Below are 71,277 nucleotides of genomic sequence, written 5' to 3' on the forward strand. Positions count from 1 at the left end.
TGGGCTTACAGTTTCAGAGCGTGGTAGGGAACACGGGAACAGCAGACAGGCAAGCATGGTGATAGAGCAGTAGCTAGGAACTCACAGCTATAGCTAACTGGGAATGACACCCACTCCCAGTGACACACCACCTACAAGGCCACACCTCCCAATCCTTCCCAAACAGTTTCACCAACCAGGTGGCCAGCTTTTAAACACATGGTGCCCATCTCATTCAAACCGCCCCAGCACCACGTTAGACTGGGGTGGGGGGATACAATGGATTGGCATACACAAAGTGCTCAAAGGAAAAACTGGAACACAGAATTGTTATTTCTCTTAAGATGAATTTTATTAAAGCAGATAAATAGTGTACCAGTTTGGAGTTTAGTCTGGTCAGCTCTGGTATCCAGACACTCCCACTGAAGCTGCACACAGCACTCAAGGTAGAGAATGTTTCCACCTTCCCCAAGCTCCCTCAGCCACTTCCGGTCCTCCCCGCTTCCCCCAGCTCCTGACAGGGGAGCTGCACAGGTCCTTGGTTCTAGCACTTTACATAAAAAGGAAACATGTCTGAATGCTGGCTCCTTTGGACCAACATCCTTTTATAATGATTCCCTCTCTCAGTAGTTTACACCTTTAAAAAATTGCTCAAAGTCAGATTACAGCCAGTTATTTTCTCAACCTGAGTTTCTTTATTTGTAAAATGAGGTTAATGCCTTCTTCTACCCTCTTGAAGATGGTAAGGTCACTAAGATTTACACTCCTCACTAAGAACATGCTGTCTCCCATACTTGCCCTGCTTTTCTGAAGGAAGTGCCTACATGATAGGAAACTTGAAGCCCAAAGGGTCAAAGGCACTCTGGAATTGAGTAGGGAGAGAGCTTCAGAGTAGATCCACAGCTGCAAAAGAATGGCTTTGTTTATCAAGCAGACTGTTAGTTTTTAATTTTTTTTTTTTTTTTTTTTTTTTTGGTCTGGGTATCCTTTCTACCACCTCCCTTTTCTAACCATAATTAAAATGCAAGCTGGCACTCCCCAGGAGGAGATAGCTGAACATTTAATTGCCCTGAGCAAATATTGCTAGCAAAAGGTCATGCTACAATGGTAACCTAGACTCCTTTGCATTTCTCACACAGCATCAGTGATAATGCATTAGTTTGCATGCATGTGGGACCCAATCTCGAGACAGCATCAGTCAGGCTACAGGGTTACCATTAAATGCTCATCCAGCCTCATTGTGAAGAATGTTTTTGTGGCTTGGATTTATGTCGTTGACTGTGACCCCAGCTGACCCTGCCTGAGTGGGCAGTCAGGGTCAGAAGGCCTAGGCCAGTGGGGACAACTCCTTTTACCGCAGTGTCTTAGCTTATTGTCCTTGAAGTGGGGCCTGGGAGACACATTTGCTGAGTGGCAGACAGTTGAACTCCCAGAGTTAGGTCGTTACCAGCTGGGGCTGCACAGTCTTAGGATGGCGAAGAGTTCTTGTGCTCCTGTTTCCTTTTGTTTTTATTTCAACATATTTAAGAAGGGGGGGGAAGTAAGATAAATATAAACAAAAGCCTGTTCTTAAATTGATGGCATCCTGTGGGCTCTGCAAAATCACGTGTGGAACAACATTACAAGTCCCTGTTGAAAGCCAAGGAAAACTGGGTGAGGCTTATTTCTCGTTTTGCTTTTTGACAGGGTGGGGTGGCGTCAAATCACTACATCAGTGAGGATGACTGGAACTTCTGACCTTGCTGCCTACACCTTCCCTTGGGCCACTGCACCTCATCGAAGTTCTGGGACTGAAGCTCAGGGCTTTGTGCATTCAAGGCAAGCGCTCTACTAGCAGAGCTTCATCTAGAGCCTGTGAAGTTTACTTACTAAGCAAAACTTAGATAACAGGAACTAAGGATAGACGCTAATCTCAGGATTGACTTCGGTAGTCACCGATACTGACAAAGACAAGGGTTTTCCATGTTTCTGCCTCATTCTTTCTAGAAAGATGATTTCCAGCCTCATCTCATGCTGATACTGTGAACACTAAGTCCCTCTTCCCCCTTCCCCAAGCTGTGGTAGCCACTGTTCTATTTTCTGTCTACACATTTGAATATTCTCAATATCTCATTCAAGGGAATCAAATAATACTTTTGTGTCTGACTTTTTACACTTAGTTTGTCTTCAAGTTTCATTTTTGTTATAACATGTGCCAGTTCATATTCTTCCTATCTGAATAGACTTTTCTCAAAAGAAGACATGTAGAAGGCTAACACGTCTATAAAAATGTTCAAAATCACCAGCCATCAGACAATTGCATATTAAAACAATAAGGTGTCACTTCCTACCTGTCAGGGTGGCTACTATCAAAACAGCAGAGTGTGGGGACAAAAGATGACCTTTGAACACTGTTGTTGGAAATGTGAAGTGCCTGTGAAAGCAGTATGGGCTTTCCTCAAAACATGAAAAGCAAGGCTGGGGAGGCTGCACTTGTCTAGCACACACAAGGCACTGGGTTTGGACCTTGGTGCCATTAAAATAACAAACAGAACCATCATCTGTTTCAGCAAACCCACTACTAGATATATAGCCAAAAGGAGAGGAAATCTACATTTAAGAGGGGCTGCATTACCCATGACAGCTAAGATACATCCTTAAGTATTCATTAAACAGTATGCTTAATAAAACCTTTAAAGGTCCCACTTTAAAAATAAGAAAGGAATGCGGTCATACAGGAATCAACAGGGATGACCGAGGAGGAAGGACATCATGTTAAGTGAAATAAACCAGACACAGAACTCTGAAAAGGCCAAACTCACGGAAGTGGAGAGTAGAACAGTGGTTACCAAGGGTGGGTTGAGGAACTTGGGGAGAAGTTGGCCAAGAGAGTTTTAGTAACTCAAGCTGGATAAATTCTAGAGATCTGTTTATAGTGTGGTGTCTATACATAACAATATAAAGTATTCTTGACAATTGCTTAGGGGATAGATTTTTAAGAGTTCTTGCCACTAAAAAACGATGAGTAAAAGACCCACTAATTAGTTTGATTTAGTCATTCCAAGATCTATGCATTTCGGGGGCTGGAGAGATGCCTCAGTGGTTAAGAGACTGACTGCTCTTCCAGAGGACCCGGGTTCAGTTCCCAGAACACACATGGCAACTCACAACTATCTGTAATTTCAGTTCCAAGGTACCCAACACCCATGGCTAAACACCAATGCACATAAAACAAAACAAAACAAAAAATTAAAAAAAATCTATGCATTTCAAGCATCTTGTTTATGACATACAATTTTTGTTAACTAAAATAAGCATTTTTAAAAAAAAAATCCAAAAAAAATCTTTCTTAAAGCTGAGTAACATTTAATTTGTGTATTAACTGCATTCATTTGCTGATGGACCCTCAGGTTGCTTCCACCTCTTATCTGTTGGGAATGATGCTGCCGCAAACATGGGCAGACAACTGTGCAGCCTTGCTTTCTGTCATTCCAGCTATACACACAGAATTAGAGCTGCAGGGCACAAGGAGTTCTGTAATTGTTTTTGGAAACCATGTACAGCAACTGCATCATTATATATCAGCAACGAATGAGTTGTCCAGTTTCTTTACACATTTGCCAATGCTTGTTTTTTTTTTTTATTTTAATTTACTTGATAACAATACAACAAGTATGGGATGGTATCTCATTATACTTTTTCACTTTCCCAGTTTTGTGGTTTGAGTGAAAATGGCACCATTAGGAGGTGTGGCCTTCTTGGAGAAGGTGTGGCTTTGTTGGAGGAAGTGTGTCACTGGGGGTAGGCTTTGAGATTTCAGATGCTCAAACCAGCCCCAGTGTCTCACTCTTGTGATGGAGGTCTCTGTCCCACCTGGTCAGTCACCCTTCATCTCCAAATAAACACACAGACACTATATTAATTATAAAACGGTTGACCGATGGCCGGGGCTTCTTACTGGCTAGCTCTCTCTTAATTATTAACACATTTCTATTAATCTTTCCTGCTACCATGTCTACCTGTGTGCTGTCATGCTTCCCTCCCTGGAAATAATGGACTAAACCTCTGAACAGTAAGCCCTACTTAAATGTTTCCTTATAAGAGTTGCCATGGTCCAAATGGATGGAAGTAGAACAAACCATCCTGTAAGGGGTACGGTTTTTTCGCCTGCCACCGTTGGTCTTGTCCCGCCGCCGGGCCAGCCCCAAATAATGCACAGAGACTCTGTATTTGATACAATGTTGTTGTCTCGGTTACTTGTTTCTTATCGGCTAGCTCTGCCTTAATTATTAACCCATTTCTGCTGATCTATGTATTTCTCTTACCAGGGAGCTGGCCGGCATACTGCTTTCTCCTGGCTCTCCTCCCTACTTCCTCTTTCCTCCTTGTCTCCTAGTCCCACCTATCTTGCTTTCCTATTGGCCAACAGTGCTTTATTCATTAAACCAGTATGAGAAACCTATACAGAATGACATCTCCCATCACCATCCCGAGTGAGGTAACCCAGACACAGAAAGACAAACATGGTATGTACTCAATCATAAGAGGATATTAGACATAGAGCAAAAGATTACCAGACTGCAATTCACAACCCCAGAGGAGCTGGGAAACATACATAGATATACACACACAGAGAGACACAGACACAGACACAGACACACACACACACACACACACACAAAGACACACACCAGACACACAAACATTCAGACACATACACCACACACACACACACACACACACACACACACACACACTCACAGCAATTAAGGTCAGCAATTAAGGAGAGTACTCTGGGCACTCCTCATTGCTTCACAGTAAGTCCTGACCAGACAGTGAAAGGAACATCAGCCTAAGCTTGACTGAAGAGTCTTGGTTGAGAAGTTAGGAAGTGCTCAAGACAGCCAGGTCTAGAAAGTCTTTCGCTTCTCCTACTTCACTGAATGGCTGTCCACCCCAGTTGAAAGTCAGCTTATATGGTAACTGGATAGGTTTCTGGTGTGGAGTGTCAGCAGCAGCACCTGAGCTGTCACAGCCAGAGGCATCAAAGGACTGAATGCAGGGAGCTTGGAACTGGATGCCAGCTGCAGCAGCTTCACTTGCATTGACTTTGGGACAGCCACCTGAAACATGGAGTCCCAGACAGGCTGGGTAGCCCTGCTCACCATGGTCAACAGCAACCCCTGCACATCCGGGTGGCCAGGAGCCCCGTTCTGGAAGAAGTACAGCAGAATTCTGGTCATACACAATGATGGGCAGCAGGCTGCTTGGATTTCACAGACTCCGATGGGACAAACACTTGAGCCAGAGGTGTGTTCTGTGAGGCTGGGAGGAAGGCAATGGTCCAGCCTCCCAGGACCAACCTGGACAGGACTTGTGGCACTTTTTTTTTGGGGGGGGGGACATAATTCAGCAATCCTGGAGACAGCTGTGGTGAAAGGAGACTCAGCAAGCTCCTGTCTGAAGAAAGGCTCTGAACTCCACGCCCCAGGAGTGTGATGGCAGTCAGCTGCTTCTTATCTTTATAGCAACCTAGAATCACAATCTTGTTCCTATCAGGAACGTTGCTGATCTCTAGGACTGCCAGGTCCTGATAAGCAAAATTGGAGCTTCCAGGCCAATGAAGGGACAGTTCTTCCCGTAGGCTATTTGATTTAGAAAAACTCTGAATACAGGAATGTCTCTCACTGCAACGGGTCACTGCATTGTCTCATCCCTCTACCGCCTGTTTGTACAGCAGAGCCCCCTGGGTGAGAAGGTCATTTGCTTGAAGAATCTCTGCCAGTGCATCCTCTTCAATAGCGTCACTTGCTAGCTGGAACAGGACCGACCATGGCTTCTCATATCTGTCATACACAACCTGCATGCAGGGCCTCCTGGTCAGACAGGCCAAGCCTGGCATGTGGTCCATGCTCAGCATCTCCCACAGCACCTTCACATGGCTCCCTACTCCCTCCACTGAACAGACTCTCCTGGAAACCTTGTCGGACTTTCTTGTTCCTCCTTGAACTAATTCTTGGTCAGCCAGTTGCTCTTGAGAAGTCTTGTCAGAGGCTTTGACATTTCCTCATCAGCATCAAAGATGGAGCTCTTTGGCCAGGGAGAAGGTGGGGGTAAGATTGTATCCATTGTCAGTTGAGGATCTTGCTTTGCTAGTCCTTGCTTCTTCAGCATCCGATAGGCATCTTGGATCCTTATGTCTTTTGGAAACCAGACCATCTGGCTAAAGAGGAATTCAGTAACTTCCTTTAACCTTCTCCAGTGCCCAGGCCACTAGGTACTTTGGAGATAATAGTTTGATCAGTTTGTTCAGGAAGTGGAACTTGGCCACCTCACTGTGGATCTTTCCCATTGGGGTTCATGCATATCTCCAGCAGGGTCTGGGTATAATGGGTTTCCTTCTCTTGTGGCCAGGGAGCTTGTGTCTGGCCATTGGGGGTCACATAAATTCTGGAGAGTCCACCAATCCTGCTCCATCATGCTAGGCTCTGTGGCTTTGTTGAGCCCCAGTGATGGGAGATGTCATTCTGTATATATGTTTCTCATATAAAGCACTGTTGGCCAATAGGAAAGCAAGATAGGCGGGACTAGGAGACAAGGAGGAAAGAGGAAGTAGTAAGGAGGAGTCAACATGGAGAGTCTACAGAAAGCAGAACCGCCAGCCACCTCTCGCTGGTAAGACCACGTGGAAATACATAGAAATGGGTTAATAATTAAGACAGAGCTAGCCGATAAGAAACTAATAACTGGCCAACAGAATTATATCATATACAGAGTCTCTGTGTGTTAATTGGGGCTGGCGTGGTGGTGGGACAAGACCAGCGGCAGGCAGGGAAACCTTACTCCTAACACCCCAGCCCCAGCACTGTGGTGAGGTGAGGGCACCCTCAGCCAAATTGGTCCCCTCCAGGGCTTTGGTGCCTGCTGCCACTGCTGTCTCTGCCAGTGCTGAGGCCACAGTCACCCCTGTCTGAAAGCTGCAGCCACTGCTGCTGCCTAGACCTCTCTCCAGCTGCGGACATGGCAGCAAAATTTTTTATTAAGGCTTTTCCTTTTCCTTTTGAGATTTTAACAAAATTATACCATTTCTATTTTCCCTTTCTTCCCTCTAAACCCTCTCCCAAATCCCTCCCCATTCTCCTTCAAAATCATGGCCTTTTTTCCCCATTAATTGTTGCTATGCGCATATTTGTGTATATATACACAGATACACTCCTTAATACAATCCATGGCGTCTGTGTAATGTTACTTGCATGCATGTTTTCAGGGCTGACCATCTCCTGAGGAAGACTATTCCTTCTACTCTCAGTGTTCCTTAGTTGCCTGTAGTTCTTCGTGTAGGGCTAAGGCCTCATGGCTTCCCTCATCCACTTGGGCAGGTCTATCGGTGTCATCTTTGTTCAGCTCATGTTTAGGCAATCACATGGGTGAGACTTTATGGGTGTAACTTCTGACATTACTAGGAGACACAACCTCACAGCAAACTCACTGATCCTCCTGCTCTTACCATCTTTCTGCCTCTTCTTCTATAATGTTCCCTGAGCCTTAGACATGGATGTTTTGTCAATGTATCCATTGGGTCTGGGTTCCACAATGTCACATTATGAATGGTTGTGGATTTCTGTAGTATTCTCCATCTGTTGCAAAGACAAGTTTCCTTGAAGAGAGCTGAGGACTATACTTAAATATGGATTATGCTGGTTTAGAAAAGTAGGTTCTCCTCCAAGACCCATGACTTTTTATTAACCCTAAGTAGTTGGCTAGGTTTCCAGTACCATGAGTGTGTTCTCTCTTACTGAGTACATCTTAAATCCACTGAGAGAATTCTTGGTTACCACCAAGTATTTATGCCACTATTGCACCTCTAGGGTTATTCTGCTATGCTGGTCATTGTGGTTCATGGCCATTATAGCCGGGTGGTGCTGTGATTGCTTCCCTTTTTTGGAAGTTTGCATGGTATCTTCTTGTACCATGAAAACCAGTCTTAAGGGAGGAAGTACTCAGGTCAGTTCCTGCTCAAGGGCCTCCAAACCCTGCGTCTGAAGTGCATGGAGGGCAACCAAGGGCAACAGCAATAGGCTGCATGTTTTGGGGGTCCTTTGGAAAGCCAGATAAGGGTTTTTCATGTCTGCTACTGACGAGTAACTTAGAAGAAGCCTTTGTTTCTTGGAAGTCGTGTTGACTGGTCAGATGAGAAAAGTTTATTTGAATTATATGTTTATATTCACACACAGAATTACACATATTACAGTGTCTTGTTTAGATGAGTCATTAATAATATGATTTCTTATGATCTTTTCAGACACCCCCATTGTTATTTTACCCTCTGCCCTCATTGAAGAGCCCACCCTTCCCCCACCTCCACTATCAGACCACTGTATCTTGCTGTTCCTCTTTATCCTCCTCCTGCTTTCTGCTGTATTTACCTCCTTCCCTCTCACTTAAGAGCCTCCTTTCCCCATCAACCTGAGAAGATCCCTTATACCTCTACATTGCTTCCCAACTCCCCTACTCCTGGAATGGCCCCCTTTTACTACAGGAGTGACCCCCTTTTACTTCCCTGCTTTCTGTAGTTACCCTGAGATATGTATCTGAGGATTTGGAGCTAGGAGCCTCCCATGAGAGAGAGCATGTGATGTTTGTCTGTCTGGATCTGGGTTACCTACCCAATATGACCTTTTCTAGTTCCATTTATTTCCTGCCAAGTTCATGGCTTTAGTTTTCTTTACAGCTGAATAGTATTCTATAGTATTCATGTACCATATTTCAACATCAATTCATAGGTTGGTAGGGCATTGCATTTGTTTCCATTTCTTAGTGTGAATAGAGCAACAACGGCCATAGCTGAACCACCATATGGCAGATGAAAGGTGGGGTCAGATTTTTCACTCAGGCCCTTGTCAACAGGGTCAGCTCCATTGTGCTGCCCAGATGAGGCACGAGGCCTGCTTCCCAGAGTATTGCATCTGGAAAGATCACCACCATCATCACCATCATCATCATTGTAATTATTTGAGACAGGGTTTATTTGTGTAACCTGGCTGTCTTGGAACTTGCTCTGTAGACCACACTGGCCTCAAACTCAGATTCACTTGCTTCTGCCTCCTGAGTGCTGGGATTAAAGAAGTGTGTCACCACCACCCAGCTCTGCTTCATTCTTTCTACTTGTGCAGCTTTCCTTTGAGTTTTCCAATTCAATCATTGGATTTTGAACTTCACCTTCATTTCAGCTCAAGTTCTTTTTAATGTTACCATCAAATCCTTACTTGTCATTATTATTTCCATCTGCCTCATGCTTGTGGGTTTTTAATTTTTTCCCATCACTAAGGTATTTATTTATATTCATTACATTCTTCCTCCTTCTTTTTTTACTCATTGAAAACTTTCTTTTTCATATAATATATTCTAATCATGGTTTTCCTCTCTTCCAGATCAATGCTAGCATAATTGTGGCATGAATATTGTGGGGGTAACCAACCACCATCTGATTGGATTTAAGTCCTACTCCATGAGATGAAACCTGAGACTGATACTGACTGTTTGGGTGCCCAAGAACTTGAGACAGGATAGACTGCAGGCCTACAGGAAAACCAAATATTGGTATGATGCTACAACCTAGCAATAAAATTACTCCTAAGGTTATTCTGCCATAGCCATAGATCAGTACCTTTTTCAGCCATTGTCAGAGAAGCTTCCTCTTGCAGTAGATGAGAACTAACACAGAGACCTACAACTGGCCAATCTTCAGAATGAAAGATGTTGGCACATTCATTTTTTTCTCTGAATTTCATTGGGCTGGTTTTTGTTAGGTTGGTTTGTTGGTTGGTGTGTGTAGTGTTTGTGGTGTGTGTGTGTGTGTGTGTGTGTGTGTTTAAACTCCTTAAATTCTTTATGAAATTTATGACCATTCTTTTAAATTCCATGTCCTGGTTCATCTAGAAAATTCTGATGGGGGATGTCCTTCTGTATATATGTTTCTCTTATTGGTTGATGAATAAAACACTGTTTGGCCAATAGCCAATAGAGGTAGGAAAAGAGGTGGGACTAGGAGACGAGGAGAATTCTGGGAAAGGTAGGCAGAGAGGAGCTCAGGAAGAGATGACATATAGCTGCCATAGGAGTAACAGGCCCAGGCATTCTCTGGTAAGCCAAGACCACTTGGAAATTCATAGTTTATAGAAACAGGTTAATGATTGAGACAGAGCTAGCCAATAAGAAGCACTAGCCATCAGCCAATAGTTTCTAATTAATATGTCTCTGTGCACTTATTTGGGGCTGAGACAGGAGGTGGGAGAAGACAGGAAGGAAACTGCCAGCAACAATTCTCATTGGCAGATGTTTCTACAGCAAGAGTAGGTTTTGAAGAAAAGATATTGGCTTGTTCTTTTTTATTATTGGCATTTTGTGGTAAGATATGGGCATGTGGACTTTTCCCCCTTAGTTCTTAGTCTGATATGTACAGAACAGGTTGGGGATGAAGAGAGTGTGTTGAGTTGTTAGGCCTAGAAGTTGGAAATGGCTTGGGTGGAATGAAGTAATGCACATGGAGGGGACTGGGCAGTATGCACTTCCTGATCTAAGCCTAGACTTTGGTGGTAGATTTGGCTGGGTGGAAGGTTGGATATTGCATGGAAGGGTCCTGAGTTGGGGAATAGGTAGGGTAGGTCTTATCCAAAGAGATCATTTGTAGTGCAGGCAGGGGTGGGAGTAGTTTTAGTAAAGGTATGAATGGGGGGCCAAGAAGACTCACATGGCTAGACCCTGGAGAAGGAAGTGGGATGTCTGCTTTGGTGTAATGGTTGTAAGAATTAGAGATATGTGGAGCGTTACAGGTAGGGAGTGTCCTGGTGGAAGCCTAGGTTGGCTGTAATGCAGGCAGGCATGGTTAGACTAGGTTGAGCATTAAATGAGAGGCCCAGACTAGATGTAGCAGATTTGGGAGAAGACTGGATAGGGAACTAAGTGAGTTTTCTTGGACTAGATCAGAGAAGTAGATGTTGAAAGTTTTATTGAGGTGTTCTTTATATATTCTATATATTAATTTCTTAGCAGATACATGACTTATAGTTGTTTTCTTGTACTGAATGGGTTGACTTTTTATTCTGGTAATAGTGCCCTTTGAAGAACAGAAGTGTTAAAGGTTTTTGTTTTGTTTTGTTTTTGACATGGGATCTTCCTGTTTAGTCCTGGATGTCCTGTGACTCACTATGTAGACCACAATGACCTCAAACGCAGAGATCTGCTTGCTTCTGCTTCCCAATGTTGGTATTACAGGCTTGTGTCATGATGCCTAGCAAGTTATTAATTTTGATGAAGTACAACTTGTTGGGTTTTTGTTGTTGTTGTTGTCTGGATGTTTGGTATTATATCCAAAAATGTCACTGTTCTACCCAGAGTCATTAAGCCTCATCCTATGTTTTCTTAGATGAGCTTTATAGTGTTACCTCTTACATCTAAGTTTTATCCATTTGGATTTTTGTATATGGTGTTAGCAAAGTGAAAAATCTTACATTAATAATTAATTTCTCTAAAATATATTATTTATTTATTTTATGCATATGAATATTTTGTTTGTGAGTATGTGTACCACATTCATGCTTAGTGCCCATGGAGGTCAGAGCAGGGCATGAAATCCCCTGGAACTAGAGCTACTGATGGCTGGGGATTAAACCTGGGTCCATTGCAAGAACAAGTGCCCTAAATTGTTAGGCTGTCTTTCAGCCTCAACAATATGTCTTTTATTTAGTATCATGTTTAAAATAGCAATTCAAATATTTATCTTTTATGCCCTTTAAAATGTTTCCTGCGTTTATTTGAATATGGTTGTATTCTTTCATCCTGTTTTCTATGTATAGCCCCAGCTTCCCAAGAAGAGGTACCAAGGGCTTAAACAAGTGTCACTGGCTCCTTGCCAGTTGGAAAAATGTACCCAGGACCATAACAAATGACAGAGAAGCTCAGTGGGAAAAGTTCGGGGACTAGGGCTTGAATCTAATTCTTAAGGAGGTCTTAGTGTTCCTAAGATGCCAAGTAGGCGTCCAACTATGTCCTTTCTCTTCCCTCTTTCTTTCTTTCCTCTCTTCCTGTCTGTCCATCCATCTATCCACCCACTTACCCATCCATCCTTTCATCTAGCAATCCATCTACTCACCCTCCACCCTCCCACCTTTTTATCCATTCTCTCACCCTTCAAACAATTATTTGTTGGATGCTATCTAGGGGCTGGTCATGGGAATTATGTGAAGGAACGTAGTCCAATACCCTATTTACAATCAGACCGCTCCCAGGGTACCATAGGAGAGGCATGCTAGTCAACCAAAACAAGATCCATGTGTGATTACAAATTGTGATATGGGTTCCAAAGAATTGCTAGACAGTTATGACATGTCTAACAAATGAATAATACCCACTATTCCGATTGGAGGGCAAGTAGAAAGGGCGTGTTCTGGGCAGAGCAACCATGTACAAAGACCTTGTGGCCATTTTCCAAGCTGTCAAGAGGCTGATTGCCTGTGCAGGGGTGACAGAGAGAGTACCATGAAGGGGGCGTGCAGCTCTGGTGGGGGCCAGTACTGTCAGGGAAGGCAGGGCTCTGCCTGTACAACATGACTCATTTAGATCTCAGCTTGGGGATTCCTTCTCTGGAAAGCTGTTTTGTCTCATGCAGGCTTAGGAAACCCATGCGTTTTCATCTAATAAGAAAAAGTACCCCAAACTTAGAAGTAAGCAAAAGGAGGGGATGTTTTTCCTCCTCACCAGAATAGAGCAGTCTTTAAACGCACTACTGAAGGATTAATTAGTCCTGACAAGGAAGACAGCTGAGCTTGTTTTCTGTCATTTGATTAGGGCCCAGATTATATAAAGTTATGACATCCCATTTGTAGATTTTGTCTGGGTGAGGGACAACTAGCATGTTTAGCAAGAAAGATAACTCTTGAAATCTGGTTTATCGGGTAAACAAATTGTATCTAACGACTTTTTTTTTTTTTCCTTCCCTCACATCCCCTTCATCCCTTCCCTTTAGGCAGCAGGGCTGCCCTCCTGCAGGGGGACCCTTGCTCCCTGGCTGATGATCTCACTCTGTATTGGGGCCATGGGCAGTCACAGCAGTGCTATTAGGATTGCTAGCAGCTCTCACTTCCTCCTGCCCCATGAGCTCATATGGGTGTGGCAACACTGCATTCTCAGAATTTTGTGAAAGGCCTGGCTCCCAGCAGGATCTTGAGAAACAGTTATTAACTCAATGAGTGATCTGGAATGTGTCACTTTACCTCTCTGAGCTACATTTTCCTTCCTGTGAAATGGACATCACAGCACCCATCTGCCAAGTCTCCATGAATTGAAGAATACAAGAGACCACAAGACTCTCAGGCACCCTGTGTTGCTTAGAGAGGAGAGAGCTCTCTCCAAAGGCTTATGTGGTGAAGGCTTCATCTGTCACTGGTGGATGGAATCAACGGGAGGGGATGGACCATAGGACTATGTCTGAACTAATAGGCTATTGCTGGAAGATGGGGCAGGGTGGAGGAAGCATTCCCTGGAGGCATGTCTTTGAAGGGTCTGTCTTGTCCTTGGACCCTTCTTCCTAGCTGCCCATGAGGTAAGGGACCTCTGCTGACATGTTTCTCTTCCATTGCCATTATGCTCTGTCTTACTACAGGCCCATAGCAATGGGGCCAGCTAACCACAGATAGAAATCTCTGAAACCTTAGAGCATTACCTTATTTTTCCAGGTGTTTTGTCACAGTGACAAAAAGTTGGCTAACACACAAGGTAGACCAATGCCTCCCTTATTCTAGGGTCTGGGCACTAAAGATGGAGTATGAATTTCTGGGGCGGGAAGTTCATGGTCTGGCTGAAAGGACACCAAGGCACAGGGGGAACACATCTATGACCTCACAATAGTTCCTGCCCTGACTTCCTTCGATGGTAGACTCTGATGTGTAAGTGTAAGCCAAACAAACCCAAGTCACTTTTGGTCATAGCGAGTTATCATAGAAATATAAAGCCTAAGGCAGGGGTCATCAACACCATTGGGCAGGCAGAGAGGGCCAGCCTAACATCCAGTATGGACCTGCCCTGTAGCACAGGGTGTTCCTTTAATCCCCAAGGAACCCTGGGAGGGGAAACAATTAAACCCCAATGTGCAGCCAAGGTCCCTGAGGTAGCAGGTGGGTGGGTGAAGTGTCCAAATCCCCACAAGACTGAAGTACTAGAGAGAGGGTAAAATCTGCGTGTGGGTTTTCAGCACAGCCAACACTGCTGTGCCTCTCTCTGAGCCCAGGGACAGACCTTTACAACTGTAAGGCCTGGAAGGGACCAAGTTACACAGAATGGTTTGAAGCCTTGGCACAGTCCATCCTCATCCTCAGATCCAGGGGACAGACACCCGGCAGACTCTGAGGACAGAGCCCCAAAGACAAGGATTTCAACACCCAAAGGCATCATTGTTACCCAGAAATCTTTATTACAAAAATATTTTGCAAGCCAAAAATTTTAAGTTGCAACTATGTACAAAATGGGGCCTGTTTCCTTCTCATCTGGTCTACAGATAAACTGGAGTCCCACTCTCTCACAGGGCGCTTTTCGCCTCTTCCTTCTACCAGGGTTCCGTACATACATTTGGGGGCCCTCTAGGCTCCCCAGCTAAAGCTATAGCTATACACCTTCCCTGCCTCCCTCCAAAAAAACTCAAGACGAAATTAGGATGTCAGTGAGAGGCCATCCTTTGAACCGGTCTATTCACCTGTGTGTATACTCGTGTGCTGTCTCTAGGCAGAGGAGACGGGGATGGAGGTTTACAAACCAATCCTTTGGAATTAGAAGACAGCCCAAGAAGATGGCAGGGCCACCATGGGTCCCAGATGTCAAAGACAAGTTCTGGTTTGCTGGTCCAGTGCTGCCAACACAGTCTATTGGCTCGGCTAACTCCTGGATGCCATCACGAGAAGTATCAGGTCACCAGCCCTAGAGAGCTGGGTCCTTGCTGTGTTCCCCACATCCCCCTGTCACACTTACAGAAACAGGCAGGTTGGCTCAGCTTTTCACTTGAATAACTAACTGAACCAGGGGTCCCCAGGGATCAGGGACATTAGGGCCTCAACTTACTGAGCTACATCTAAGACCAGACAGCCAGGGTTGTAACATCTGCCTGCTGCTGGCCCACTCAGGCCCCGACATCCAGTTTAAAGGGTGTGGGTCAGAGCTTCTGCCCAGACTCGCCAGTCAGTGACAGAGGGGTTCTGCCCTAGCTCACAGCTGTGTGGTCACAGTTATGACCAGGTTCTGTCCCAGTGCAACCCTGCTGAGGTTTGCCGGCAATAATGGACTCCTGCATTGATCACCTCAGTGTACTGAACGCCGGCTGTTGGCCGAGCGGTCCTTCTCTCTGCATGCCTCTGAGGTGCTTGTGAGGGAAGGAGGTTGTCACTGACCTCCGGCCAACATTAGGTCAGCATTGGGTCAGACAAGGCTGCACTTACCACAGCAGCCATGGAGGCAAAGAAAGGGCCAGCCAGCCACGTGGCTGTGTAAGAACAGGGCCCGGTTCATCCCAGTGAGGCTGAGTGCCTGAAAGTAGCAGCTGAGGGATCCCTTTTGGTCCTCAGAGTTCTGGGAATTGGAAAAATCGGTTTCTGCTGCAAGAAAATCCTTCCAGGACAAGAAACTGTTAGACCTCAGACTTCACAAGACCCAACCATTCAACACATGACAAAGAGCCAGGATGCTGCTGCTGTTGTCTTAAGAAAAAAAATAAAATAAAATAAAATAAAGAGAGAAAAAATAAACCAACAACAACGAAACAGCACAAATCAAATTTTCTAACACCTTAGCTTCAAGACTGCACAGTTCACATTTCTCAATAATTTACAGGTGTCCACAGAGCGATGCTGCTGAGTTAGTGCTAGCTGGAGGAAGCAAGCTGGGACTGGAAAGGAGGTGGGGCCACATTGAGCATGCCCAGGGAGTCTGCTGGTCTAGGAGAGAGGGTTCCATCTCCCCCAGGGCTAGTGGGCCTGGCAGGTGGGAAGCCAGCACTGTTGGCTGAGAACTTGCTGTCTCCTGATGTAGTTCTTCCATGGACAGGACAGTCTGATCTAAAGGGATTCTTGCCCCAAAGCCCAAGTTGGGTGGAGGTGGGGGCTCCTCTCCACATAGAGAACCAGCATCAAGGAAGCAACCTGGAGCTGCCAAGACCAGGATCCAGACCCACGTGTGATGGGCCGAGGCACACTTCTTGGATTCCAGGAAGCTTCCTCCAGTTCCCCCTCTGGTTCTGCAACACCAGCTTCCAGAAGAAGGGGACATGGCTGTCCTAGAAATACTGGAGAGCCAAGCAGGGAAGACAAAGGCCACCCTTACTCGTGGCCCTAGGACCTGTGCCATCTGGCCTTCTGGGGGTGTCCTCAACATGGCCACTCCATGAGAGACAAGAAAACTTGTGGATATGGGCCCTAGAGCCGACCACAGTCCCATTCACTTCCTCTGGACCTGGACACTGGCATACTCTGAGAAGGATGGCTCAGGCTTGGGGCCTGGCTGTGCCCGGCTAAGGTGGACCATGTCCAGGTCGGCATAGGTGAGGGTATCCTCTGGTCTAGGCAGTTTGCCTGCCTCAATGCTCGCATATTCTGTGTGGTTGTTGGTCTCGGGGACCCGGGGGGCAGGTTTCTTCTCTTTGGGCAGATTCAGGTCTGCATATGTGATGTCATTGATGTCATTTGTGTCCTGGATCTAAAAGACACAGAGAGAAAGTCATTCTGGAGCTCTAGCCTGCTCACCCATCAATTGACTACAAAGTCTGCCTGCTACTTTGCCCCTGCCGATGTGGTTTTATTTCCCGCCTTTCTCCCTTCAACTCGCCTTCCCCCACACGGAGCCCGGAGGGCCTTAGAAACACTAAGGTGGTTATCTCGCCACCGCAGCTCTCTTAGCCCCCTTGCCATGCCTCTTCCTTGGCCCGGAGTACCCACCCCCACTTCTCGTAAGAGACCCAGGGTACCACCTACAGCTCTGCTCTAGCCTGCTGCAGCCTAAGGTACTTACTTCTTGGCCCTCGAAGCCTCTGACCGGGCCCAGAGCCCCTCTGAGCTCTTCAGTTCTCATCTCCCAACTGTGGCGTCTACCACCGAAGACTGTGTCTGTTTTGTAACCTTAGTAAATACGATTTCCCAGGAGATAGGGAATACTTCATTTTCATGTTTATTCCACAACTTTTTCTTTTTCTTTTCTTTCTTTTTTTTTTTTGGTGGTGGTGGGGGGGTCAGAGACAGGGTTTCTCTGTGTAGCTCTGGCTGTCCTGGAACTCACTCTGTAGACCAGGCTGGCCTCAAATGCACAAAGATCCGCCTGCCTCTATCTCCCGAGTGCTGGGATTAAAGGTGTACACTACCACTGCCTGGCATATTCCACAGCTTTTTACTGGGCATTTGTTAAGCCGTAGACAACGAGGCTAGCACAGAGGCCTACCTAACCCATGGTGACAGGATGGATGGAGAGACGAACAGACAGAAGGAAGGATGGCTGGCTGGCTATATGGAATCACACAGTCACTTAGGCTTGCCTTCAACTCTGCTCAGGAAGAATTACTGACCCTATTTTACAGGGGGGTGGGGGGAAATTGACCTAGGGAGTAGATGAAAATTCAATAATTTGGGCTAAGTCACTCAGCTGAAAAAAAGAGATAAAGCCTGTTGGACCCTAAAGTGGTGGACTTCCCATACCGTGGCACCTCTATCCTGAGCCCTGCAGTTACTACTCAGTGCTGCCCAGGAAATCATGTGGACTGAACTGGTATCTCTCCCTGAGGGTAAGGAACAACACCTGGCACTGGGAACCTAAAGCAAAAGTGGCCACCTTGCTCCAGGACCGGGCACTTAGTTGTATACTCAGTCAGTAAGTCTTGGGCTGTGTACTTTTACAGGCTTCAGTAACCAATTCTCACCATCATCTCTTACCTAGAAGATTCCAGAAGAAGTTCGGAAACAAAATAGGGGGAAAGGATTCTGGCTGCCATGATTAGAAACCGCTTTATATTTGCCGGATTACCACTCAGCATATGCCCAGGGCAGGTAGGGGCGGCAAAACAAGGTGTCCGGCCTCCAAACCCTGCATCTTTCCCAGCCTGGCTATGTGTTAGCAGCCTTGGGAGTGGCAGGAAAGCTGGTGCTTCCATTCCAGGTCCAGGGCAGGACTTGTCTTGTTACCAGGCTTGGAGGGACCCTGTGTGCCCAGAACTGACATATGGGACAGAGACAGTGGGGCTCTGGGGTCTGTGATATACACCAACAAGGCTGCCTATAAAATCTCCTTATCAATGCAGGGAGAATCTACCAGGTCAGGGAAGGTACCCTTTTAACCCAGGTAATTAGTGACCCGGGGCCTTTCCTCCTCCACAAAGGCAGGAGTGGCGGTAGCTGGCAGGGAAGAGCCAGGCTCCGAGTGGGTGGGGGTGAGCAGCTGATGGTGAAACAGGGATGTGCAACACAAAGGAGGCACCCTTCGCTTGGGACACTTTGCTCTTGGTATCCCCCCTGGAGTTGTGCAATGGCTGCGGGCTGGGGCACAGAGGAGGGTGCAGAGGACTCATGGGTGATTCAGTAATGCACAGATCCTCCCTACCCCCCCCCCCCAGTCTTAATTTAGAACTAGATCTGCAACTCCGGCTGGAGCAAGGAAATCACACCCCAAGTTTCCCAGGAAGGGCAGCTCATCAAAGACTGTACCTGGGTTATTTCCCTGGTATTCTTCTCGGGCTCGTGCAACCTAAAACGGAAAGAGACACAGATAAAAATACCATCACAAGAGCTTATGCAAATCAATCAGAATAACATTCAGGCCCTACTTCCTACATGAGTGGGGGAGGGACCATAATTGCTTATCAAATGTCTGGACACAGGAGCCAGTGTCACTGAGGGAATTCTAAACAACGCACACTCACTTTTGTAAAAGCCTCTGTTGGAAGGATCTTTAAAAACAACGAGGGAGGTGGGATGAAGAGGTACCCCCTCCACCGCAATGCAATGCTGAGGGGGAGGCAAGCCAGGGCTAGCCTTTGGGAAGTGGGGGACAAATCCCGAGCAGAGATAATGTCCCATCTTTTGGCTCACGACTGTACCTTCCTGGGGGACTCAATATACAAAGGCATGTGCCCTGGACAAGATGTGGAAGTAAATTCACATCCTAGTACTTTGCCAATGGGCAGTGGGTTGGGGGAAATCAGCATAAACCAAACCATTTTGTATTCAAAGAGCAGATGAGAAGTTTCCATTTTATTTTTGGGGTGCTGGGGAGACATCCCACTGCCTTGTCCATGCTAACAGAGTGGAGTATTTCAGTCACATCTCCAGTCCTAGGAGGTGCTTTGTTGTTGTTGTTACAAATGCATTCATTAAGTGAAAAAAAAAAAAAAAATCGAATCTCCATGAAGTACCCTCACTGAAAATACATGGAAAACTGGAAAGAAAATGCTAATAGCAGTGGTCTTCTGAGCATCCTTCTTTGTTTTAGTTTCCCATACCTCCCAAAATGTTCTATATTATAAATATATCTATGCAGTGCTGTTAAAAGAAAAGGAAGAAGAAAGATCAAAATGCCTTGCTGAATAAACAACAACAATAACTGTTCATGCCCCCGATTCTGCAGTCAGAGCCCAGGCGTGCGTGGCTCACTGGAGGGTCATGGTGAAGGTGATGAGCAAGCTGAAGCCACTGGGTTACATAAATGTTCAAGGCAGAGACTTGGTGCACAAGAGCATGAATGATATCGGAACAAGCAATGGGGCTTGGCAGCAGGGTTTCTGATAAAGCTGTCACGAGTGCTTGGATCATAAAGTGTCCCAGGTGGCCAAATGGTCCTCTAGGATCCAGGACATGGCTGATGGAGGTCACACCACTCTCCCCAGTCACCAGCTCCCATCTTCTGCAGTCTCCTTTGCTTGTTTGGTCCATAACTGATCACCACGGTGTTCACAACCCCCTCCCCAGCCCCCCACCATGGTCTGCTGCGTCTGTTCACTTCACTACCCTTACTCAGGCCCATGTCTACACACTGGCTATGCATGAGGGCTACTGCTGCTTTTGCATTTTCTGCTTTAGCAATAGCTTTGAGCGACTCAGTTCTATCGCTGTGGTGAAACACCAAAGCAACCTGGAGAGGAAATGGTCTGTTAGGTGTATGCTTCCTTATCACTGTTATCATTGAAAGAGCAGGGCAGGAGACAGGAGCTGATGAAGTCACAGAGGGGAGTGCTTACTGGCTTGCTTCTCATGGCTGGCTGGACCTGCTTTCTCATAGAACCCAGGACCGCCAGGGATGGCACCACCTGCAATGGGCTGGGCCCTCTTCCATCTATCACTAATTAAAGAAATGCCTTACAGGCTTTCCTACACCTCAGTCTCAAGGAAACACTTTCTTGATTGTGTTTCCCTCCTCTCTGATGACTTTGTGTCAAGTTGACAAAAAACTAACTAGGAAGTCTCCTTACAACTCTGTCTTGGTTAACTTACATGGTTAACTTTAGGACTCGGCTATGTGTTTGCTCCCTAGAAGGCTTCACCGAGAGGGCTGCTGCTCTCGACAACCTCACACACCTTCATTTCTGTGTTCTGTCCCTCCTTGCCAAGCTGTCTTGCCACAGACCCACGCACCCAACCTTGAAGCAAGTGCCCGTCGAATGGCCCCCAAGGCCTTTGCACAGACAACTCTCCCTTCAGATCTTCGAAATCCTATTTTAATACTTTTCTTTGGAGACAGGGTCTCACTGTGTAGCCTGCGCTGGCCTTGAACTCATAGAGATCCACTCGCCTCTGCTTCCCGAGTGCTGGGATTAAAAGTGTGCACCACTGTGCCTGGCTTGAAATCCTATTTTAAACGGCCTTATCTGAACCTTCACAGAACTTCCGAACTCTGTTCTCAGGAGACCGTTCCTGTCTTTCAGAGCAGTGTTCAGCACTGTAAGCATTGGTCCACTCTGTTTTAAAATAAGGCACCATCATTATTCATCTTGGGCTCAGACTAAAGTGGGGCATATCCTAAAATCTTCTCTCTCTTCACAAGGCGAACTAGCCATTTCCTAAGGCAACATCAAATTCGGCTACTTGGTCATCTTGTGTTGCTGGTCCCAGGTCCCCAGGCTGTGGAATCTCCTGGTTTCCCTCCCTACATTTCATGCTTTTATAATGCGTAAGTGAAAGCCAGGCATGTTGGTTCATCTCTATAATCCCAGTATCAGGAGGCTGAGGCAGGGGTTCAAGTTCAAGGCCTGTCTGGGTTACATATTGAGACTCCCATTACAAAACAAAAACCAAAAAACAAAAACCAAAGCAGCAGCAGCAGCAGCAATCATCTTTCTGTCTAGAACCCTTACCAGTGTAGTCCACTCCACATCCTGATTGATGGGGCTGTGCATAGCCTGTTCCTGACCCGCTGTAGGCTTCCTTCCGTGCACTCTAGCTAATCTAGCCTCATCCACTCTCCTGCCTCAGGGCCTTGGCATTAGCTATCCTTGTCTGGTGCACTTCTGCCCCTGATGGCCTCCACTCGCTGTCTTCTGAATTTGCCTCCTCAGGGAAGCCTTCCCTGACCACTCTTTTGCTCTGCCTCGTTTTACCTTTCCTGGCTCTTGCTGAATATCGACCATCAAGCTTCTAGATTGCATGGTGAGCTGCCTGCCTCCCAGGGGACGATGAGACCCTAGCACCTAAGTCCTGAGGTAGCTCAGGGCTTCTACTCCCTCCACAGACACTTGCTGAATGAATGGCTGAGCATTTTCTCACTGAATTCCTCTGAGTCTGGCTCCAAGATGAGCTCAATCCGAACAAATAAATGAACAATCGGGGTAGTCCTGGTATTCTGAGAATAAATGCAGTGAATGTGTCACACTTAAACAATGGCCGTCCAAACGAACCCCAGTGTCCAATAAAAGAGCAGACGACACTCTTGTGTGGGTGGGGATAACAGTGCTCTGCCTGTGTGTCAGAGGCTGGGCCCGTGGCCAGCCAGAAGCCTGCAGGGCCCTTTGAGTTCAAAAGCGCAGGGTCCCAGCCACCCTCTCTGAGGTGCTAGGCTGTCTCCTACACCAGCACCAGTGTCTTTCAGGAAGTATTTGATCCCATGCTGGGCCAGAGCCACTGCTGCCCAGGAAACCACCATTAAGGCTTGCTACCCACCATCACTTTGGTCTGGAGACATGAAAGAAGCTAGTCATTTAGCTCCCTGGGTAGGCTCACACTGGAATAATATGAAAGGGCTGAAAATGTCCTGCTTCTCTGGAGGAAGAAACAGATGGCGAGAGGCAGCAGAGCATCAATGGGTACATGCAGGTGTCAGTACCAGAAGCCCTGTACAGGCCTGGGGCAGTCCGGCATTACGCTGCATTCTCAGATCTTGGCTGCCTCAACCACAGAAGGCAGACTATAATAACCTCCTGAGACAGAGGCGCCCAAAGCGTGGCATGGAGTCGGAATCAGAGGCTCAGCTTTGGTTTGTATTTAACAGCCCTCGAGGCTTCAGCCACACTCAAGTCTGGGAACCACTGTCCTTCAACAAGGATAGGAATAAAAACTCATGATCACCAGTGGGATGATACGAGTAAAGGGACAGAAGGGCCTTGGGACATAGTAAGTGCTCACTAAACAGAAGCTGTGGTTGCCATTGTCAATCTCATGATGCCACTTTTTCTTCTAGAATGACACTAACAAAGTAAGACAAGTGGAAAACAACAGCAACAAACTGGACAGCGACTCCTCCACAGGGAAGGTGCTTCAGGGGCGCAGAGCTCACAGGCACTGACTGCAGTGGTGGGAGTGACAATTATTCAGTCACTCTTTCATTCAACAAGCCTTTATGAAGAACTTAATCCATCTCAGGGACGGCACCAAGTGCAGGAGCTGCTGGTGGCAGGAGGGGCACAGTCCCTTTGTTGAAGAGATATGGTCAAGAAAACGGAGACAAGCCAGAGCTACTTCATACATATCCGGATGCTCATGCAGAGGCTCACAGAAAGCCTCCTGACAGGAGGACGTACTGGTCTCATTGAAGAAGGAGGGGACCAGGTGAAAAAGACGGCGACTCTAGCTACTATGGTGCACCGCTCCAGAAGTGCTGTTTGCAGGGTTCACGGTGTCCCCATAGCCATTAGAACCCCTGGAGGGTACATGTGTGGAAGGGGCCAGTGTGAACAGGCTGGGAGGAAAACTAGGGCCCCCTATGTATCAGGAGTGAAAAGAGACCCAGTCCAGTGTGAAGCCTCAGGGTTGGACAGAACTGGCAGGGGCCGGGCCTTAAGGCCTTTGGACTTAGGCTTGAAGGCCCATAGAGAGCGAGTGACGGACTCTGAGCAGAGGAAAGAGACAAGCCTTGTCCTTGAAGACTGTAGCGGGTGAAGGAATGTGACAAGCAGAGTGAGGGTGGGGGGCAGGGTTCCTGAGGGTGGTGGTGGGGTACAGTGATGAGCATGTTCAAGGGCGGAGGCTGGGAGGCTGGACAGGGAGACCAAAACAGGAGGCAAGGCTCGTCCCAAGGGCATTGCACACACTCTCCGTGGGCAGACAGAAGCAGACTGAGGCTCCAAAGAGGCCCTGGGGGTAGGTGAGGTGTCGCTACTACGTGCATCCACAACTCCCATTACTGATGGTCCTCTAGCCAGGACAGATGCCTTACTGTCCCCAAATATGAGTTGTCTTTGACTCTATGATCCGTTTACCAGCAAGTCCTCTTGGCTCTGTCTGTAGAACACAACCAGAATCTGACCACATCTCAGCCCACACTCCACCTGGCCCAAGCCTTCACCATCTGCTTAGAGCACTGCAGTCATTTCCTCGTTAGCCTTTTTGCTTCCACCCCACCGGCCACCTAGCGTCTACACACAGAGAAGGCGAGATTTGGAAAACAAAAGCTAGATCACATCTCTTCATGGAACCACCCAAGTCCCCACTGTCACAAGCTCTATAGTACTGGCTTCCACTCCAGACACTGAACTCCAGAAGGAAGGGAAGGAGAGAGAGAGAGAGAGAGAGAGAGAGAGAGAGAGAGAGAGAGAGAGAGAGAGAGAGAGAGAGAGATGGAGGAAGGAAGGAAGGAAAGATCTGCACAGCTCACTTCACCCGAACCAACATGAAGCCATTTACGATTTTGTATCACACACTGGCACATTCACACAACAGACTATGGGATGCTGTCCTACTCTGCTGGGGAGCACCAGGGCCCATCTATGAGCCAAAAAGCCTTTCTCCAAGAGGGGCAACCCTCGCTTGGCTACATGGATGTCCTTATCTCTTGCCTTCCTGTGCCCCAGTCAGTTGGGTCTCCCCATTCCAGGTTCAGCTCTACCTGTTTTCTTGTCCAAGCGTACTCAGCCTGACCTGGAGCCCCTGGCTTTAGCTCCCTCCTCACGTGTCTCTTCAGAGGCTGTGGCTTCCTTTGCCTGAGCCATACATGGCCACTCATCCCTGCTGTGTTGGAGCCACCATACTCTGGATGGCTGTTTCCACATTCACTTCCTCACCAAGTCTGAGCCTGGGTTTTACCCCAGCTCCTCGAACAGAGCTCTGCAATAAGTAAGTCCCCTTGAACATAAAAACAAAAACCAAAACCAAAAAGCAAAACAGCACTAAGGTGTCCTGCGATGTCACCACCTGAGCTCCTGAGCAGGCTGTCACCTCAGAAGAACTTCCCCTCCCACTACAGCTGGTCCTCAGGCTACATTCTAGTGAGGTACTTGGCAGAAGGAAGGAGAGATGAGTCCAAGCCTTAGTGGAGTGTACAGGATTTCGTGAACACAGGGGATGTAAGGAAGGAGGCTACCCCCATCACTGTCACTGGGGACTGGGCAAAGGACCTGAGCTACCAATGCCAATGTGCCCTGAAACCTACTCCTTTCAGGCAATAATTAAAAATAGTCCTGACAAGCAGGGAACAAGAGAGGAAGGAATGTGGACAGGTATGAGTGAGGGTCAGTGATTTATATTATTTTAGGATCTGTCAGGTAACTAAAAAGGGGAGTAGTGGTCTGAGTAGCTGGCAATGCTGTGTTCTCCAGAACCCACAGAAGCCAGAGGAGGCAGCTTAAGTCTCTCTGTAATCCCAGCCATCCTAAGGGGAGATGGGTGATGAGGAAGGAGAGTCCCAGTTCATCGGCCAGCTAACCTGGCCTGCATAGCGGAACCAGAAGGTTGATCTCACACACAGTGAAGGCAAGGACCACGGTATTCACTGACCGTCAAATGCATGCTGCCGCACACACATGTGTACACACACACATACACACACACACACACACTTAAAAATAAAATGTGACTACAATAGCGTCCTGGTCCACAGATGCGCTTACCTTGTGGAAGAAGTTGATCCCTTAGCTGAAAGAGAAAAAGAAAAGAAAAAGTGGTTGGTTATTTAACCAGAAACAATTCAATGTGTAACTTTCCTTAAGCCAAGATTTGCTTTAGGGACATGGGGAGATTAGCTTAGGGAAGGCCTAATGTCCAGCCAGGAGATGGTATCTACAGCAGTTTGAATCCCATTTTGTTATAAAATTATAACTAAGAAACAACATATGCACTGAGATAGGCTCAGCACTGCACTTTGCACGGGCCACCCAAGGACAATGGGTTCAGGCAGCCGGGTGGGGCAGGCTGGGACTTTCCATGAACTGAATCTACAGGACAGCAGGTGTAGACGGGGCTGCAGTCAGCATGCCATATCTGAACAAGGGCCCTGGACCCAAGTATTGGGCACAGCCATTCTTTGGGAGATCAAGGACAGAGACCATCCTCATTTTAAATCAAGCAATGGTATCTTCTCAGACCCACATAGCTGGCAGGTAAAAATGGGGCCCTTCACCCTGAATGCAGCCAGGATAGGGGAGAAGGGTGGCTCTTCAGTGTAGAGGAGAAAGGGGGTGGTATGGTGTGGAGAGGAGACCCAATTGTGCTCTCTGGCTCTGAATTCTGGCCTACCAGCCATGAGGTTCTGAACAAGTTTTATAATGCTGCATGCCTCTGTCTCATCTGTAAAATGGGTCAATGAGATCCCCAAGGTCTGAGGCAAGAATTGATTGCATTATTACATGCAAAGCATTAGGGGTACTGTGGGCCTAGGCTAGCATTTTGGCTGTCCCTGTTGCTTGAGCCTGTGTTTGGGAGCTGGGCTCTGCATACACTCACCACTCAGGGGCTGGGTGGTCTCCTGTGTTCACAGCCCTTCAGGCTGCTATTCCTCCTCTGACCTCTTAGGTCTTGATGCTGAGCCACACACAATGAGCTCCCATGGGGAGCTTGCCTGCACCCAGTGCTAGGCCTCTGACAGGACAGCTAGGATTCACCAAGGTCTACCTCGACTGGGGTTTTCAACAGTGTCTACTTCAACTAGGATTTTACCAATGTCTACCTCGAGTATGTGCCCCTCTCAAGGCATTCTGGGAACAGTCATGCAAAAATAACCGAGGTCTCAAGTCCTCAGATAGGACATGAGGCTTGGCTGCTGCCTCAGAGATGAGCCCTTCCAATTGGTCCGGATGGAACAGAACCTGTGGGACACAGATGGAGGGGTGCTGACGGGACTGGTGGGCCACACTGTCCCTCCTAAGCGGACACACAGCTACAGAATGGCAGCTCAGGATAGTGCTTGTTTTCAGGCTATAGTTTATGAGGGCCACAATGGGCATTTTTTTTTAACAGCAAAGAGAACAGAATATAAAAAAGAAAATCTCGGAGTTTCAAACTGATATAAAGGGGGGTACTGAGTTGAAATGTAAAATGTTATATCCATAAACATTATGGAAAAGCACCACAAAACATCTCCTCCAGCAGAGTGAAGAAGATCTCTACTGGTAGGTCCTGGAATGTGGCAGACCTGATATTACACAGCAGTTCACTCGGGCCTCGTAGCTACCCTCCAAATCAGTGCCCCTAATGAGTGGTGCGACCTCAAACAAGTCAGATGAACTTGCCAGTTTTCTCTGCTGTTGCTGTGGCCAAATACAACGATAAAGCAATCTCAGATAGGGGGAGGGAAGCTGGTGGAGGCTGAGATGATGAGTATGAAAAAGGGTATGGAGTCTGTTTGCTATCTTCAGGGTCTGAGGCCTGGCACAGCCATAACCACACACAATGGAAAGATGGCCTGGCCTGAAACTCGCACCTTCCCCTGTGGAATTGGAGGCCAAGAACCTTGCTGCTGGGAAGGAGCTTTCCTGCGAGAGGCTTACATATGACACTGGCTGTAGGAGCTGCCTGTATTAAGTGTTGTGTATCCAGGCACTTGCCTAATATCTTACATGGAAACTCTGCCAGCCTCCCACGTTCATTGGAGTAAATGGGAGAGCTAACTGGGGAGTCTGTTAACATGGAACCTGCACACATATAAGGGACAGCTCAGGCATTTCCTCTCTGAGGCTGGCAGGAAGAGTCCCTGAGGACCCCCTTGCCTCCCTGGCAGCTCTGTGTTTCCTGCTACCTCAGTAGCGATCCCATGAGGACATGCGACCTGGGGCAGTAAGGGAGGAAGGCTGAGGACTGATAATCTTAGAGTCCAGCATGGGGAAGCTGTTTCTGCTTAAGAAGCCAGTGGCCACCCTGTGAGAAGGACCACCCTGAGAGAAAGCAGAGATCCCACCCACCTTTCCTCTGTTTGATCCGGAGGAGGTAGAGGGCTGCCATCAGCAGGACTACTAGCAGAGCGCACACCACACCCACAGCGATGAAGATGTTGTGGCTGGAGGAGTCATTATCTGAGAACAAGGAAGAAGGACTTCCGGTATGCAACTCAGAAACAGAAAACATGAAAGCCTGCCTCTTTCTTACAGTCACCCTTAGCTCTGGGCATCTTGATGGTTCTCCTTAGTCTAGCTTGCCTACCCACCCATGCAGGTCACTCATGAGCAGGGAGTACACACACTGACAGCAGCCACAGAGAAAGCAGCTGCAGAATACCAGCAGAAACCATACTCCAATCCCAAGGAATGGAAAACCATCCCTTCTCATCTGCGCACAGGACAGATCTACTGGAAACCACCTCAGTGGGTCAGTGGCTGTCAGGTGGAGGGTCAGGGAAGACGGTGAGAGTGAAGGACATGCTGCTGGCACGGGCTCTGCAAAGCACACCGGGCTTCACAGCCTCTGGACCTAGGACTTAATACGTGCATGCATGCGTGCGTGCGTGCGTGCGTGCGTGCGTGTGTGCGTGTGTGTGTAGCTCATGGCAGGGTCCAGGCAGGTTCTAGACAGAACATAGTACTGTCAAGAGTAGGGCTCTGGACCTAATCCGTGTGTGTGTGTGTGTGTGTGTGTGTGTGTGTGTGTGTAGCTCATGGCAGGGTCCAGGCAGGTTCTAGACCATAGAACAGTACTGTCAAGAGTAGGGCTCTGTGACACAGAAATGAGAACTCAAAGAAGTGCCCCAACTAGTCCTCATCTGCATCCGTGGAACCATGTTCCCATGATGGTTTCCTCTACTGCTGAGGCTAGTACTAATCTCGACCTCACTCTATAGCATCAAGGATGACCCAACAAACCACTGCCCAACCTTTCATCCTCTCCCTACTGTTTTGTATGCTCTGACGCCACAGTGTTGGGTAAGACAGTCATGTCCCTTACCAACTGAGGAGTGACAAAATCTATCCCTTTCGACATGTCCACCACAAGCAGGGGCTCAGAGAGGGACACCGACTTGTTCAAGACCACACAGCGAGTCAGTGATAGAGCCACTGTGGACATCAACACTTCCTACCTGTAAGTCCTATGCATCCTATGAGAATCAAGCATGGGTAACAATCACAGGAACCCAACACAGGTCTGAGGGTTTCCTGGACCTTCTCTGAAGGACGAGCGAGAAGACCAGCCTCTGTTCTCTTCCCTTCAGGGCCTCGGCTACGTACAAGGCATCAGCTGTGGTGGTGGCGGACGATGGGACACAGCCACAAAGCTAATGTGTGTGGCCACTTTCAAAAGAAGAGCTCTTGACTGAAAGCACACTGGAGGGGCTGAGGTGACATTGCTGACAGGCTGTGGAGCACAGCACTGTCCTAGACACACACACACACACACACACACACACACACACACACACACACACACACTTTGTTCTAGAAACAGTCATGGGAAGACTGTCCCATGGAAATAGCTGTTTGGAGATAGTATGAGTGAGGATGCTCTTGGCTGTCCTTGAGCCAAACCCCCAGCATCTATGGGAGGTGGAGGAGGCACAAGCAGGCACTGGGCAAGGAGCAGAGGCCAAAGAGAGTGAGGGGCGGGGGGGGGGGACACGGGGACAAAGCAGTTGTTAGGTGAAGAAGACAGGAGGTAGGATGCAAGCAAAGACCGGGCCTCTTCCCCTTCCCTCTTCTTTGTGTCAAAAGACCCAACAGGACAGGAACCAAACTCTCAACAGTGCTGACTCAAGGGTATGACAGTTGGAGAAGAGGAACCCACTTTAAAACTGTGCTTAGTTTATAGACTGTTCTATAATAAGCATTATATATGACGTTAACATTAAAAAACATAGCATCAAGGTGAAGCTAAAAACAAAACAAAACAAAACAAAAGCCAGCCAATGGGAGTGCAAGCCTCACCAGGAGTGGTGTCCATGCCTGGCTCCTTCTGTTGGGGCAAGATCATCACGGTATGGTTTTTGGTTTCTGCTGGCTTCCCATCATGTTCCACCTGGCATGCGAACACCACGTTCTCTCTATAGGCAGATTTGTTCACCAGGAGCCAGCTTGTCCAGCTGTAGGTCCCATCGTTGTTCATTGTCCGGCTATAGGCCCCATCCTTGATCGCTGTCTGGCTATAGTTCTTGTTTTCTGTGAAAGCCGAGGAACTGTCTGTCCGTGATATGTTTCCATTCTCCAGCCAGGTCAGCAGGAGTTTGTTAGGGTAGAACTGCTGCACGTGGCAGGTGAGGTTCAACTGGTTCTCTGCCATTGTGGGCTGTTGGGTGACATCCAGGCTGGATAAAACTGAAATGGTACAGGCAGAAGCTCTAATCTTGGGCTGCAGAGTCCTCTCCCACCACAGCAAACACAGGACTACTAGGCATGCATCGGGGACTCAAACACTGCGGCCTGAATATGAATGAAGTCACCCAGAACACAGTGGGTACCTGGTCTGGGGTCTAGTAGCTACTGTGAGGGTGATAATGAATGGAGTCAATGCATGCAACTCTGGCACGAGCAGGAATGCAGTAACTAGAGCAAAGTAAATGGAACTACCAGGTACGGGGGTGTGCGGCTCACACTGGGTGCCCAGCAGTGGCAGTTGCTGATGAGAAAATAAATGCAACTACCAGCATAGTGCTAGTCATAGGGTGATGGCTGCTGTATGCTTGGGCTATAAGTCAAGGACATCTACCTCGGATGGTGTCAGACAAGTTTGCAGTCCCATGAAGATGGTGTTCTTTCAAGGTTTCGTGGGCTACCTCGCAGATGATCTGAGAACGAACGTCCCCAGTGTTCAGCTGCACCTGGACTGTACTGGAGATGTTGTAGGACATGCTCTCTCCCTTAGGGTCCACGGTGGTCTGGAAGCGGGAGAGTTCGTTCTTATCTTTGAACCACTTCAGGGTAATATTCCGGGGAGAGAAGCCATGAGACTTGCAGGTGAAGTTTGCTGTCTGCGGAGGTGTGACCCTGCTTTCTGGGCCGGATACCACAGGTAGAGAAGGTTTGGCTAGAGGAGCATTTATAGACAAGAGATATGATTGTAAAGGCCGGACAAAGGCAGTGACGGTGTAAGCAACCTACCTAGATATCGTCATCATTACTGGAGCACCTGGGGTTGGCCCAGGGGCTTAATGCACACTAAGTACACGTTCTAATGCTAAACTGTACCTCTAGCCTGGCGACACTATTCATTAATCTTTGTCCTGATAAAGGTGGGATGGTCATGTCCTTAGCCTTCTGTCTGAGGAGGGTGCAAAGGTTCCAGGCCTTAGGTCTAAGTCTTCTCTGCATTAAGGGTTTCCATGATCTGGGCATACACGAGATTGCTGACCTATCTCATTCTTTGCTTTAACTACTCCTAACTTCATTCTCGGAAACTCTGCCAACCCAGACAAAGTATTTGTAGAAGTAAACACAGGAAACAAATCACACTGTAGGACAGCCACGAAGGTGGAACCTGATCATTGCTTGGAGATGTGCGCACCTCCCAGAGTCACACCTGAGAAATGGGTGGTAATGTTTCTCCTTTTGGATGAAGTGAGGATTGGATGACAGACACACAGAGATGCCTCTCAAACATAAAGACACACAGATCTGTCATTGACCCAGATTTTTATTTAAAAAATTAATTTTTAAGTATGTCTATACGTGAGTGTGTTCCTTGAAGAAGCCAGAGAGGGCACTGGACCCCCTGGAGCTGGGATCAGGGGTGGTTGTGAGCCACCCAATGTGGGTACCAGGAACTAAATAGGGTCCTTGGCAAGAGCAGTACAAGCTCTTTTAACCACTATCTCTCCAGCCCTAGACTTCATTCTTAAGTCTTTCCTATAAGAACTTAGGGATTCACTGATGGCATTTCTTCTCACTTTACACATCTTAGTAGATCTCACCCATTCCAAGCTCCACATTTGAAAGAGAGAGGCTAGGGATTTTTTTTTAATCTGGAGGGCTTTTGTGTTGCGTGTTGAAAAAAGTCAAAGATGGTTCTTGATTTCTAATAAATTATTAAAGAGCCAGATAGTGACCAGACAGACAGTGAGCAGGCCCACCAAGGAAGCAGAAGCATTTCTGGTCCTGAAAGGGCACATGGATGATTAGAAGGGAGGTGGTGTCCCTTGAACATTAGTTCAAATTGCTCTTTAAGACCCAGCACCATTTCTAGACAGCAAATGCCACTTTTCCACTTGTGAACATGTAACTCCCTCCTTAATAACCTAACATGTTGAGGGCACAGAAAGGAACATGTCACTGGAAGAAGCCACATCATCAAGACACCAGCAGCTTAGGATCCTAAAGTGGGGAAGGGATGCAGAGCATCCTTCTGACCCTAGGGGCTCGCTGTGCTTAAATCTAACCAAATGCAAATGTGAGAGATCACTGAAAAAGCTGGATCTGTACTGAACAGTGACAGACTTTTTCTTGTCACCATCCCCTAAACAACACATAGAACAACTATTTACATAGCATTTGCATCATATCTGGTATTATAAGAAATCCAGATGACTTAAAATAGATGGCAGGATGTGTGTAGGTTACACGCAATTCTCCCCCATCTTGGCTGAGGGCCTTGAACATTTTTGGATATGGGTATCCCATGGGTACTGAGAAACAACTGAAGTTGCTATCTATTGAGTTCTTGGGGACCTGGCACTGGTTGATCCCTCTGAGCTCCCCAGCCCATAGAGGAATATCTAGGACAAACTCCTTTTTTCAGGAGAGTGTGACTGGCCAAAGGCACATGTAGGCAAGGCTCACCTCTTCCATTCAGATAGTTTAGTATTACAAAAGAAAATCCTCTCTGTATCTGGGTATCCTCTGCACAAAGTGGACAAAACCCTCACCCTGGGAAGATGATGTAAACAGGACTTCTGGCATACAGAAGGTACTTAATAAATAACAACTATGGCTACTCTCTTTAGCTCTGAAACTACACATTTCTTTTTTGGAAGCCAGAAGGCACCACCACGATTGTGGCCCTTTCCTCTTCTGTAGTAATCCCTCAGGACCTGAACTAGGCCAGCAGCTTCAACATCCCAGTGGGGTCATAGGTGTTTCATCCAGAGAAGCCATTGAGAAAGCTTGGAGCACTGAGAAAGACGTGGTGTCTGGGGGTCACCCAGGCAGGGAGGGTCTGTGCTGACACGATGTGTGTGAGTCAGGGGGGTCCCTCTCCTAGGGGTCTGAGTAGCTGGCAGGGCTGTGTGGGATGCATCTCCAGTCCTCTGAGGCCAGCCCCTGGACATGTTTCTGCTCATCACCAGGACCCAGAGAGCACTTCTGAGTAAAACTTCATGGGGGACCAGCTTAGCCGGGGGAAAAATAAAAGCCATAGTGTCTCTTCTGTGGTTTCAGGACATGTATCTCAGCTTGGCTGTGGTAAGGAACTTCAGATGCAAGCAGCAGAAGATTACGACACTTGCTGAGCAAGTATGAGGACTTGAGTTCAAATCCTTAGAATCCATGTTTAAAAAAGACTGAATATCTGCCTCAACATCTGGCAACTTGGTATGCCAGACTTTGTTGACTTCCCTCTGAGGAGTGGATGAGGGGAGAGGTTGGAAAGGATGTGGAGAATGGGATGGAGGGGAAACTTGGGTTGCTATGTCAAATAAAAAATACCTTTTAATTAAAAAAAAAAAAAAAAGGCTGGTATGATGGCTTATGTCTATAACCCAGTGCAGTGGGAGTGGTAAGGATACAGAAGGATCACAGGGTCTCTTGGCCTCCAACCTAGCTCCAGGATCAATGAGAGACCCTGTCCCAAGGGAGTAAGACAGGGAGTAACATAATGGACTCTAAACATTCTCCCTCAGTCCTCTGCTCATGCACAGGTGGTGTGGCAACACACATACCACACACACACACACACACACACACACACACACACACACACACACACACACACACTCTTCAGATCCATGACAAACCAATTACAGCAGAATTTCTAGGGTAGATATGAAATATGTTTTTTTTCTGTTTCTTAGATGAGTCATACAAGCAGACATATGGAAAGCCACCAACTCATCCCAACCCCACAAACACTTGAAGCCTGGGAAAGGAAAGTAGCCTACCCAAGGTCACATGGATACAGCTCAACACATTTCCCGCTGATGGGGTATTTCCTACAAGCCAGGCACTGTTCTATGTGTTTGATATGATGTCACTGATCATATCCTGATTGCATAATCTGTAAGAGTGTCATGGGCAGAAGGCCACTAAGGTGCTATGTGGTGGGGTTTGTCCAGGACACAGTCAACGGAGTGGCTTATCTGGAATATGGTTCCAGACAGTTAGACTCTGTCCCTGTCCTCCTAGTCACTGTACTTCTGATACTCAGTAATGACCCTGACACCCCATCTAGGACTATGGTAACATCTTGATGCTCATAGATCCCAGAATGGGTGTCATTACTGTTGACATTTACAGAACGGAAAACTGAGGACTTGACAGAAGCCAGGCCTTGCTCCAAACTGCAAGATCTTGGTAATTCCTCATGGCGTCCTAAGGGGCCTAATAAACGCTGGAAAGGTGGACACTCACAGCTCTGGTTTAAAGAGAAAATGCTATGAAGAAGATGTGGCGTGAGGCAGGGAGCAGGTTTTTAGTCGTAGTTGCCTAGGCAAGTGACACACTACGTGAGAACTCGGTGTCTCCGTCATACTTACAAAGTCAGGACAAGCTACCTGCCCTGCTTCTGTGCAGGGGTGGGTGGATGGCGAGAAGAGTTGGCTGCTACCTGGAGGGAAAACTGGTAACACCCACATAAATTAAAAGGAACACACTACATGATACCTCCTGCAGTGGGCATCTCTGCCCTGGACATGTGGGTTGAGCCATTCAGGACAACACTGTTTTCAAAGTCCACAGCTGGGAAGAATCGAACTGTCTACCAACAGAAGACTACAATAAGTTATGGAATTTACAGATGCTGGAGTAAAATGTGCCCTTTGTGTCCTGATACAGAGTGAGGACCTGAATGACATTTGGGAGAGGTTTTCCTGTCACTAACAGACCTCAGGTTCTAAACGAAAGAGACATCCGAATCTTTGGCAAAGTGATGCATGGAAAGGCCCACCATCTCCTCAAGGCTCAGCATTTCCTTAGCACCTCCGTGTTCTTGGCTGTGAAGATGCTGGGCAGCAAGGAGCCTAGCCAGGATCTACATTCTGGTTTACACTCTGGTACTCACGGGCAGTGTGACCTGTGTGCAAGGAAAAGACAGGGCTGTGGGGCGGTCGGATGAGGGTGCAGATGTCCTCTTACTTGCTGCCACTGCAGCCTGGGGTGAACAACTAAGTGGCTTTGGCTTCCCTGATCTGCTGATGGTTTAGGTCAGATCATGGCCAGGCTCTCCCACTGTGACTGCTATGACCCACACTCACTGGATAGGGGGTGCTATCCTCTGACCTGCTGCTACACACCAGAGGATGAAGAAGGCACAGGCTTACTCACCAAGCACATAGACCACTGTCCCCCCTCCAGATTGAAGTTCCTTCTCAGCTTCTGCTCTACTGAATTTCACACAGTAGTAGGTGCCGGCATCTCCTGGGGTGACGTTACTGATTTGGATGGTAAAATCGAAATTGTTACTCTTGGTCGTATCTGCAACATTTGTAATTCGAGGAAAGTTTTCTCCTGTGAAACTGTAGATTAGGTGTCGGTTCTGCCCTGTTCCTTTGAACCATTTAATGGGTCCTACTGGCCGCAGGGAGGTCACGGTGCAGTTCAGGATGGCCGCATCCCCAGCAGCAACAGACACTGCCTTATTAGGCTGAATCACCTTCAGTTCGTCGGTTGTGGCTCCTGGAAAGACAGGTGGCAGCTATGATTCACCTTAAGGATCCTGCAAGTCCATCAGTGATTTTTACAACCTCCATGTGGGCCTGTAACTCAAGACTGTAATAAGAAATCTAAGACACAGAGTACTATGTCACATAGCTTAGTGTAGCAGAGTGTGTAAGCCCTCCGTGGAAGTGTCATGCCTGAGATGGGCTCTGGAATTCTAAATTTTCCAGTTAGAATGGGAGCCTGGATTCCCTGCCGAGGGAACAAACTCGGCAGAGATGCAGAAGTAGGGGGCCCTGGTGTGTGTGGTGCTTTTCAGAGGGAGATTCTGTGCTTGAAGGCAAGTCCTGGCAGAGCAGTTGCTCTCGGCAGCCTGGTGGTAGGACAGCTGAGAACTCGGGCCCTAGGTGGGGCTCAGTAGCATAGGGCTGCATCACTGGGAGCCATCAGTAGCTCGGCAGGGAAGGCCTAGGTGCTCACCCACTGCCAAAAGCAGCTGCAGAGATGTGTGTGGCTTCAGCTTGGGCTTGGTCCCTAGCCTTCATTTCTTCATCTGTAAAATGTTTACCATGAGCCCATCTTGATGAACTTCTGACAGAAACAAGCTGAGGCCGGTGAGCATGTTAAAAGGCAGCATCAGTGGATAAAGCCCTTGCCATCCAAGCATAGTGGCCCAACTACCTTCCTGAGTGAAGGTTTGCTGGACGTGTGGATGTGGAGCATGAGCATTGGGACACACAGACATGAGACTCTGGTAACCCGGAGAGGAAGACAGGACGAGGACAGGAGAGGGAGGATGACAACAGCAAGAGTGGCGAGACAGGAACACTGAGTCAGGTGATCTTGGCCCCAAGTTGGACTCGACTGGCTTCTCATTGTGACCCTACCTATTAGACAGGACCACAGCAGAATGCTTGGGCAGCCCCTCTTATGCTGACCCAGTAAAAGAGACATGCGTGTTAGCCCATGGCCTGACATTGTTGCACTGGCAAGGGGAGAGAGCGAGCCCAAGGCCAGAGAACTCCAGGGATGGATTGACTCTGCTCTCACTGCAGGTACCCAGGGCCAGCATAGGCCTGCCATCAGTTGCTCACTGTCTTGCCTGGCCTCTTCCCCAGTCACAGCTCCCCTTGAGGGCCACTTTTCATGGCAGGTATGAGCAGAGTCTGCAACACCAGCCTGAGCACAGCCTGATTCTCGCACTACAGGGGAAAAACGATAGAATTCAGGGGCTCAGGCAACATCAGCCAGACTAGAAGGTAGGGTGGGTGGCCAGGCAAGCGATAGACACAAGGAGGGAACAGGCTTGAAGACACAGGAAGCCTCCCAAGGGCACCGGTGACATCACCAGTTACTGCCAATAGCAAGGAGCCATGAACGTTCTACAGTTAACCATGGGAGACCGGTTGAACTGGAACCACCACACGCATAAAGCACAGGCCTGGGCGAGAACAGACTCTCTTTGCCAGCTCAGTATTCGTAAGTGGACTCCCATTCAATCAGACATAAACAGGGAAATGGTATCTACCCTCTGCTTTGTCATGAAGATTGTTCCAGAATTATTCATAAGCTCCTGCTGTATACTTGCTGGTTAAATTCCAGTTCTAAACCCTCTTATCACATTGCTGTGTTCTTTATATATCTGATTTGCTGCGGACTGTTATTTTCCTCACCATTAGGATGGTAGATCCACTAAGAAGTACTGTCCAGCCTCCTGCCTGGTATATACTGTGTCCTCAATAGAAATAGTCGAGAGAGGCAAGTGGATCTCTGTGATTTCCAGCCCAGACAGGGAGACCTGGTCCCTAAATCACATCTATGCTGAAGGAACACAACGATGAGCGGAGAAAGTAAGGGTTTTATTTGCTCTGTGACCCTGGCAAAACCCAGAGTCTCTTCCTTCATCTGTTGAGTGGAGCTAACATGGGCGACCCGAGCTGGTGCTCTGTTACCATTATCCTTATCCTCAACAGAACACGGAGCTGTGAGTCAGCGGCTGACGAGGGAGCTATGCTCAAGAGGAACTTGGGAATTGGGCGCTGACAAGTTGGAGCAGGGCTATTCTTGTGATGCAGCCACAGGCCTGTAATCACACCCCGGGCAGGTGACAATAAAATCTGGGCTGGGGAGGGCTGGCTCCTCCCTTTAGCCCCCTCCTTTTTTAGCTCCTCTGGAGATCTCAACCAACTGCAAGCAGATTTAGGCAGCTTAATTAATTAGCTAGTGTTTCTAAAGCGTTTGAAGAATTTTAAAAGTGTGATGTAAGTGCCAAACATTATTTTAATCTCTGTGTGTATTTTCCAACAGGGTTCTCTTTTCTTTCGTTCTTTATTTTTGCTTGCTTATTTGCTTTTCTTTCGCTCTGCAGGTTCTGTTCTGGGAACTGAGCTTGTTAAAATTTTCTGTGGGCCAGGCCTAGGGTCATCATGCTGACATTGCCAATGAAACCATTTCCTGCTCTCTTTGGACTCCTAGCAAAGAGCACAACCATTCCTGGCCCTACACCTGACAATGTCCCTGTAGGTGTCACACACTGCTGGTGGTGGTGGTGGGGTGGACCAGCAACAGCATGACAACTGCTCATCAGCGATACAGTGTGTCTCCCCATAAAGACCCTGAAAATGTGGAGAAACAACCCAAAGGGCAAATGGCAGGGATGAGGAAGTAGATGACAGCTTAGCCCAAAGCAAACTGCGATAATGTAACATTTTCCATGGCACAGTTTAAAATAACATGGAGGCTTTGCAAAAACAAACAACAGCTAAAACAAACAAACAAGCAAGCAAACAAGCAAACAAACAAAAACCCAAACTTTTGGGGCTAGAGAGACTGCTCAGAGGTTGAGTAGGTACTGATCTTCCAGAGGACCTGGAATTGATTCCCAGCGCCCATACAGAGACTTACAATCACCTGTAACTCCAGGGGAATCTGATGCCTCCTTCTGGGACTTGCAGTCACATACATATACCTTCCCCTCATACACACATAGTTTAAAAGGAAATAAATCTTTTGAAAAGCCTCATATAATACTATCAAAGATCACTGCTGCCAACACTTTGATGAACTGTAGTTAAATGAATAAAAGCACCATACCACCCCACCCTCTGAAAACTAAGGGCATGTGCAAACACCCCACATTTGCTTATGCATCCTCAGAGCAATGGGCGTTTGAGGATAGCATACCCAAGGAAAGGAGATTGTTGATCCCGCTGTGGAGCCGTCTGATGGCCAAATCCACAGTCCCGAAAGGCTGCACAGAATCACAACAAATTATGCTGACCAGCAGGGCTATTGAGTGACATTTGGTTTGATCCCAAACCTTGAGTTTCAGGGGAGAAAAGGGTTATTAAAAGGCAGTGGGGGAGGCACTTTCCTATCACTTTACAGTAAGCACAACATTGAATATATTAGTCTTTCTTTTTGTAGCTCATGCTTAACACTTTGGGGAGATACAAACAATGAGAACATGAGTGTGTTTCTGGGGAGGGGTAACTACCCTGTGTGCTTGTTGCTGTGGAAGGCAGTGATGAATCACGGGATCCCCATGGACTGAGGGCTATGTGGCTGTCTCTGGCACGCAAGTTATGAGGTCAGGTTTGGAGGAAGTCATGTGACTACATTGAGAAGACCTCCAATCCCTAGGATAAACAGGTCCCAACGGCTACCCTGATTGCACCCTCTACTCCACCCCCAGAGACCACTTTTTCCTTCTGCTGGCCAAAATGTCAAATGCTTAACCAGTATGCTAAGTGCTGCCAATCTATGCAGTAAGGTAGGACTGAGAACTGACTAGCGGAGTTTAGAAATACATACTTCCCTTAAGAAAACACACACACACAGTATTATTGTATTATTCACGTGTAGCTTTGACGATGAGGAAAAACGAAAATGGTTTTTATTAAGACGTGAATAAAAGGAAACTGCGCTCTTTCTAATGAGAAAACTGAATCAACGTAGAAGTGAAGCTCCAGTGCAGGGCGGGGCCCAGTGCCCCCCAGAGCCTCACCCCTGGAAGAGTCCACAGCAACCTCAGCACGGCAGCAGGACACCCCTTCCTCGCTGTCATGTGTGGTTTCTCACTTGCACATGGGCATCTCACATTCGTCCTTCTTCACTGTTAACTCGACTAGATGTAGAATCAACTAAGAGGGCTGGAAAGCAGACTCCAGATGTGTTTGTGAGGATGTTTCCAGGCAGGATCACAGAGGAACAAGACTAACCCTGGTGTGGGTGGATTACCCCATGGGCTAGGAACTCCAAAGGAAGGAAGCAGGAGTCCAGGGGTGGGAGGTGCGGGTGGGGGTGCCCGTGGGGAGACAGAACCGGTCAGGAGCCAGCGTCCCTTTGTCTACTAATAGCAGTCCCTCAGTCATGATGTGCTGCCAAGTGCACAGGGCCAAGTGACCATGGACCTAAAATAATTCTTATTCTGCAATGCAAACTTCCCCAACATACACTTCACTGGTACTATTGACCGTATCTTCCGGCTGTGACTCGGTAGCTGGGTAGAAATCCCGTTGTGCCAGTACTGGTACATACAATGAGATGTGAATGGGCAGGGGTGGGTGGAGTGCCTCTCAGCATGCGAAGTCCTGAATTTAATGGCCAATACCACACATACACACACAGATGATATGTGAACACAAGCACGCTAAGTGTACATAAAAGAGTACATACATACTGAGCGCAGATGCACGTGTGTATGCATAAGTGTGCAAAGCACAATCATCCACACATTTACTAGGTAGAACTAGGGTAGAAACACAGCAGGGTGCCATATGCAAAAATTTGATGTATGTGTGCAGAGACAGATGGGAGTACACCACTGGAGTGTATTCAGACAGGAGTAGGTGACTAAATAGTGGTATGAGCCACGGGAAGAGACTGGGTTGTCTGTGGGGGAATGTCTAAGGGTGGATGAGTGTGTACATGGGGAAGGTAACTGCAAAAGCATGTATGTATGGCATGTACATAGAGGTGTGTGCGTGTGTGTTCATATGTGTGTGCAGGTGGGCAAGTGTGCAGGTAAGAATGCATATGTATTGTGTATGAGTGGGGAGGCACATAGAGGTCACTGTTTATGAACATGCTGCGCACCCATGTAGCCATGTTTACCAGTGTGGCCAGATGGGAACATGCCTGGCTCAGATGAAGCTGTGGAATGAGATTCTTCACAGAGTGCTGTCAGATGAGGGAGAAGCAGGATGGGCACTGTCAATTGTACCATCAGCTCCTATAACGCTAGACCTAGCTTCCTGCCCTGAAGAGGTGGTACTGACCTCCTGAGCGTCCCTGATGCTGGATGCTAGAGGAGGTTGCCCCGGGGTACATTTGCATGGACTCCATGGTTCCCAAGTTGGGAGCTTAGCTCTCTGACAGCTGTGGCTGATCAGTGGTTTTCCTCCAAATGATTCATCTATTCCGACCCACAAAGCTACGTACGTCCACTGGCAGGGCCTGTCCTAGAAGCCACAGGAAAATGAGGAAGTCGGGCCTTCCACAGCTCACTCTGGGGGCACCCAGAAAACAAGTAATGACTCCACATAAGTTGATAAGTGTTATGAAAAGAAGCGTGGGAGGTCTTGACAAGGGGCGGAATCCAGGAAGACTCTCCCCAAGGTAGTGACCTCTGACCCAGGTCTTGAAGCTAACAGAGACGCGGTAAAAGCAAGCGTTCCAGGAGAAACCATGAGTAAAGACACAGGGGTGAGGCGAGGGCCTTGCAGACAGGGACCAGAGCAGAGTCTTTGGGGCCCTGGCAACAAACTGGCATGGGGCTGGCCTACAGCTGGGCCAACCTAAAATTTTGGAGGACTTCCAATACACATTTGAAGGGCAGATCATCACTGAACTTTCTGCTGGCATCACTGGACAGATCGCTGAGTAGACACATCTTGACGGTGCAGTAGGTACTACCACCCACCCTGATGCATCAGAGTCAGAGACAGGAGACCTGGTCAACAGGAAGACCTTCCACTAGATCTCCACTGCAGGTAACTGTACTGACTGAGCACGGTGCCACATCCCTGGTGGCCTCTCTGTGAGGCTGTAAACTCCTAAGGTACCCAGACAGTACCGAGCTCTGGCTTGTGGTTAGAGGCCTTCATGTCTTGTCCCCAGAGAGGTGACTTGGCAAAGCAGCTTCCTCATCTGTAAGCAGGGACCCAGTCCTGCTCCTACTTGAAAACACATGTTCAGCAGTAGAGAGCTGAGCGGAGAACCACGTGGCTTCTCATCCCTCTCTCCCAGGCTCCACACTCCACCCATTAGCAAATCCCGCTGGCTCAAATCCCAAGCTATGGATGGATTCCATCTTCCTTCCTATCTCCCCGCCCCCTCACCCCACTGCACTCCACCCCAGTGGCCTCCCTGTCTCCATTTCATCCCTCACAAGCCATGCTCCCTCAGAGTCAAGGCAGCCTCTAGGCTTGAATCCGGGCATCTCCCCTTGGTTCTCTGTTGAGGTCCCCACTACACAGAGACCCAGGATCCTTGCAGTGACCTCCAGTGCCCTATGTCTTTACTCTTTTGCAATCATACCAGATTCTCCCCAGAGCCACGGCATGTGCCATCTGTCCATTGCTCATTCCTTAGATGTCTACATACATGGATTGCTCCCTCCCGGAGGCCTATCTGGAACGTACCCTGCCAGCTGCATGAAGTGGTAATCCCCATACTTCCCTCGGATTGAGTTCTCTACGCACTACCTAATATTTGACCCACTGCACGTTCATGTCCATAGTGTGTGTCATATTCTTCATGTTCCTCATACCCCCTGCCTTGGACTAACTTGTATGTACTCCAAGAGTGGGGACTCAGTTTCTTTCTGCAGGCTTTAGAGTAGCACCCGGCATTTGCTAAAAGTTATGTTTTGGTTTGGATTCTTGTCCTCCTCCCGATGAGAGTCCAGTTAGCAGCCTAAGCACTGGGGACCTCTGGTGTCACTGAGGATGGTGTTGATATTAGCTTTATGCCACAGATGGAAGGAGCCAGCACACTGAAGGAGATCAGCACTGCACCCAGGAGAGCAAGCGCTTGGTATAGGCAGCTACTCTCGTGTATCTGAGTGTTTAACGGAGAAAGAGAAATCAGAAAACTATGTCCTTTAGCTGGAGGGGCTATAGGGCCTTTGCCCTAACATACATAAAACCACTGCGTAGCCTGCACACGCAGGCCAGGGCTTGATGAGCAGCAGCTAGGTCTGACAGAACCTGAAGGTGACAAAGCAATGCTTGTGGCCTGGCCATGTTTGCCCAATGGCTGGAGGGGGAGGGGAACCACAAAACTGCAAACATGTGTACTGTGAGTGCCCTTTGAACTGTAATGGGCCTCTAGGGATCAGAAGTAGCTGAGAGAGGTTGAAGTCTTTACTGTCACAGTCACTGGAGTGATGATGCCTCAGCAACCTAAGAGCCTTCTTCCTTCACACCCAGAAGCAAGGGTGGAGGTTAGGAACCCATTGGCTGCCTCCCAACTTCCAATCCTGGCTTGTTCTGAAATAAGCACCATGCTGCCCCGCATGCCCTCCTAGGGCAATGGACAGACTGGATAGCCCCATAAGATGACAGCTGCTGCCTCATGGAGCCCTCAAGCCTGAGAGAGCTGGCACCACCCTGTGCTGCACGACTCCCAAGATGGGGCCTCCTGCTCAGGCTTCTACATTCTTGAGCTGCCACGGGTGTGTGTGCATGCTCCTGGCCAGGCTAAAGGTTTTCCTACAAGCAACATCATGCCCCGTGGTCACCATGCACTGAGCGAGCCAGCAGAAGACAGTCTCCGGGTGGAATTTCTCCCCAGCTAAGCTGATGTGATTCACTGATTCCTTTCATAGAGCTTTTCCAGCTCAGCTAATAGTTCCTTAACCCTTCACAGCCTCTGCAGGAAAGAACAGCTAGAACGGGTTCCAGACTGCAGATGGGGAAACCAGGGCACAGAGCAGGGAAGCAGATGTATGTGTGTCCCAGCGTCAGCCAGGAACGTGGGAATGAGTGCAGAGAAGGGGCCTGCTGCATGTCTCCTGTGCCAAAGAAGATGCTGGCTAGGGTACCACATCTGGAGAGACCTGTCCAAGCTGCCCCTTCGGAGGGAAATCCTGCCCTTTGGAGTCCAAAAGCACATGGTGGGCTATACAGAGCCATAAAGATACCTAGAGACCACCAATGCTAGACAGAGCAGGGCGGGCCTCAAGTATGGAGCCTCTGCAGGGACCCAGCAGGACAGAACCATCACTGCTGACTCCGAAGTACCATGGGAACAGGAAGAACAAAAACATGGTCAAGTTCACAGATTGGTTGTGGGGGTCTCACTTGTCCTGTCTGTCCATCTCCACCATCCCTCACCAGACTGCCTAACTGGATGCCTTGGCGAAGTCACAGGGATGGGGGTCTCCTAACGATGCCTGGCCTGGAATGTACAGCACTCGCCATACATACCCACCATCACGGCAGCACCTGTGGTCACTATGACTACAGAGTCTGAGGTGGAAGGGCGTGCACAGTGGAATTTACTCACAAGTCCCAGGGCTGCTCAGCTGTCTCCATATCAGGCCATGATGTGAGCTTCCTGGGATTTCAGCATGTTGGGAGAGATTTGTGGCTAAGTCAATGCCTGGGCCCTGGAGGAGGGACTTTGCGGTAGCTGGGGGAAACTGTCCGCCTTTGCAACCTCGTGGCTCCCAGTTCTTCTCTTTAAAAGAGGGTTTCATACCCAGGTTATCTCCCTATCCACTAATGTAGACAAACCCACCCCCTGTGGGACCTGGGCTAAGGTCCCATTAGGCCCAGTGTCATTGTCTCTACCCTCACATATCCTGTATCCTAGTTGGGAAGATAGGGATGAAATAACGAAACATGAAACCTTAGATAGAAATGGCTTCACGACAACACATCATTTGTTTATTTGGGTTTGTTTTTGCTTTCTCATTAAGATACCAGTTCCATGAGAACAGGGGATGTGCCTACCTTATTCCCATTTACAGCTCCAGGTACCTGAAGCACACGGCAGCTGTTCAATCCAATGACACCTATCACATGCTCAAAAATACTGTATAAATATAATTGAAATCACCCTTATAAGAGCAGCACAACGATCAAGACTAAACAGATCATGGCTTGGGTTCTAGCCGGATGAGTGGCTTGGAAAGAGCCCCACTTGGATTTTGGGAGCCTCAGTCTCCTCATCTATAGAATGGATAAAATCTATACGTTTCACTCCCCCTGAGGATCAGACCACAGTGAAAAAAGGAAGGCTTGGAACCTAAGCATCTGTGAGGATGGCTGTGTTCAACATTCACTGTGTGAGACTCCTTGTGCCTGCTTACACCAGGCCAGGAGAAACAAGAATGGCAGAAAGTCATTTGGAATGGAGGCTGGGACCATTATATCATCCCTTCTCACTTTGCACATGTCTGAAGTTTCCAAAAATGGAAGACTATGGGAAGACAACATGTGTTCCGTGCCAAGGACAGGTACACTGAGCATTCCCTTCCACCTTAAGCTTCCATTTCTGGAAGATTTGGATGGTTTGCTTGGTGAATGGGGCAATGGTTGTATAGCCCTGGTACGGCCATCACCTATTCTAGCCATTTCCCCCAGCAGCTGCTCACTCCAGCGTCCAATCTCTTCCGACCCATGCACCACATGTCCTCAGCTACTAAACTAATCTGCAGCTTCGGAGCCCTAAATGGATATGCCAGGAAATCCTGCTGGCACCAAGGACCATGCTGTACGTTTTCCACTTCTGCCTCTGCTGTTCCGTTTCTTCCTGGACCAAAAGCTTGGCAAGCCACTCGACAGGGAAGACTCATCCTGCCAGGGTTCCAGGAACCCCGAGTGAACAGAACAGCACCAGCCATTATAACAGACCCCTCTCCAGCATGTGGATGGGAGCACATTTTGGAAACATCTGCTGTCCTTGTCTCCTGGAGGATACACTGATCGATAAAACTATATGAGATCTCCCAGGAGAGCAGGGGGCGGAAGGCCTGGTCATCAGCCTCCCTACTTGTCAAGCGGAGCAAGGAGATGTCTAAAGCATGGTGGAACATGGGCTTTGAAGCCTGGCTGATTGATCCTGGTGGCCATCCGATGCCAGCACCTTGCTGAGCTATCATCCCCTCACTGGTCAAGTGGGTTAGATGATAGTCATCAATGGTACACCCTCCAGTGTAGCTATGAGACCCACTAGGATCACACACAGTAGCACGGAGCCCAGGATTATGATGACTATTTTTAGCATTTTCTCACAGAATTCAGGATCCTGTCAGAACTCTGGCTTTACAGTAGAAATGGCCAGTTCCATTTTAAAAGTGTCGGTTGTATCATAGGAGGCCTGGCATCTCCCTCCTGGGCCTGGCCTGACCTGACTTTGCATCGGGAGACCCATGATAAGCTCAGTAGGTCCTCTATCCCACTACACAGGGAGCAGCTCTTAGCCTGCTCTAGCTTTCCAGGGCTGGGAAGCCACAATTCCAGACACTGAGTCCAGAGGGAGACACTCAGAGTCAGGTTGGGTCCAGAGCTCATTGGCACTAACAAGGAATTAGATCACAGTGCTGGTTTCCTCTCAGCCTGTCCATCCCCCAGGAGAATGCTTCAGGGAAAAAGAGATCACTGAGTCACAGTGACATTTACTTACTCATGGCCCCTGTCTTTTTAGTGCCCACTATGTGCAGGAGCCACGCTAGACCAATTGCTTTACAAAAATCCACCCTAGCTTTATATATAAGCAAGTCAAATGGGATGAAACATTGGCTGCATGATCGCTAACAGGTACCAGGATGTGCAAGTCAAAAAGCATAAAGCAGTGACTGCATGATAGCTTACAGACACCAGGCATGCTTCAAGCACCATCTGTATTTGCATTAATTGACTTATTCCCTGAGAAGGAGCTGTTAATGACATCCCTCCATTCTAGAGGAGAAAAAGGAGACCCAGAGAAGTTCAGCAAATTGTTCAAGTGGGTGGCAGGCCCAGGCCTGACTCCCAGGGGGGTCTTGGCACTGTTGTGTGTACATGGAGAGGCTAATAGTCAATGAGGCTGCAGAAGCAGATCTGAGAGCTAAACACGCAATGCACACAGTCAGCAAACAAAGAAGTAACAAGTAGCCTCAGAGAGGAACAGACAAAATCATGGGAGAGGGTCAGAGGAGTTAGCTCCTTGAAGCAGGAGTGAACCTGGAAGGATGAGGGCTCAGGCAAAGAGAGGCAAGGGAGTACAGGAAAGGTCATTTGTGACGGAACAGCAGGAGCAAAAGTAGAGAGATAAGAGGCTGGCTGGGGGCATGGATTTGTCCAGGAGCCAAACTGGGTTAGGTTGAATGTTAACAGATCCTGAACAAATCCAATGCCTCTTGTTCACGTGGTGGGCCAGCGCTGGGCCAAGTGGGTGGTCTCCCACGTGGGATGCCCCTGGCTTTTGGGGTGTGTGTGAGTGGACAGCCGGGCTTCAATCTGCACTGAAGAAGCCCTGTTACCTCGTAGCATACAGACATGTATGCCTGTGGGAAAACATGTAGGAACTAAGGTCTGGAGGAGGCCCTGATGCTACCTTTTCTCCTACCTCCAATAAGAAATTTGGTTCAAAGGATCTCCACTTTTGAGCTGGGAAGTGACATGATAACACGGTTAGAGCTGTCCCCACAGTTAAGGAGGGTCCTCTTCCATCAGCCCATGATGACAAATAAGAAATAACCTGTCACACACAGGCAGTGCAAGCAGCGGGGTGGTGCCTGAGCCATCCACTCAGCACTTTCAGACTCTCTTCCTTTCGCCCACTGCTCTCCATCTGTTGCAAAGGGCAAGGCGCAGGGAGGAACATTCCAGTGCTGGGGAATCCAGCGCTCACCAGCCCAGATGGGGCCTCTTGTTCAAGCCACATCACTTCCCGTATATTGACATCTGTGAGGCCAAGCAGCTGCCAGTTCCACACTCGGTGGGCTTCAGAGACACACTCTATCAAAAGCTTTTGCTCACAGGAGCCTCCCCATAATCCTCCAGCTAGGCCTCAGGTGGCTCTTCTCACCCCAACAGTGTGGAATGCATACTCCTAAGTCATCTACTCCTCCCACTAGAAGCTGCATTCAGAATTCTGGCTCCTTTACCACTTACTCCTGGGACAAGCTTTGGACTCAGTTTTCCTCATCTGTACATCAGATGGTAAGAAGAGCCAAATGGCACACCACTGGTAAATGGGATTATGCAGATGAAGCACCAGGCCTGGAATGCAGCTAGCTACTTAATAAACATGGGTTCTCCTCCCTCCCTCCTCTTCTCAACACACAGTTCGAATCAGGACTCCTTCCGGGCTGAGTGACTGCAAGCAAAATAAATAAATAAAAATAAATAAATAAATAAATAAAAAGCCCATGTGTCCCCGTGGGATGGGGGCAGGGATAATTAATAGCCACAAAGCACCCAGTGAACACGGAGCCTTCAAAGGACCTTCCAAAATCCTCTGCATGTCAAACATCGCAGCTAGCCCCCACTCCACTCCCTTTTTTCCTATGAAAGAGGAAGCGAGAACAGCTATAGGGTTTAGGAAAGCACAGAGGAGCTATCAGGCATGCTATATCTCTACCCAAGGGTCACAGGCTCACTAGAGGGGGCCATTGCTCCTCAAAGCTGGGACCTCAGCTTCCCTCAGCCGCCTCCTACTAGAGCAAAGGAGTCCATCCAAGTGTTCAGGCCCAGCCAGAGCCAGATAAGCATCCTGTAGTTGACTGTGAGGCTTGTCCACATCTCGTTCAGAATAGCAGGGCTGGCCCCTACACAGGCTGCAAGAACCCACGGCGGTGACTTCACTGGAGTCTTTTTAGAATTTTCCTTTGGCATAATCTGTGTCAAGTGCAATCTTTAGAAACTTCCTCTCCTGCCTCCTGGAGGCAATAATTCACATGACCAGCTCCCTTCACCCAAGCAGTGATCTTGTGAAGCCCAGCAATCACATGACACCTCCCAGGATGACAGTTCTGCCAGAGACAGCTGTCATTCCACCCAAAGCTGTCTTTTCTGGGCTGGCATTTGGGTTTCTTGCTCAAACAAATCTATTTTCCTAGAAAACTGGACAACCGCCTTGTACCTGCCTACCTTTCTATCCTACCCCTTCTTCTTTGCTGTAAATCCCACACCTCCAATAAGGGAGGCGGAGTCCAGTGGGGGCTGAAGTCCCCCTCCCTTAGAAAAGATGTGAGTGTGATGCTGAGCCCCCGTGGACTAAGTGTGCAGGTTGCTGGGAGGCTACAGCTCAATGGCCACACACCATCCCTTCCTCACCGAGAATCTCATTCTCACCTCCGAAGACTATACACTATGAAGTTAACCTATGTCCCTCCTCTGTTCCCACCCTTTCAGGTTATTGATGCTGAACTGATTGGAACGGAAGGTCCATCTTTACTATTTTATAGATTGCTTTTATAGGTGAGTGTGGAGAAGGGGAGGATAGGTACGCTCTTAAGAAAGGTGCTGTCATTCTCCCAGACAGTGCCCAGGAAGAACAGGCGGCTGGGGTGAACACTTGTTAATCACTACCCATTTGCCAGGGACTGAACCATAGGGGCCTGGTCAGAAAGAGGTCTAGCATGAGCATTTAGATACTTCCGAGAGATGCCTGTGGGTTCCCAAGCCCCTGAGGATGGCAGGGCACGGCTGGAACTTGGTAAGGTAGGAGCGAAGCAGATCAGACCCCAGAGCCACTTATAGGGGAGAGGTGAAATTCATCAGTTGGCCCTTAAAGGACCCAATGGTGACTGAAAACTGCGAATGGGGAGGGGCACTAGATGGGTTCCTGAGGATCAGAGGAAACAACTGCAGGGCAGTAGAGTGAGTTCCTGGCTGCACCTCTTCCAGCAAGCTTCCCTGGAGCTGGCTCTCTCCCCTCTTCTACACTGCTATCAGATGCCAGGCTCTAGGCAAAGGCAAGGTGGTACAGAGATTCCTATAATACCCATAACACGGATCCAAGAAGACACTAAATAAGGCCCCCTTCTCTCCCTCCCTGGCTATGTCGCTCCAGTCTTCCTATCCTTCCAGGATTTTTGCAAAACCCCTTTAAGATGCAGGACTCCTGAATGGTGACCTCACTCCTTGGCCAACCGGCCTTCAGAGCCTTCCTGCGGGAGACAGCCAGGTGTTTTATGTAGACCAACAAAGAAGACAAGCTCAGAGCCACAGGTACATGCGGGAACTGCAGGGAGCTTCTGGAAAGCTGCCTAAGGAAGGCAGGAGGGTAGCGGGAGGAGGAGATCATCCAGGGAGAGGCTGTGCCACCACAGGTACATCCACCGTGTCTCCCAAGAGGCTGTTGATTACCCAGGCCTCTCTTCCTCTCTCCCACACCTCCACACACTAACAGTGCTTGCTCTGGTACTAGGAGGAGAGCTCACTCTTCCCTCATCCCAACAAGCCCAGCAGCGCGGGAGGACCTCTGGCCCCCCACCCTCTCTCCAATCAAGTCTAGCAAGGGAGCTATTGGGGAAGCCAGGCGCCCTACTGCCGAAAGCAATTGCCAGCCTGCCTCCTCATTCGGGTTGGGCAAGGGGTACGGTAAACCAACTCATTCCAATACCTTGCTGCTCAGCGCAGGGCTACACAGTCACGGGCCACAGGGCAGATCCGCATAAGAAGAGTTCTATCCTGGCTTCTAGCCTGGGCTATGTGACCTTGGGCAAGTGGCTGACCCTCTCTGGGCCTCAATTCTGCATCTGGAACCCCGGTTACAGGCATCTGTCGACACGAGCTGAGCGGCAGTGTGCGGGGCCTGAGCCCGCAGCTTGGGGAGGGTGGCGGTGGGAGCTGAGGGTGCTTACCTGACCAGGAACAGGACGAGGAGAGCAGCAGGCAGAGCAGCAGCGGCCCTAGGCGGCCAAGGGCCGGGCCGGCGGGCTCCATGGGCCGCGGCTGCAGAGCAAGGAGGGAGAGCGGCGGTGAGCGCGCTCGGCAGGCGGGCGGGCGGCGCGGGCGAACGACTACGGCCCCTCCCCCTCCGCTGCCCCCCAGCGCCACCGCCCGGCGGGGTGATCTGACCCCCTCCTACAACGAGACGCCGAGCGGGGAGACTCCGGGAGCGTGACGCCGGGCCAGGCCGGCGGGAAAGGGGAGCGGACCCGAGGGAGCCAGGCGCAGAGCCAGAAGCACGGGGGCGGGGGAGCGGATAGAGAGGGAGAGGGAGAGAGGGGGAGAGGAAGAGGGAGAGGGAGCAGGGACCGAGCACTGAGAGCGAGCGCGAGCAGGGACAGCTCGCAGAGCGAGTGCGGGCTGCGCCGAGCCGAAGCGAGGCCAGCGCGAGGGCGGCCCGGCCGAGCGCCCCCGCCCCGCGCCCGCACCTTCCCGCCCGCGCCCCAGTGCGCCCCGCGAGCTGCGCCGCCCGCCTCGCCTCTGCGCGAGCCCGCTCTGCCCGTGCGGGTCCCCGCCTGCCGCTCGGACCTGCGCCGCCGCGCGCAGGGCTGCCAGGCGGTGGAAGCACCGCTCCCGCTGCCCAGAGGCTGGCCGCGCTGCACTTTGCGCAAACTTGTTTTTCTGAGGTCGGCGCCGCGGGCTGGCTACTCCGTCCTCTTAAGGTGGACTGGGGAAGTGGCAACCGATCGCCACTGGCCTCGGCCTCTCACCCTGGCCAGTCCTCGCCTCCAGTGGGCAAGAGGCTGCCCGCGGCGCGCTGGCCCAGAGAATGGAGGAGGCGGGGAGGCTTGCTTTTGCCCCTCCCCAAGAGGCCCTGTTCATGTGTCCCAAAGCAGAAGGTCGGCCTCCGGGTGGGTGTGGGTACTAGGGGTCCAAATCTTTCCAAGCTGGCCCGAGGTAAAGCAAAAGCAGGAAGTGAATGCAGGGGGAAGGGGGAGAGGAAGGAGAGAGTGATGGTACAAAAATAGCGTGTGTGTAGGAAGGACTTCAGTGCCTCTTGGTAAAGATGCGCTGGGGGAGAGGAGTAGCAAGAAAGCTTGTGGTAGGGGAAGGGGAAGGGTAGGGTTGGACCCTAGGAAGGAGACTGACCAGAGGCTGTCTCATCAGGGTGAGTAGATTGAGGTTGGAGAGGGCTCAGACGGAGCTGTGCTGGGAGAGGCCTGGGCTGCAAAATAGTGACCCTAATGAGCAAGACAGAGAAAGGAGAGCTAATCCCAAAGGACACAGCCTCTGGATGCACAATGCACTCTAGCTCTGGGGTTTCCTTGAGGGAACCCTTGAAGCAGTCAGATCAAGGCTGCACACAAGGCCCAGGAAGCGGGATCAAGCCCCTCTACTAATTGGAGAGTTTGAGTTGAAGTAAGTTCAGAGATAGCCAGTTTTGCCTCCCTTGATGGCAGTTGAGGGACACAGTGAAGTAATGAGGCAAAGCAGGCCCTGCTGTCTCAGTGTCTTCATAAAGAGGATGTTGAGGCTAAGAGACCAGGAGGATGATTGCCTAAGGCCAGGCCTTAGAAAGTCCCGTATGCAATGGCAACCCTCTGTCCTCTGCACCTCTGGCCAAAAACCTGCTTCTGGTTTTTCTGTTTGTTTTATTTTGTTTTGTTTTTTCCTTCCACAGAGGCAAGCAGGGTGCAGCTGTTAGGCATAGGGACCATCTTCCAAGGCTTAGATCCTTTTTCCCATCTTAGAAGCTGCAGACTTGGAGACAGAGCTTGTTTCCGTGCCCTGGCTTCCTTTTAAGCAGCCAGGCCAACATGAGCAGCGACCCAGAACTGCCATTGGGAGGGTTACATGAGTTGATATTTGCACTGCATTTTAAGAAGAGCTCACCATGTACCAAGGGCAAGAACAGTGTTTGGGAAGTGTTAGGCAGCTGGTCCTTGAGGGACCACAGGGCAGTCCTAGCAGGAATTTTAGTTGTATTTCTTTGGGCCTAGGAGATTATAACAAGAACCCACCCATAGTCTGCTAGAAGATGCAGGTATGTACAAACCGAAAGAATGAAAAGAGATGGTCTGGTAAGGAGTGTATGTGCACACACACACGTGGGTATTAGCTCATTTAGCTAAGGACGACAGTATGTAGAAGCCATACTTCTGGAGGGTGGTCCAGAAGACCAAGAAAATTGATTCTGTGGATAGGAACCACTGCAGGCAGGATCAGGTAGGGACTTCCATGTTTGATTTACACGGAATAGAGGGAGCTGGAGGGCAAAGAGTGTGCAGTCAGACGACTAGGCGAGAAAGATAGCCTGGTTCTAGCATCCGAGGTTGGCTATAGGGAGTCTACAGCTCTTTAGATTATGTCTGCCAGGACCATGAAGGTGCCCAGCGAAGCCTTGTGAAAATTCTCCTCCGAAATCTGCCTAGGGTAGGAGGGGGAAGGGCCTACTGCAGGAGTCAAAGAGGATAGCCTCCTGCCCTGTGCTGCTCCTGGTTCTGGGGCAGGCATTCACTCCTAGACACAGAGCTGCCTGGGATTAGCCACTGTGGGATTAGGAAGAATAAGCATTGTACCACCTGCTATTTATATATAGCATCTTTGGCAAAGGCGCTCAGCAGAGCTTGCAAACTACCCCTTCACTCTCGAACCCAAGTCCACATAAAAGTCACTTATGCTCACCTGTCAGTTACTGTAAGTCCACTGATTTGTAGGTGAATGTCTAAACGGGGAAGGTACAGCCTGCCTGGGGTCACACAGATTAAGACAGATAATTGATATGAACCAGCCATCATAGCAGCCAGTCTGGGTGCTTTAATTTGAATACTATTTGTTCATACACTTAATGAATGCATTAAGTGTGTACTATGTGCTCGACAGAGCACTGGGTGATAGAGATGTGGCAGCTGAGAGGACAAACCAGGCACAAATCTGCGTGCAAGGAGGGGACAGATTAACCTGTAATGCTTCACAAGTCAGATGGGCATCAGTACTCCAGGGAGGAATACATAGGGAAGGACCAGGGATATCCACAAAGAGGGCCAATGCGGCTCCAAAAGACAAGATGGACAGCTATGCGTGTCCTCTTGCAGGTGTCCATTTCTTCTCTCTCTCTCCTGCCCATTCCTCACTCGGCAGAATACTTTTATATGAGGTTGCATGATGAAGATTTAATTACATTTCTCTCTCTCTCTCTCTCTCCCTCTCTCTCTCTCTCTCTGAGTGTGTGTGTGTGTGTGTGTGTGTGTGTGTGCTGCAGAGTTGGGGAAGTGCTAGAGAGGACACTTGAATGAGCTGGAGGAGGGGAAGAATCTGGGGACTTCAAAGCTAAGACACAAGTGATTTGACTTAAGCGACCAGGGCAATATTTATTTGTTTGTTTGTTTGTTTATTTGAACCTCAGTCTATGAAAAATGACTAACAAAGACAATTGTAATATGACTGGCTACTAGTGGCTGGGATGTGAATGCAATCCCAGGAGGTTTTGGCCTCTGTAAGAGAGACTAAAGCATCCTAGTGTGTGCCAGGCCCTAAGATCCATGTTCTCTTCCTGAGTCCCCCACCACCCCTTTGTGTTTCTAGATGAAAGGAACAAGGCCAGACAGACACTGACTTGACCAGGGCCATTCTGCCCGGCATGCTGGGGCCTGCAGAGACTCAGCGCTGCTGATCTAGCCTTGCCCACGCCTGCTCTTGGTTCCCATAGCCCTGGGCTGGCATCAGCAGGCCAGGCCTGGCTGCCTTTGTGTGGGACCTGTCAGGAGGATCGAGCTGCCAACGACCTATTTTTGCAGGGCAAGAGGAGCCGTTTGGAGTTAGAGGCCTCGGCTCTGAAGCCAGAACAATTAAAAATAAGTATCACACCCCCCTGGGCAGCTTGCAGCACGGGCCAGCTGTGCTGGAGGGAAACTGCTGAGCGGGCTGGGAGCAGGGAGTGAAGTGATGGACTAGCTCCCATGTGCTTTCTGACCCTCAGGTGGGCCCCTTCCTGGGGGCGGCTACTGTCATTCCCATTTTGTAGCTGTAGAAATGGAGGTTCAGAGAGGTGTCATGACTTACCTAGGACGGGCAGCTCGAATAGTCGAGATTAGAATTCAGCTCTCAATAATAATAATAATAATAATAATAATAATAATAATAATAATAATTTTAGCATCTAATGTGCTTTTCAATCTTGTTCTTTGATATAGTCATGCTACACCTAGTAAGGGTGCTAGTAACTGCTTCATTTTACAGCAGAGTAAGGCTGTTTTTTTAAACAGACTTAATTCACTTTATTTTTCTTGTATAAAATCCCTTATGCGGTGGCCACTGTTGGAGCCTGAGTCCTCTGAACAAAGACTCTGGTATGGGCTTTCACAAGATGGTCAGTGAATTCCTGACAAGGAGACTTGGTGAACACAGTCCCTTTCCAGAGGTCAGGGGTCAGGTAGCTGTAGGTTTTAGAGATGGCATCAAAGGTGGCCTTGGCAAAGTTGCCCAGGGTGGCAGGGCAGCCCCTGGCTGATGTGTAGCAGTCATCAATACCGGCCATCATCAGTAGCTTCTTAGGTGCAGGAGCAGAGACGATGCCAGTGCCTCTGGGGGCAGGGATGAGATGCACTAACACAGAGCCACAGCGGCCTGTCACTTTGCATGGAACAGTGTGGGGCTTGCCAATCTTGTTCCCCCAGTAGCCTCTCCACACAGGGACGATGGAAAGCTTGGCCAAGATGATGGCCACTCGGATAGCAGTGGCTACCTCCTTGGAGCACTTAACACCAAGACCAACATGACCGTTGTAGTCCCCAATAGCGACAAAAGCCTTGAACCCCGTCCACTGGCCAGCCCTTGTCTGTTTCTGAACTGGCATGATCTTTAGAACCTCATCCTTTAGAGATGCCCCCAGGAAAAAGTCAATAATCTCCGATTCCTTAATGGGCAGAGAGAAAAGGTAGATCTCCTCCAGGGACTTGATCTTCATGTCTTTAACCATTCGGCCCAGCTTGGTGACAGGGATCCACTCCTTGTCTTCGGCTTTACCTCCACGAGCCCAGCAGCCTCACCAAAACCATGGGCCCTGAGGCCGCTGTGCTGCCAAAGCCTCTAGGAAGCCACTACAGCCTCCTAATCCTGGGCCCCTGGGTCCTCCCAGTCCTCCTAAACCACCCCTTCTACTAGACCTTTCCCAGTGTGGTCTTGCCAGAGACCCCTGTTGGACACGCCTCTCCTCCCCCAAAGTCCTATCCTCTGCCCCATTTTATTTTACCTTTGCATCGTGCTGTTGTGTGTCTCTGTGGCGACCCTTATTGGATTTCATCCACCTCCCTATAGGCTGGCTCAGCCCAGAGGCTCGGTGGTTGTCTCTGGGGGAAAGATCCAAAGTTTAGCATGCTGAGATTAGCCACGGAGCAAGTTGCCATCATGATCTCCTCACTTGCGTTGATGGGGCAATGACAGGGCCCCATCCTATAAGGGTTAAATGAGTTCATATTACAATTGTTTTCCCTGGAGCTGCAGCCTTGGGACTTTCAACACTAAACAGTGGGATGTAAATCAGTATTATTAAATGTATAAAGTGATCTGTCCTAGCTCACCGAGTAAGGGATCACTAGAGCTCACATTTGAAGGCAGGTACCTCTCTTTACCAGCCTGTGCTGCAGTCACCACACTTGACAACCACCTCTTCAGCCACAACCCTCCACATCTGTGATTTTCCAGTGTGGGTGAACTTCAGATCCCCTAAAAAGATTGTTAAACATAGGTTCCAGAACCCCACCCCAGATTCAGTAGGTATCAAGGTAAAGTCTGAGAATCTGCAGTTTTAGCAAGGGCCTCAGGAAGCTGATGCGGTTGGTCTGGAGACCACACTGTGAGCTAAGACAGGCATGGTTTGTGAGCCCAACCCCAGCTTCCCTGTTGATGGCCACTTTGTTCTGGCCCTCTGGATTCTGTCTCCTTGTGGGAAGGCCAAGTTCAGGGCAACACCTTCTCAGAGATGGTAACAGTACTCCCAGGTGTGTGTAGGGGGCTGGGGGGGGGGGCTCTGACAGATCATTCGCCAGGCCCCCAGGGAGCCATGTGGTAATTAGTGCTTTCCCAGGAAAATAAGAGACTGAATCACTCAGCAGGCAAGCAAGCAGGCAGCAAGCAGACAGCAAGCTAGCCAGCCAGCCAGCTTGCCTACTCTTGCACTGAAGCTGGAAGCTCGTCAGGGGTGGGATGCACTGTCAGGCCTTAAACACTGTTCTCGGGCTCTGGGGATCTGGTATTACCCTGAGCCAGCCCAGCTGTGCTGAGCTGAGCCTTCCCCACAGGATGCTGAGGCAGAATACTGATTATAAATATCAAAAGACCTGGGTTCCAGGGCTGAGTGCCTAGTTAAGACTGCTAATCACAGCCAGCCTGTAGAAGCCCATGTCAGCCCAGCATGTCTGACTCCTCACTATGACTCTCTCACCTGGACACAACCCACCCCTTACAATCTTATCGCCCCCCTCCACAGGTGAGAAAACAGGAGGCAGAATTTAAGGTGCTTGCCCAAGGCACCAAAGTTGAAGGCTTCAGAGGCAGGCTTTAAAGTGGGAAGGGAATGCAAGGGTCCTCCTCTTCACCCCTGGCTTATGCTTTGCCCAGAGCTTGGGACACACCACAGGACCCTCTCTGGGTCTCCTCACCACTGAGCCTATAGCTGAATGGTATACACATCTTTCTGTGGTCCCGGCACTGAGCCTGCTGATAGGTCAGGACACACAGGTTCTGGTGAATGAAACAGCAAATGTCACACAGCTTTAGCTCTATTGATGGCTGACATAGCTCAGGGGCTGAGAGACATGGTTTGTTCCAGGGTCTGCCCACCATAGCTGCATGACCCTGAGTGGCTGTAAACCACTTTGGAATCAGGATTATTGGATGTGGGGATGGGAGAAGGGGGGGGCAAGACATAGACCCCTAAAATCTGTAAAGAGTGACATGAGACACCTCCTTCAGCCCCTTCTCCATTTTGATTGTGGTCACGGGATCTCTCAGGCATTTTTCCCTGGGGTCGCTTTACACATCTCTTTCTTCCTCCTTACTCATGGCCCCATTAGCCAATCTTCTTGGTTCTCTTTTTATAAGAAACCAAGAAACCACATCAGACGCTGCTCTGGCACCTGCCTTTCTCATATCCTCTCCCTCCTTTCTCCTTGTTCTTCATTAATTCAAACTTCTCAGAAGCCTTCCTCTTCAGTTTTGAAATGAAATCAGAAATTCTTGTGTAGTTCTAAAGGCCTCACACAGGCTCTGCTTGCTTCCCCATGATTCACCCCATCCCAGTCATGCTCAGGGCCTTTGCACACTCAGTGAGCCCCTGCCTCAGGGCCTTTGAATACTCAGTGAGCCCCTGCCTCAGGGCCTTTGCACACTCAGTGAGCCCCTGCCTCAGGGCCCTGAACACTCAGTGAGCCCCTGCCTCAGGGCCCTGAACACTCAGTGAGCCCCTGCCTCAGGGCCCTGAACACTCAGTGAGCCCCTGCCTCAGGGCCTTTGCACACTCAGCCCCTGCCTCAGGGCCCTGAACACTCAGTGAGCCCCTGCCTCAGGGCCCTGAATACTCAGTGAGCCCCTGCCTCAGGGCCTTTGAACACTCAGTGAGCCCCTGCCTCAGGGCCCTGAACACTCAGTGAGCCCCTGCCTCAGGGCCCTGAACACTCAGTGAGCCCCTGCCTCAGGGCCTTTGAATACTCAGTGAGCCCCTGCCTCAGGGCCTTTGTATTTGCTGTTGGCTGTGACAGTAACCCCCCTCTCCCCTTGTTTGTTCCAACCCTTCCTGCTCTACTCAGATGCAGTCTCCTCAGGAGAACTGCCTCAGCCATGCTGTCCCTTGCTTCCCACCACCTCATCCCCCCCCCCTCTTTTTCTCCCCTTGAGTACACTGACATTTTCTGGTGGCTTATAAATGTTCCATATTATGGGCTGGAATGACTCTGCCTTCACACTGGGGGCTCTGTGTAGACTCTTCCTTTATTCTTTATTCCCAAGTAGTTGGGCTGAGCCTGAACATAGGAAGGCCTCAAGAAGTAGCTGATGGCTTTGGAAGGAGTTGAGGAGGAAGCAGGAAGCTCTGTCTGTAAGGACACGGGCAGCTTCTCAGAGGGGCTGAGGTTGCTCTGTCCTGAGGGCGTGGTCCGGCCTGGCTTGTCCCAGGAACAGGTGTTTTTGTCTGACAGGCAAGGAGTCCAAGCCTCCCTTTGGTGTTCTATGGTTGGAGTATCGGTCTTTTCTACGGGACTTGCTTGAGCCTGAGGGAAAGCTTGAGACATACACCACTTCCTCTGTGTCAGTCTCTCTGTGTGCTTCGACAACGGCTTTTGAGGAACAATAGCCACACCAGGCCTGTATAGTGCTACTGCCCTTGGAGCAGAAAGTCTCCTCAGAATATCAACAGGAGCCTTCACCACACTTTTCTGTGTCCACTTGTCACTGCTCACTGAGCTATCAGGCTTCGTGAGGCGACAGACTCCCCAGACACCCTACTCAATTGGCATTAAAATCAGACCTTTTGGTACCATTCCCATCTCCACCTCTAGTTTCTACCAGGCTCTCTACTCCTAACCTCCTGCCCCAACTGTCCTCCACACCTGAGATTCCCCACCCAACACTATTGCTGTGCTCACCATAGGGAAAGCAGGGCTTCCCTAGCAGGACATGGGGAGGCAGAGCTGCTCTGATAAGAGTCGCTACTTGTTCCCCAGCAATCCATTATTTTTTTCTTTCTCAAGACAGGGTTTCTCTGTGTAGCCCTGGCTGTCCTAGAACTAGCTCTGTAGACCAGGCTGGCCTCCAACTCACAGAGGTCGTCTTGCCTCTACCTCTGAGCTCTGGGATTAAAGGCATGTGCCATTTCTACAGCTCTGAGAAATCCTAGGTCTACCTGTGTTCCAGCTGCTTCTGGGTTTCCAGGGTCTGACTGAAACTGTCCCCCTCCCCACCACTGTGCCACCACCCTGGAGTTTCCAAAGGGCCCAGTGTCAGGCAGTGTGCATGGTGGTTGTAAAATAATCTCTTGAATAAATGGGTAATGGCACTTACAGATGAAAAAAGTGGAGATTTTGCCATCTGTCATCTAGAGGACTTGGTGCAGTGCAACTGAAGTGTGTGTGTGTGTGTTTCTGAGTATGTAGCTGTGTCTCTGAACTTAATCGTATGTGTTTGCCCATGGGTATGACAAATATCTTTGTCTTTGTGTCTTTGTATGTCACTGTGGGTTGTGTGCCTGTATGTGGTTGTTTGCAGATGCGTGAAGACTATACACATATGTATATGTGCTGTCTGTTACATTTGTGTGCGATATTCATGCCTTTCTGGGTCTGTGTATGTGCATGTCTGGGACATTCTTTGATGGATCTTGCTATGTGTACTTCTGCCTTCTCCCCGCTCCCCCTCCCCCACCCTGTTCTCTTGGGAGAGCTGGAGTGCTGCTGTAACTTAGATTTACCTGGTTGGCAGGAAGAAGGGGTCCACACCCCTCCCCTCCAGCTAGAGGTGTTAATCACTGGGTTATATACAGATGGTAAATGTGTGGTTGCCAGGCCTAGAGGAGGGATGGTGGAGGGGGTTTGCAGATGTGAAAACACAGATACACAGAAGTCCGGAGGGAGAGGGAGAGAGAGGGAGGGAGTAGAGAGAGAGGGGCAATAAAGAGAGGGAGGGAGGGGGAGAACATGAATTTAGAAGTAGGATAGGCCTGCTTGCCTTTGGGTGCTGTGGGGTCAAGGTCTTTTCCTTAAGGATGGCTTTTACCAAGGGGAGGGGATAGATATGATGTTTCCCTTTCCCCAGTCACCATGGAGTTTTAGCGCCACAGGGCTATAGAATGAATGCTAAGGCATTTTAGGGCTGAGGGATTGTGCCATCCTCGGTCAGTGCAATTCTAGAACCACATTCAAGCACAGAACTCTTCCAGGGCTGGTGGTATCTTCAGCTGTGTCCTTCCCTTCCTTCTTGAGTCAGCCTTTCTTTGAATACAAGCATGGTCAGGGAGTGACTTTGGAAGCTCATCAGGCTCAGCCCCTGGCTCGCACAGGGCTATAGAGCAGTCCAGCTGGCTGGCAACTTCCTGGAGCTGGCAAACTAGAGTCCATTCTCACTGAATATGGCTTCTCACCTGAATGGTCTGCAGACTCATATTCATAGACTGTTCTTCCAGCCAACATGAGGGTGCCTGTGTTCCCAGAGTATGTTTGCAGTGGCTTAGCCACTGCAGGTGTATAGACAATAAAGGAATACGTATCATCCACAATGGAGGTTGAGTTACCCAACCCGAGGGCGGATGGCCAGCTAAGCAGGCAGACACATTTATCAGAATATCCATGGCATGGAGGAGGTTCCCTCCCTCTCCTCTACCTCCTTCCCTCTGTCCCTCTGTCCCTCCCTCCCTTCCTCCTTCCCTGCCTCTATTTCTCTCTCTCCCTCCCACCCTCCCACTGTCCCTCCTTCCCCCTCCCTCTGTCTTTCTTCTTTTATTAAAAGACAGTTCCATGTGGCTTAGGCTCACTTCAAGCTCATTATATAGCCATGAATGATCTTGAACTTTTAATTCTCCTGCCTCCATCTCCCAGGATCTAGGATTACACCAGCTTTTATGTGTTGCTGGAGATAGATCCCAGGGCCTTTTGCATGCTAGGCAAATAGTCTACCAACTGAGCCTCATCCCAAGACTTTCCTTCCTTCCTCCCTTCCTCCCTTCCTTCCTCCCTCCCTCCCTTCCTCCCTCCCTCCCTCTTTCCCTCTCTCCTTCCCTCCCCTTTCCCCTTTCCTCCCTTCCTGTTTCTTCTGATAGAAGCTTAAAAGACCAGAGGGTGGCCTTTCCCAGAGATCTTAGGAATCATCCCTGAGGTTAGTCACTGCTCTGGACTTTGACTGGATTTGCACTCCTCAGGGCTCACCAAGTTCTTTAGCATGGTGGCCCACTGGGCTCTGGCTGCTCTGCTAGCCTCCACCACCATGTCCAGTCCTTCCTTTGTGTGGATCTTTTGTTGCCTTTTCATGCTGCAAACCCTTATTCATTAGTAGAGTGAAAGCTCCCAGTTAATTCTAAGTGCCATCAGAGAAAGAGTGTAACATATTTAATTTGTAATTTCCCAGAGTTTTCAACATTTGCTACACAGGAGGCACTGAATAAATGTTTGTTGAATGACTGATTGATTGTGTCCATTAAATCGTCTTCATTTCTCCTTTGCAGTCTTGGTCCCATAAGCCCTTACAGGTGTTTTCCCAGGTCACACTGTCCCTAGGAGCATGTGTGGGTGGGAATCTTGGCAGGCATGAAAACCATGCAGATGACACTGGACAGATCGATTCTTCTACCTGTGGCATCCAGTTGGGACTGCTCCACATGCCTTTGTCTGGTGAGGTCATCCAGAGCCTGACTCTCAGGAAACACAGGCAATTGCCAGCAGCTCAGCATGGTGACTTGTAGTCCCCTGTTGATCTCAACTGTGAGTGCCAGGCCAACCCATTGGCAGCATCTGTTCCAGAGTCTAACTTGCAATTGCGCATTCCCAGGTTCTCACTGCTTAATATTTAATAAGCAGACAGCTGGCCTTCGCTTAAAGCCATTTAAGCACCTGATTACCTTTTATTTGAACTTGGCTTTGTGAGGTCTGGACTGCTTTGAGATTACACATGAAGCCAGTATCCTAAATCTGGTGTCAGCGTAGACCTCGACCATTGGGTGTTGGTAGAACACAGCCTACAGGCTTTTTGCTCTTGGGTGACCTTACAGGCAAGAGAGAGTTGGGGCAGCTCCAGATGGCCCCGCCTCTCCTCTGTGCCACAGGTCCATTTGGGCAGGGAGGAAAAGTGCTAGCAGGACCTTCCCTGACTCATATCCTAGCTGGATAAGGGGAAAGGGGGATTCCGCCTGGGCCGTTTCCCAACAGGAAAGGTGGTTCTATCCTGTACTGCTTGGCCACTAGTAGCCAGAACTAGTTTATGTAGATCTATCAATGCCATGGAGTTGGGTTCAGGTTGCCATGCCAGTTTACCCTGGCATAGGGCTGCGGATTCTTCCAGAAAAGGACACCAGGCAACAGTAATGCTCCTTGATGGCCATGCCACCACCTCCCACACCCACAAGGTCTGGGGATGCTGAGGTCAGCTCTGAAGCCTAAACTCTGCAGATTTGTTAGGTCAAGATGGAGAGGGTCCAGATGACCTGTGCAGTGTTGGGAAGGTTCAGGAAGCAAGAACATCAGTCTCTGCCATTGTCCCCCAAGGGTCCACAGGGTCAGGAAACAGACTTCAGAGTCTGCTCTCAGCGGATGTGGGGAGAGGTGCTGTTGGAATTCACCCCTGGGAACACAGCTTCCCTGAGCCCAGGGAGAACTTCACAGGGTCAGAAGACTCAGTTACTGGTTCTTGCTCTTTCCTCATAAGCCCATTTGTTTTGGGAGAGTCCCTGTCGCATACACTGCAAATGTCAGGCAGCCTCATGGCCCAGCCCTCTCCAGAAAATGCCTCTGTTCCCTTCTGTTCTCCACTCCTTAGTCAACTGGTCTGACAGATCTCAGAGCCTGTGTCTTGGTGGAGTCTACAAATGGCACTGGTAATGAGCTGCAGGGCTGGTGTCTTCACTGGATGGTGCCTGTAAACATCACCGTGTTCAGGAATGGATGATACTTACCGAGCACTCACGTTCTGTACGTAAGCTGCATGCTGGGTGAGCAATTGTCCGCATACATCTCCTTCAATCCCGGCCATCCTAGCTCTCCTTTTTCCTTGTTCTGTCATCATTCCCAGATGCAGGTGGCACCTTTAGGATGCTGCCCTGCTCCAACCCCATCCCCATTGCCCCCGAACTACCACCTTCATCAACCACCACCTGAGCTTCTTAGCTCTTCTGCCTCTATCCCCACCCCTCCAACCCACCCCTTACCAACAGCCAGGAGGGCTTAGAACCACTTGAAGTTAAGCCCAGATTCTACATCTAATGCTGCTTCCAAGGGCCTCCTTCTACTCCATCCTCAACTGTATGGCATAATCTTCTCTTCCTAATGTGCTTCAGCCACACTGACCTTCTTCTCCTCGGATGAGTCTGTGGAGGCCAACCCAGGGCCTTTCCATGACTACTGTCGGTCCCTTGAGCCTATGTTGCAATGTCACAGTCCATCATTATTCTGTAAAACACCCCTTCCTGGCATGAGCTTCTTGCCTGGCTCCAAATTTTATAGTTCCTGTCACCTTCTGATACTTTTCTTATATTTGTTTAATTGTTCATGTGCCAACCCCCATGCAAACTTCCCTTAGAGTGGAACTTTAGGTCACAATGTTTGCTGTTGGATCCTCAGGACCTAGAAAGTGCCTGGCACATTGCAGGGAACGTATGGAGTTTGTTAAAGGACTGTGAATGTGGCCTAGGAATAGATGATATGGTAGCATTATCCCAATTTACAGAAAGTCTGGCAAAGCGAAGTGCAATTTACCACCTCAAAAAGAATGAAGTCAGCTCCAGCCCTTGTCTCTGTGGCTCGGCGCCCAAACTGTGATTCATCTCTTTGTATCACCCCCACCAAAGCCGAGGTAACACCATGGGAGAGGGAGCAGGATTATAAAAACCGGAGGATGGCAAGGAGTTCAGCAAAATGCTGTCTTCTGGATATAACGTAGCTATTGCAATCCTGAACACACAGTCGCTCTGGTTACCACCACAAGACCTGAGCACAACAAGAAAGACAGGAGAGTAGGAGGGAAACCAGTTAGGAAGAGAAAGGGGGTCAGCAGGGGCGGAGTAATGAGGGTGAATATGATCATGACACATTACATACAGGCATATAGTTGTAAAATTTATATATACACATAAATTAAAATTCCACTAGTTAACTAACTTTAAAAAGCTCTGTCAGGACACATGCTGGTACTGGTACATCTTGGGTCTCTGTCCTGGGGCTGGGCCTGGGTGTCTGCTCCTATGGAGGATGTGGGCTTCCGAAAACCCTGGGCCATTCTCAGAGACGGTCTTTGACACGCAGCTAATGAAATAACAAGGCACTTTAACCATTATCTGATGGTAATATCTTTTGTCACCAGGCTAGCTCTACAACTCTGATACTACAAACTGGTCCCAGGCCCCTCCTCTAGGTTCCAGCGAGCCTAGAGCCCCCTCCATTTTCTCACCTTCCACTTCCTCATCTTCCTCATGGACCCCACCAGTTCAGCAAGATTGCTGCTGCTGGGCAATGAAGGGGAGGGCGGTCAGAGGTACTCTGTGGCACAGTGATAGGCAAGGAGTGATCCGATCTCACAGAGAGATGTACAGGAAACACTCAGTGTCCGCAGGGCTGGGGTTCACTCGCTGCAGTCATTAGCATATTCAATTGCCACATGGTTCCATGCGATTTGGACAACCCCCTGTGCAGAGGCAGAGGTGAAAGGCACCTGCCTGTAGGCAGCCTTCAAGTGGGCCCTGAACATGTACCTGGTAGCTTATGGTATCAATCCCTTAACTGTGTGATTCTTAGAGGCCAGCAGGGCTGATGGCCCTTCCCCACTTATCTCTCAAAGATGCAGAAAGGAGAGAAGATGGACGTGCTGGTAGTAGGCAATGCGGGTGCCTGGTAGGGGCCAAAGCTGGCACTGGGACCTGCCAGAAGGTCACTTTGTTGCCCCTAGCCTTAAAGGTCCTGCTTGACTTCAGCCCAGGGACCGCCCACTTCTAATAGGACTTGATCCTGGATACACATCCCAGGCCCAGACTCAGCACACCTACCTTCTAGCTCCCCCTGCCAGACACTCCGGCTTGTTTCTAAGATCGCCCCAAACCTATGTGCCTGCTTCCTTCTGGGCAACCCCTGCTATTCTGCCTCAGCAGTGCCTCTCGCTGTCATTGCTCAGTTGGATCCTGCCAGCCTTTGGGACCTGCATCTTTCTGCCTTCAGTCTCTGTTCCAGTGAAGACAGGCTGTGCCCCTGTGGTAGGGACAAGACTGTGCCTTCCACACTTCAAGGACTCCTCTGATGTCTCTGGGGTGTGAACCAGCCCTTCAGCCTCCATGTCACCAAGATCTGCTCTAGTCTATGTGACTGTCACATGGTGCCTCTGGGAACATAACTACAGCTTTGTATAGCTACTCCCTTTGCAGAGAGCATCATTCTCCCCATGCCTGCCCAGGTCTTCCCTGTCTGTGAGACCAACGCTCAGGGGTCTCATTTAAAGATTTTCATTGGACTCCTTCCCCCCACCCCCTCTCTCCTTCCCTTCTTTCTTTCTTTTCGCTTTATTTATTTAATTTTATATACATATATGAATAAGTGTTTTGCCTGCATGTGTGTGTACATACAACATAAGGTCAGAGGAGGGCCTTGAAGCCCCTGGAACTAGTGTTAAAAAATGGTTATGAGCTGCAGTGTGGAGGCTGTGAACAAACCCAGGTCCTCTGCAGGAGCAACAAGTGCTCTAAACCGTGGAGTCATCCCCCCAAGCCCCATCAGGCTCCTTTCTATTGGCTAGGGACCCCTTGTACCTCCCCAGCCCATGCAGAGCGCCTTCCTTGGGGCATGTCCCCTTGAATGTCAACTATGTTGTTTTCTTTTTCCACTAGACCGTGGGCTTCAGAATGAAGTGATAGGCTTCCACAGTAAGTTGACAGGCTCTGGGACCAGCCTCCACCTAGGGTCATAACCTGGCTCTGCCATGGTCTCCTAGAGCAACTTCATGCAGCTGTTCTCATTTGCTAAATGGAGGAAGAAAAGTGTCATCTCCTGGGAGGAGTTGTAGAGAGGATGCAGTGAGTGTGAAAACTTCAGAGAAATCGTAGCACATAGAACCTGCTGACTAAGCACATTTTCATGGCTGCCTCCAGATCCCACGTGGACAGCCCCCACAAAGGACCTGTTTACTCGACAAATGAAAAGTTAGTTCTGCTGTATCACAACGGTCTCTAGGTGATTCTAAAACTCAGGCATGTTGCAGAACCAGTGAGGATCATGTAAAACAAAGGTAGACTAGCTGTGACAGTTAATGCAGATTGCCAACTAGACAGGGTCTAGAATCACCTTTGATTCTGTCTGTGTCTCTGTCTGTGTCTGTCTGTCTGTCTGTCTCTCTCTCTCTCTCTCTCTCTCTCTCTCTCTCTGTGTGTGTGTGTGTGTGTGTGTGTGTGTGTGTGTGTGTGTGAAGGTATTTCTCCACGTGGATTATTGAGATGAGGCGAACCATTCCAACTGTGGGCAGCACCATCCTACTGATTAGAGCTCCAGAGTGAGTAAAAAGAACACAGCTGCGTGCCAACTTCATCTCTCTCTGTGTGTCCTAACACAATGTGACCAGTCACCTCATGCTCCTGCCACCACAATTTTCTGGCTTGGGAAATGGAAGATTATAGCCAAAAGAACCAGCCCCTTCCTTAAGTTGCTTTTGTCAGAGCAACAAAAAAAGTAACTAATATGTAAGCCAAATCCATTAGGGATGGACCCCGGCTGAGCCTTTTAGAAAGCTTTTGGTGCCATATTGGATACAGATGCTTTACCCCTGGGTGTAGAGCACTACTATGGATGATAAGTGAATCTTTGCCATAGCAACCTGAACCCTGAGGAGCCTATCCAGGGGACCCCTACAGATGATGGTTGGAGTGCGGTCTGAGAATGAAGAATTCTCTTCCAGTTAGAGGGTGCAGGCGGTCCCCCTGCCTGGGTTTGTCTTCTCTGGGTTGCTTTCAGTAAGAGCTTTATTTTGTACTGATGGAGTCTAGCACTTGTTTGGGGCCAGCACCTGCATACAAATGCTAAGAGCAGTGGCCTGCTCTGGTTTTCTGTCCTTGCCAAGCCCTAGGCTGTGAGTTCTCAGTGGGGTGTGGAAATCCTGGGACTCCTATGAGGCTGGGACCACCATGCCTGTCCAGCAGGAAGCAGCCTTCCTGGGGTCCCTTTGAGACTGAGTGTCCCCATGAGAGAGTGGCTTCTGGAAGGCCTTCAGGGAACTTGGGAACTACTGGGACAATTGAAGGCTGTTTGGGGGGAATGAAGTTGGCAGGGACCTGGCACTCAGCTTTGAGCCCCTGCACAGCTTTGCCAAGGCTAGGCCTGGTTTCCCATTGCCTGTCAGCTCCAGGGTGCTAGAAAAAAAGGCCCATGGAATTCAGTGCCCTTCTCCACAGTCTTCTATATAGGAGGAAGGCTGCACGAAGCCCATTTGTATAGTTGTGAAGCCTAGGCTTTGCTGTCTGGATGACTGGGGAGCAGGTATGCTTTAAACCAACCTGGTCACCAGATGGCTACAGAGACAGGGCTTCCCTTCTGAGCTGCCAAGGGTATGCATAGGCCATGGAAGCACAGAGGTCTGGCATGAGCTTCTATGGGCTTGCTAACTCCGGGTGGCCTTAGTCAAGTGCCTTGGCTGGGACACAACAGTGAATGAAACAAAGCCTCCCCCTTCTGCTGCAAGAGGCTGGGAGTGGGAGCTGGTGACAGTGCAAGGGAGAAAAACACAGGCTGAGTGGCATCCAGGGTGGTGGCAAAGGACCAGTTTCTGCCGGGATGCCAAGGAGGTCTCTAAGCAGAGCTATGGGGAGGAAAGGCTTCCAGGCCGAGGGAGCTGCATGTACAAAACTTCTGAGCAGGGTCAGGTCCTGCCTGTTAGAGGAGCCCCAGAGGCCAGTGTGGTTGAGCAGAGAGCGAAAGAGGGCAGGCTCAGCAGGAGCCTTCACTGGCTCCATCACATCAGAACCACAGATGGGAAACAACAAAGACAAGTTAGAGAAATGGTTGAAGGCCAAACATTTGGTGACTGGGGGGACCTGGGAGGACACCCTTTCAGTGTGATGGTCAGGCTCACCAATGCTGTGTTGCTTAAATGCTGACATAAAGGGAAGGCTCCTGGGTAAGACCAGCCCACTGGGTGCTGGTTGTTTCCCCTCTTATCTGTAAGCATATTTAGCAAGTGGGCACTCGACTTTCCTAGGTCTCAGCCGCTTATCTGTGAACTCCCTGTCAGATGGTTGGCTGGGAGAACGAACCTGCCTGAGATATGGTGGGTGATTAGAAAACACCCCCTTCCCCACAACACACACAGACACAACCCAGGACTCTACAGTCATTCTCTGAGTCCCCGGGGTCCCCTGTGCCCCCCCCCCAGGCACTGAGTCTGCAGGCCTGGGGCTTTTACCAAAGAAGTTCTGTACAGGGCCCAGAGCACCAACCTTAGAGCTCCAGGACCTCACACAAACAGGAAGCACCTTGTCCTGCTGTATCACACTCCTGGAGGTCTTGCTCCACAGTTCCTTTGTGGCGTCTACCATGCTTGTAATTACTTGTTTAACATCTGTCTGCTTCTCTTGGCTGCATGTTCTTATCTCAGCTGGCCTTGCTCATTCCTGGGTCCCCAGCACTGAGCCATTTGCCTGGAGCATGTTTGTTAAGAAAATAAACAGCCTGGCTAGTGGCAGGAACACATGCACGGACGGACAGTCGTTGGAGCTGCTGGATCCAGTGTCTCCTGGAGGTTCTGTTCTGGTGCAGACTTGCTGGTCACATACCCGGTGTGATCTTCTGCTCAAGTTCTCTGTAAGTTAAGGGGGAGTAGTGGTGCTAGGGGATTTTAGCAGTGCTATAGGAACCTGTGCAGCAGGATTTGGGGGGACAAGAGAACCATATGAACCGAGTCAAGGAGGTGACAAGGTACACAGCAGGTTCTGAGACTCCCAGCATTGGGTGGATGGGAGCTCACAGCACATGGTGGGATCTCTGTGTGCTGTGGCTGTTTGTGCTGAGTTCAAGCGTGTGACATGTTATTGTAGACAGGGGTGTGTGTGCTAGAAGCAGAGACACAGAAAGAGTAAAATTCACTCACGTTCCTTGGGAGGTTGTGTAGTTCCCATCACTTTGAGTATCTATGCCCTTGGCTTCTTCCTTTCCTAGCCTCACCGGGAATGAAATGGGCCAGGTGCTGGCCTCTTGTGAAAGTCTCACAAATCCAGAGATAATGCATGGAGGAGGGGGACAGTGCAGAGATGCTAGGGTCCCCCAAGGTCAGGCTATTGGGCTTGAACTTAGGTCTCCTGAAGTGGGCAGTCTAGGGAAGCCTTTAGATGGTTCTGATCATGGCGCTGCAGATGTAGAGATGCTGAGAGCTAGAGCTCCCTGCAGATACTGAGCTTTCTTGCGGGCAGCCTAGCTCAGCACCTGTATGCATTTTGCATCTGAGTGTGTATGGTAGTATGTGTGTGTGTTAAGGGTGGACCCGGTGCCTCTGAGAGAGGGAATTCAATCATGGCAATCGTTTCTGGTCCTCGGTGGCACAGGGTCGCGCAGCAAGCTGGCACTGGAATATTTTGAGCTTGCGGTAATGAAAGAAAGCTCACAGCAATTTGGCCCATCTTCAGTCTTGAAAGCCGCAGCGCGACATTCAGTCATCCGCGGCTGGGATTATCCACTGGTAATGGGGGCTGCTGCTCCCAGGCCAGTGAGGGAAAGGAGGGCTCAGAGAGGTTAAGTGACTTGCCCAGCATCACAGGACGGGTAATGGGAGGGCAAAGTCCGAGGTGCAGTTTGGCCTCTTCCCTTCCCCCAAGGCAACCCGGCTCCCCAGAATGGATCTTTGCTGAGTTTCCTGAGCGCTGGTTTCCATAGCAGCAGGCCATTCCTGCACAATAGATTCCTCCTCTTCCCTGGGCTTCCTGGCTGTGGAGGCTGCAGGGGCGGGGATGCTCCCTAGTAGGGGACTGCTGGGTACAGGCTTCCAGGAGTGAGAAGGGCCACTTAGGTGGTTTGGGGGCCTCCAACCCTCGCAGAAACCCCACTCCACCCCACACCTTGTTCAGGGTTTCCATTTCCACTCTGAAGTTGGATCTGCTTTAGGTAACGAGTGGGGAACTAAGAAAAGGAATACAAACCCAACAGAAACAGAATGGGAAGGGCAGACAAAAGCAATCATGCAAAAACTAAGCCAGGACAAAAGATATGTTTGCAGACAAATCATCGTTTCACTTTTGCACCCTTGGGAGGGAGGTTCTGTCCACTCCTCTTACAGATGAGGAAACTGAGAGAGATGGGTGCTTTCCAGAGTACAATCCAAGAGCCAGCCTCTCTCCCACAGGAATGCCTGCTTAAAAATGCAGATTCCCTGGCCACACCCTGGCCTACAGAATTCTACACTCTTTAGTGGAGCCACAGTTGCGCTTAGGGAGTTCTCCAGGAGAATTTCTTTTTAGAAGGCTACATTTGAAAACAGCATTGGTTAGAATGGCCCAGCCTAGGCTCAGCTTAGGTTTATGTTGCAAGAAAATGTAGGGCTAGGGTTTAGAGCCCAGATGGGAGCAAAAAAAGGAAGAAACTGACAATGAGACGTTTTTCAAAGCAAGACATATGCCCCAGAAGAGATGGCAACAAGCAAAAACTGTAAGGAAGCAGGAGAAGAAGAGGCAGGGGCCAGAGGTGTCCAGGCAAAGGGAGGGCATATGGGATGATTATTAGAACAAGCTTTTAGTGAAGAGGGACACCAGTCACTCCAAACACAGCTCCTCCTTAATCACTACCCAGTTTCTCAAGGGAGCTTAGATTTTCTGGATGAGGAAATTGAAGAGAGGATGCATTACCTTTGAACCCTCGTGGCTGATCTGGAGGGGCCACAACTTTAATCACTAGGCTGCCTTTCAGGGAAAAAAGCTCAAGGGCTCTCAGACCCACCTTCAAATCTTGGCTCTAGCACTCACTACCTAAGTGGGGGAGGAGCTCTATCACCCTTTTCTCTCAAGGGGAAGGAGAGGCAGCCAGTGGTTTCTGCTAAACAGAATCATCCATGGGACAGAACCAGTGATCAACTCGCCTTCACATCTACTGATGTAAGCTACTAGACTTCTAAGGGGATTCTCCATCCAGAGACTCCAGGAGTTCATTTCTTTGGCACAGATGTGGCTACAACTCACCGTGAGTATTGTTGGGTCTATTATACACCTGCCAGGTACCCTTCCTGTGCGGCATTGGTACCCATTACTCCAGGCACACTCCCAAGGATGTATCTAGTATGGGCTCATTTGTCCATGTCACAACTATGTGCAGCAGATAGACAGCAAAATTTGGGCGGCGCTGAGCA

General features: G+C 49.3%; 2 protein-coding genes and 1 pseudogene across 2 annotated transcripts; all 3 read right to left on the bottom strand.

The window, feature by feature from the left end:
- Nucleotides 1–4,842: 4,842 nt before the first annotated feature.
- LOC127221270 (ADP-ribosylation factor-binding protein GGA2-like) lies at nucleotides 4,843–16,371 on the bottom strand (annotated as a pseudogene).
- Sirpa (signal regulatory protein alpha) lies at nucleotides 14,403–40,744 on the bottom strand. Its single transcript, XM_051183156.1, has 9 exons — nucleotides 40,678–40,744; nucleotides 36,493–36,600; nucleotides 35,066–35,416; nucleotides 30,303–30,620; nucleotides 29,525–29,911; nucleotides 27,575–27,685; nucleotides 25,289–25,313; nucleotides 18,684–18,723; nucleotides 14,403–16,692 (listed from the first exon to the last, which is right to left on the bottom strand). Exons 1-9 carry the CDS (start codon nucleotides 40,742–40,744, stop codon nucleotides 16,435–16,437), a joined length of 1,665 nt encoding a protein of 554 aa, XP_051039113.1. The 3' UTR covers nucleotides 14,403–16,434.
- A 13,785-nt stretch (nucleotides 40,745–54,529) lies between these two features.
- Nucleotides 54,530–55,222, bottom strand: LOC127221466 (40S ribosomal protein S2-like). Its single transcript, XM_051183418.1, has one exon. The coding sequence runs from the start codon at nucleotides 55,205–55,207 to the stop codon at nucleotides 54,530–54,532; it is 678 nt and encodes a 225-aa protein (XP_051039375.1). The 5' UTR covers nucleotides 55,208–55,222.
- Between the last annotated feature and the right edge of the window lie 16,055 nt (nucleotides 55,223–71,277).

Source organism: Phodopus roborovskii, unplaced genomic scaffold (assembly GCF_943737965.1).
Source record: "Phodopus roborovskii unplaced genomic scaffold, PHOROB, whole genome shotgun sequence".
Classification (NCBI taxonomy): domain Eukaryota; kingdom Metazoa; phylum Chordata; class Mammalia; order Rodentia; family Cricetidae; genus Phodopus; species Phodopus roborovskii.

Excerpts from the sequence above, each read along its gene's own strand:
- Sirpa (XM_051183156.1), bottom strand. The coding sequence starts at position 40,744 with ATGGAGTCCATGCAAATGTACCCCGGGGCAACCTCCTCTAGCATCCAG. Across the intron at positions 27,686-29,524 it reads AGGCATGGACACCACTCCTG|ATAATGACTCCTCCAGCCAC; the intron begins GTGAGGCTTGCA and ends CCTTGTTCTCAG. Across the intron at positions 16,693-18,683 it reads ATACCAGGGAAATAACCCAG|ATCCAGGACACAAATGACAT; the intron begins GTACAGTCTTTG and ends TGTGTCTTTTAG.
- LOC127221466 (XM_051183418.1), bottom strand. The coding sequence starts at position 55,207 with ATGGTTAAAGACATGAAGATCAAGTCCCTGGAGGAGATCTACCTTTTC.